We start from the raw sequence: 71,927 nt of genomic DNA, 5'->3' as shown, positions 1-71,927 counted from the left end.
TCAATTATCAGAGAAGCCACATTCTTGATATATTTGCACATCAAATTGAAGATTTGAGGTCAATAAATCACAGGCGAGGCCTACGGCTTGTTGCATGTTAATAATTAGCAACATCAACAACTAGTATAGACCTGCTCCGAAACATAAAATTGTAAGCCTCACAAACGAAAGATGGTATCTAGAGTAAGCAGGGGAAACGAGTTACCCTTTAGCAGTACCAATGGCAATCTTGATACGGACATCCCATGTCAGTGGGCTAACAAGCCGAACATCTCCATGCAACCATTGTTCTAGATTCCCGTTATCCACATATTCATACACAAGCATCCTGCGGAATTGCAACCAAGACACCAATATTTAGTAATCAACATCACCTGAGTATACAGGTCTAATAGGCTAATAATAAAATAAGCCGCACCTCTGAACGCCATCTGCACAGTAACCAACAAGTCCAACCAGATTCTTGTGCCTCACTTTTCCTATGGCTTCCACTTCCACTTCAAATTCCTTCTCCGCCTGCCCCCTACAGTAAGCATTTGTCGTGTATGAGACAACCTTACAAGTACAACCAACCCCAAAGCTTATTTATTCCTCAGTTAAATCATATGGTTAGTTGATGAGTCTCATGGGTATAAGACCGTCTCAAACGAGGTTTACCGTTTTACAGATAATTGCAGTCATAATTCACTAATAGCCTTTTTCACTTTAACACCACACTGATCTATAACATGAACTCAGCTGAGCTCACAAGAGAAAGCAAGTGTCAATAAATGCTACTAACTCAAGTTACAGCAACTTTGAGCACTCTGTCATAAATGAAGATCTCACTCAAAAATCAAAACATGAAAGATTTAAAATCTGGATCTTATTTTCTGAATCATGTCAAAAAGTCATGTTTGAAAAAATCCAATGTATAATTGCATACTCATTTACATTACATACACACTCTACTTACGCTAAATTAGTCGCCTAATCTCGATTAAACGGGAATTTCCCCGACATTCTCAAAAGTTAAACCCTTGGCTAAATAAAGTAGGAGATAGCTCTCACTAGGAGTCTAGGACCACATATAATCACATCTAGGAGAACAATTAAAAGAAAAAAGAAAAAAAAAAAGTAAATACAGTCAAAAGAGGACAAAGCAAAAGCTTCCAAAGGACATAAAACCATATGACTAAGATGAGAAAAAGGGATTAAAGAATTCATTGAGCATTCTACTTTCACAAAACAAAAGATAAACAAGATGTAAAAAAAAAAAAGATGAATAAGAACATAATACTGTATATTTTAGTCAACCTAATTTCTATAAATTACCTATATTAGAATATGATGATGATCGGAAAAAGCGATTAAAGAGTTCATTGAGCATTCTACTTCCCCAAAACAAACATTCCTTCTGTCCCAATCATTTGTTTACGGTTTTTATTCTTTGTGAGAGGTATCGTAATCAAAGTTAAAAGACGGAGGAAGTAAGATAATGCTAATACTACATTTAATCACCCTATTTTTTGTAACATCCCTATTGGAATGTGCAATCAAGTACTGACACATGCGCTCGAGTTTTCCACCTCAGATCTAAACAAAGCAATACAATACTCATCAAGATCATGACTTTTTAAGCACAAAACATGTAAATTACTATCCACAATTCACACACTTAATCAATAAAGAGAACAGAACAATCATAAGTCATCATCAAATTTCAACATCATGCATTCTGAGATAGCTTGATTTCTTCATAAACAACAATTGCTGCTTTTTAGCATCATAAACTAAATTTAGCTAAACCGAGAAAAACATGAAAATGTAGGTTTAAGAACTGTTTTATTAATACTCACGACTTAATTTCGAACATTTTCAGCAATCCCATCACTTCCTAATCTCCCTTCCAACAAAGATCACATTTTTTAGCAATCCCATGACCTCATAATCTCCCTTGCAACAAAGATATACTCGCGACTTAATTTGAAACATTTCTAGAAATCCCATCACTTCCTAATCTCCCTTCCAACAAAGATACACTCGCGACTTAATTTGAAACATTTCTAGCAATCCCATCACTTCCTAATCTCCCTTCCAACAAAGATCACATTTTTTTCTGATAATTAATTAACAAAATCAAAATTTGGGAATAATAATGCAACCTAACTTAATGAGTAAAAAAGGTAAACAATTCACAAGATTAGTTCATCAGCCAAATCACATATCAATGTCAATTTAACATGATCCCAATTCCCAACCCAATTAACTTAAATATCCTACCCATATAAGTACCCCATCATATGGGTCGGTCTCATTATAATCTTATCATAAAACCGTCTCATACAAGAATTTGTTAACATAATCAACACCACAAGACATTAACTAGTTCAATTAGTCTATTGTAGACAATCTCATGTCAATGTAATATGATCCCAACCCAATTACTCATTATAATCTTATTATAAAACCGTCTCATACAAGAATCTGTAAACACAATCTCATTCCATATGATCCGAACCCAATTAGTCATAATAATCGTATATAAGACCGTCTCATACAAGAATTTATAAAACATACTTGTTATTAAGCAGATTCTTAACAGCAACAAAAGAGCCATCCTCAAGAACACCTTTATAAACAACACCATAACCACCTTCACCAATAACATTCTTCTCAGAAAACCCGGCTGTCGCCGTCTCAAGCTCTTTCAAACTATACCATCTTCCCCAACCAATATTCGCCACCTCGGCCGCCGCAGTCGAAGATGACCCATCTGATAACTTACTTGAAGAACAAGCATCACTATTACTCTCCCCTGATTTCCCCTCCTTTACTCCATCAACTAATATCCCAATTTCCTCAATTTTATTCTTTTTTATCTCATTTTGTTCATTAAATAAGGGAATTACACCTGAATTATGCTTTAACAACACACTAATTTGATTTCGATTTCGATTTCCATTTTGATTTCGACTACCCACATTGTCTTTCCTCTTAATCAAGCAAAAACAAAGAAAAAAACAACAAAATGTGATAAAAGCAAGGAATAATAAGATCAAAGAATAGAGCTTTAAACCGAGAAAAGAAGTTGAATTAAGAGCTTGAAGAAATGGGTATTCTGCCATTGTTGTTGAGAGTTGAAAAAGCTGAAAATGTAGGTAAGATTTGTTTTTTGTGATGATTTTTTCAAGGGAAAGATTGAAATTTTAGCATGGTAAGTGAGAAATAAATGAGGTTTTTTTTGGGATTTTTTGGTTTGAGAATGATGTCATTAGTTTACCAGAGATGTTGGAGAACAGAAAGTATCATCAGGAAGAGAGTGTGACAATTGAGTGAATGAGGAGAGCGGTTTCAACGGACATATTACAGTGTAAACAATTACTTGCCTTTTTTGTGCTTTTTGGAGGCACAATATCTCATGACATTAGCCGTCTAGAGTTGTAAAATGATTAAATATGTCCTTATTTTTATAATAAGACAAATAATAAATGGGATGGTAGGATTGTCTTATTATGAAAGGGGTGATATATTTGACTCATCTACCTATTTAGACGGATATATCTATCTATAGTGAAATTAATTGTTTTGGAGGTGTACTAACTTGATTACTTGACTACATGGTCCACAATTAATAATGAGGTGTCACGATATTGTCGATATGGCTCGGTTTGGTAAGACTAGCTAAAAAAACGACTCTTTTGTCTTAATTTTAGAATAGTTCTTACGAAAAATGAAAAAAAAAGGTAAAAAATGATTAAGAAGAGGGAAGGGTATGAATGTATGACTGATAACTAAATAGGTAAATGAAAGCTGAAAAAAAGCGATGATAATAATATCTTTTACTTTGTTGTACTGAGTATGTATTTATGTGAACTTTTAATAATACAACATTTTTCATTCACTTTTATTTATTTACATATTTTTCGTGGTCCATAGGTATTTTAAGAAAAGAAATATGATAAGATTGAAATGACGAAAATATAACATAAAATCGAAACAATTAGTCTCACTATGTATGTGAATAATGTGATGTTTAGATCAATTGTAGTGGTAGAAGTGATTGTATCAAAAGCATAAAATCGAAACGAAAAGAAATAATGTGCACAAGGCATACAACATAAATAGGATTATACATTCAGTTGTACCATAAGCATTGTACAACCAAGGTATAAGAATCCGAGCTTATGTGTATTTTTTATGAGCTAATTCAAAGTTCATGTTTTTAATGTGTAAATGTATGAGTTCGATACTTTCTAATAAAGCTCATATTATTTAACATAAAGCTCGGATACTTTGTCACGAAGCTCATATTCTACACCGTATAACATATACAACTAGCTAATTGGTTGTATGATCCATGAATGGGGCATACAAGGAATGAGATAAATTACTAACCTTTGAAATAACATGCCATTAAAAATTAACTTCAAATTGTACAATTACTAAAAAAGTGTTGGTGAAAATATGTTTCCCTATATGTAACCGTTGATGAATCTCCTTTTATATTAAGAGAATAAGGCTCTTAAATCGAGGCGGAAATTTGGTTTTTGTGACGGATCTATAAGCCGACTGACAAGTTCCTTCTTAGCAGTGGGAAACCATCCATTGTATTCTTGTTCAATGGATTATGCATTCCATTGATCCTTCCATCAAAAGCAGCATCTCGTATTTCGAGGATGCCCGTCTTCTTTAGAACGATTTGGCGGAAAGTTTTTCAACTGTGGATAGCTCTAAAATCCACGCCTTTAAATCGCAACTTCAGGATTGTCAGCAATTGAAAGGTATGACGGTCACCTCTTTTTTTGGTCAATTGAAAGCTTTATGGGACGCTATTGTCAATCACGAGCCGCCCTTCGCTTACAAGTGTGGTTGTTATCTGTGTGGTATTGATAAAGATGCCCTTGCCCGTCAAGATTCAGAACGGCTTCATAAGTTTCTTATGAGGTTGGATCGTAAGCTTTACGGTAATCTTTGCTCCTAACTTTTGTCTCTCGATACTCTGCCCTCTCTTAATCGTGCTTTTCAGTTGGCTTTACAAGAGGAACGCCATTGTTTGGGTGGGACTGTCACTGCTTCTGAAAATTTTCCCGCCTAAATTCTTTTAGCTAGAAATTGGGCCTAACTTTATCTAGAAATGTATTGGACCTAATATATGGTCTTTATATGTCATAGTATCTTAACAAACACCGCAACTTTTATAGTTGAGCCAAATGTATTTTATTCATCATTATCTCATTAGTCCAATATAAGTATCTTAAATGTCGTAAATCTATAAATACTATTAAAAGGCTACCCTAAAATGTTCAATTAAGTCCACGTAGACAATGCCATGTAGGATAAAAAAAAGCCACGCAGACATTTGAAGCCCACCTCAGCCCCATAACCCAAATGCCACATACACATTCATACCCAATTACCCCGTCTCTTATCATCACAGTTCTTACCGACAACGACAATCCCCTTGTTTCCGCTCATTTTGTTAACCGGCATTAATTTATTATTACATGGCATTAATTTAATTCATTTATCTATAAATTAATTTAGTTCACTTATCTATAATATTAAAAGATATTATCTATATTCTTAAATGATTTTTGTATATTAAATATATTGTTTTCCCAAATTTATGTAAACCTTAGAAATTACATCAAAATTTCATAATTTATAGTTAATATTGACATTTTAATTGAAATTTTTGTGATAAAACATGTTAATAAAATTTATAATTTATAATTAAAATTGAAATTTTTATAATAAAATATGTTAATAAATTAATTAAAACTCTTCATATTACTTACCACCCACCATTTTTATTAACATTTTTTCATATTTAATTCATTTTTTTAATTAAACAAGGAAATAAATTGATTAAAACTCTTCATAATACTTAACACTCACCAAATTAATTAAATTTTTTTTTCTATTTAATCAATTTTTATAATATAATATGTTAATAAATTGATTAAAACTCTTTATATTACTTAACAGTTAACACCAATAATTTTCATTAACATTTTTTCCTATTTAATTCACCTCTTGAGTTTCTCGGCAATCAATTATCTAATTAAATAATACCACAAAATAAATTAAAAATAAAATTAAAATATTGGATTTTATGGTTGTATAATGGCTATAAAACCTATAATAGTTTCTATCTATAAAATCTTATTGAAAGGCTAACAAAAAAATGTGACATTGCAAGTTTAATTGTGATGTGATAACTTTTAATGTGACATGGTAAAAAAAAAGTGATATGGATTACCAATTTAAGAAAATTAAAAAATATAAGGTAAAAAAAGTTAAAAAAAAATATAAGGGATAAACACAAAAAAAAAAAGAAAAAAAAATTGTAAACCATTGATCTCCTCTCATAATTTTTTATTTATTTATTTACCTTATTTATTTAATAACCATTATTTCCTTTATTTAATGAAATGACCTTTTAACTTTCCCTTAATCATTACTATATATACTCCGTATTTATGTACCATATTTTTTTATTTTTCTTTCATTCATAAAATTTTGAGAGAATTTGTAATAGAAGTTTTCATATATATAACTATTATATTCACCCTAATTTTCAATTTTATTCAAAAAATGGCACCTAAAGTATACATAGAAAAGTAAACTAATGTTTCATTTTTTATTTTTCTTATGTTTTGTATTAATTTGTTATTATTTTTTGTGTTTGTATTAATATTGCAGGAGAATGAATTTCCAACTTTATTCAAAAAATTGGTAGGTAAGGTATAGCTAAAGAATTAAATTAATTAATTCGCTTTTTTTTTTATTATGTTTTGAATTAATTAGAATCTTATTAGTTACTTTTTTGTGTTTATATTAATATTGCAGGAGAATGAATTTTCAACTTTATTCAAAAAATTGGTAGGTAAACTATACAATGAGAACTAAATTAATTGTTTCACTTTTTATTTTTATTATGTTTTGAATTAATTAGAATTTTATTAGTTATTTTTTTGTGTGTGTTTGTATTAATATTATAAGAGGATGACATACTCACATATCAATAACAATGCACGAGATTCGAAATAATGGCTATGGATCTTCTTTACAGATTTTTTTTTTGGTTTGGATGACTCTTTCATTTTTGTCAGTTTTTCATTTTTCTACAATGGTGTATTAGAAATATCGAATGGTAGCAAAAATCTTTAATAAGTTGTTGACATGTTGTTGCATTAATGTCCTTCACTCTTTCATACACTTTAGTCTCCTTTGTAACACTTATGTTTTATTTTTATTTTGTCAATCAGGTTACAAATCAAATTGTTTAGCCAAATTACGATACACATGTCAATTTGATCTTATCATAGTGTTATAATATGCATAAATAGTAATTATTTAGAAAACGATTCTTATTTTCCAATTCATTGTTTCAATTCCAATGTGTAATTAGTTTTGCTCATCTTATACTAATAATAATAATTATTAGAGCTCACCTATAAAGTTTTGATCCTTACTTTACTCTCTTACTTTTTGTCCCATATCTAATCTTATATATACTACGGAGTATATTATTATAACACAAAATGTGATATTTTAAATATATGTAATCTTTCCTTGGAATTATTTGGAATAGTTGTTAAAGTTGCTCACATAAAAGTTCACGACCGTTTCTTTGCAAGATAAACATAGGGCCAAGTACTTTAAAATGCACCAAAACGACAATAAAAACAGTATCTTCATTCAAGCCATAAAGAGGCAAAATGCAATGTTTGTTGGTGAAAAAAACCATTCATATTCTATAATCTTTAAGCCGGTCAAAGCAATGGTTAAATAATAAAGAGACAATTGAAGAATCGCTAATTAAAGAGACAATTGAAGAACCATTAATTGAACAGACAATTGAAGAATCATTAGCAACTCAAACGAGAAAATTGAGAGTCATTGATTTTCTTTCTATAAAATCTCATCAAAATACCAATTCATATTGTCTTATTTGATACCAGGTTGTCGAAACTAATATTACCCGTCCTTTGAAAACAAGGGACGACAATGGAGCGCAATTTCATGTTCCAATACTTCTATGGCGTCAAGATTGTCCATAAGACTAGAAGTACCCGAAAATTCAATTTGACGGATTGTGTCCTCACTTCAAAACAACCAAGCTATTCACATTTTGGTTTGCGTACCATCCAGAATAAAAAATTTGGTGTATTAAACTTTTGTTTTAAAATACCGGCCCCCCAGTCGTGTTTATTTATTTACTTTTTTTTTAGTTATTTGTGAGTGGTTTTTTTAATTAAAATTAAACAAATGATTGAGAGGAGGACTACTCCATATAAGTTATTCACAAATTAAATACTTAAACACAATCAATTATTAACGATCCCGTGATTTTCACGGGCTCCAAAACTAGTTTTATATTTAAAACGTATGCATATTTTACTCAACTTATTAAAATCAGTGTGTCCTTTTCACTTTTTATTCTTTAAATTTTTTACACCGTTTAAATTGTTACTCCGTATATTGTAACAAAAATTACACAAATAGTTATATGTTTCAAATGCGTAAAAATAAGCATAAGTTTTTTTAATTAAACTAAAAATCTTATTTTTTTAATCATAAACTTATTTTGAGTAAAAATGTAAAATTCGTTCTATTTTAGTATTTTTACACATTAACAGTTGTAGATAATTAAAAATAAAATTCAAAGTTTATTTATATACTCGTATTAATATTATTAGCTCTAATTGTTAAGTTCTTTACACACGACAATCTAAAATATCGTGCATTCGCACGGGCTTTATACTAGTTAGAAATTAAAATAACAATATGTGGGAATAATTTTGTTTATAAGACAATACTTAAGGAAATTTCAATTTTATTGTTCTTTCCATTCCTTTGCTTTGGATTATCCAATCCTACCTCAACTATATGGTGGGAATTTTTTTAAAATTTTATTGTAATTAAAATAGGAGGGAGTACATTTTTTTTTTTTTTATCATAACGGGTAACTGTCATTATATTCCTCACGTTAAATACAGTGCCTAATTGAAAGGCATTTAAGGAATAAACCTTTGGCCTCATACTAATGTGAAATGAAATTAGACAAAAGACACACTCCAGGATGAACGGTACAAGCTGAACGTGACTGTGCTGGCTCCAGAATTCCAAAAGATTAACGCATATCAGACTATGTGGCGTGAGAAGTCTTTAAATACAAGACTTGTACTAGGGAGGGAGTTATTTCCGAACCAAGGTAAGCTAACCACCCTACTCGACAGCACACGTGCAAAAAAGCGTTATTCTTGTCCAAGCCCTATTTTAATGTTCACCTACGTTGCAGAGTTACATTCAATTGGAAAGTTTTTGATGGCCCGACCAGTTGGAGATCACAACATTTACGGAAGACACCGGCAAACTGTTTTGTATGTTAGCACCGGAAATATTTCACATGAAACATTCTGTAATTGTCTAATCCAACTACTCCTTATTCCGTAACACGTTTTCAGTAAAGCATTCGTACCATTGATAACAAATACCAACCACTATAGTTGTGTGTGCCACGCCTTAATCACTTACGACAGTAATGCCTCATATAGCCACGACTCTGTGAGGATCTGCGATAAACGTACCGCCTTCTACGACATCTAAAATGACAATACTGTTTTCCTCATATTACAGTTGTACTTAAACTTTGTATTTGCAGATACTTCAGGGGGACAACACAGCATTTGGGGACGTTCAATCTTCGTTAAAGAATGTATCGCTCACAATTGAAGTGTCACCCAAAACAACATTTGGGGACGTTCAGTCTTCGTTAAAGGATATACCGCTCACAATTGAAGTGTCGCCCAAAACAAAGCTTTCAAGAAAGAATATTTTGCAGTAGGACTACGAGGAGTTAAAACTGCCCCGAAACAAGCTGCAAACGTGCCTGCATCTGAGAGTCAGGAACGAAATATAACATTTGGTAACGCAGACCAAATTGCCCAGTAGCTAGGCAGCTGGATTTGGGAAGCGCACTGAAACAACTCAAAAACCTCGCGCTGGTTGAAGTTGCAATTAGTTCTGAGTACCCATCGCCACAAAAGCTTCGCGAAAACTGTTGCCTCCACTCCAGAAACCTCTGCTTAGACCAATCCAAAATGCAACGCTGCAAAACAAGCTGCTGGTTCGCCTTTGAAAATAAAAAAGGCTTCTACCAGCTCGTCTGCAGCCCATTAGCATTGGCATTACATATTGGAAGGTCAAAGGTTCTAAGTACACAATGGGCTCTTTGTAAGTTCCAGAATAATATTCCTACAGATTTTAAACTCCCCCTTTCAAACTAATGGATTCAAAGACCTATAATAAATCCATCGTAAATTAGCCCAAAGTCCCAAACCTATAATGTGATTGCACCCCTCAGGGTTGCTTTGCGCGATGATGAACTTACCATTCAGAGCCCAATTGGGCCGATGGCTTCTTATATGCCATGGTCAACCAGCAGTTAATCAGCGGACTCAGGAGATGTTCATGTCAGTCGCTCCTCATCTCACCCGCTACTTTCCCTACCTAGCTTTTATCATTTGGCCTTTGGTGTGTATGTTTAGCACTGCACGCTGTGTTCTGTACCTCAACTCCGCTGAAAAATAATATGGCCTGACACCTTAGGCGTGTTATATGCATTTTAATCCCTACATTACTTCTATGAGAATGTCGATTTGCCCTTCAAGTTTTGGAAGCCAATTTGGCTAAGGAATTAACCTCTCTAAATCTGAAATACAACTAGTCTTCACAACAACAACAACAACAACAACAACAACAACAACAACAACAACAACAACAACAACAACAACAACAACAACAACAACAACAACAACAACAACAACAACAACAACAACAACAACAACAACAACAGAGCCTTAGTCCCAAAATGATTTGAGTTCGGCTAACATGAATCATCCTTTGGAACCGCCATGGGTAAACACATATCTCAAAAAGCGAAAATATAGGGGGGAAAAGGAAAACAAGAGTGGAGTGAAACATAATACAAAAGCCAAAGGAAACTTACAGATTTTAAAATCGAAGTCCCCATTTCCTTTATAAAAACTTAAAAATTAAATTGAGAATAAAAATTAAAACGATTTTGAAAATCGAAGCGAAACTTAATATAAGAAAGTTGGTAAAAAAGTGTAATAAATCCAAAAATAACAAATAATTTTTCTAAAAAAACTTAAATAAAAATATCAAATACTAAAAATCCACATGTATCATTTCCCTGATTCCCTCCATCAAATACAACTAGTCTTCTTAATCAAATTATAACAATTTAATGAAAGAATGTCTTCAAGTATATAAGGGATTAGAGGTGGCAATCGGGTCGGGTCTGGGTCGGGTCAAATCGGATCGGGTCATTTCGGGTTCGGGTCATATCAGGTCAGCATACCCTTTGGGGTCGAGTCGGGTCCGGGTCATATCAAGTCAGCATACCCTTTCGGGTTGAGTCGGGTCAGGTTCGGTTCGTTATCGGGTCGGGTCGTTATCGGGTCGGGTCATTTCCGGTCAAATGATGTATCGGGTCGGGTCGGGTCATTATCGGGTCCGATTACTTAACCGTGTTACAATTTATTTACCATTAAACTTAGTTTTTAACCTATTATTTTGTTTAGTTTCTTCATTAATAAATCAAACGTATCAATCTAACACTAGTAGAAAAAACCCCTATCGTGACGCCTTTATCGTGGCGGTTCTAATAGAACCGACGCAAAAAGCCCAAAAAATTGGCGGGAGCAAATTTTTCATGCTGTAGGAGGTCTATTGTGGCGGTTTAAATTAAGAACCGACGTGATAGTAGAAGTTATTATGGCGGTTTCATATAGAAAACGCCACTATAAGTCAATTATGGCGGTTCTATTAACAACCGACGTAAATAGCGACGTTAAAGGTAATAATAAGTGACCATACTTTTTAATAAAGAACCGTCATTATATGTTTTTATGACAGTTTTAATGACAACCGAACACACACAAAAAAGTAAAATCCCTTTTTTTCTTGGTGTATCAAAACCCTTTAGAATTCCATAGTTATTAACTGATCGGGAATTCAAGATCATTTACAATTTCCTTCGTCTTCATCTTCCCCCTACCGCCAAACCCTTAATCATCATTACTCTACGTCGCTGTCCACTGTTCTCTGTCCAACGCCACCGTTGTCCGCCACCATTTCCTATTTCCTGTAAGGTTACGAACTCAATTCAGTTTTCGAATGAAGCAACCTTAATGTCGCCCTCTCGCTGTTCATTAATGTCACCGTTGAGAGTCCCGCTTCAGCTACTGTCGTGCCGCCATCGATGACCACCAGTAACTTAATGGGTACAACTCTCTACTCTCATACTTCCTTAATCATAGTTTTAAAGTTGTATGGAAGGAAATCCATTCATTAGGGTTTTGATGTTTAACATCTCTTAATATTAAACATCAATTGTCTGTTATTTGTCGTTTAATTTCGATTGCAATGTCTCGTATTGGTTTTCCCCAAATTACAAACCCTAAATCCGAGTCTAATTGATTTTATCATGCTATTAGTTGTCACTTGGGGAATTTAAAGTTATTCAATTTCAGAATCATGCTTAGTTGTCCAAGATGGCAATGGCGTATCATTTTTTTTTCCTGTAAATTGTCCTATTTTTCATTCATTTCCTGCTGAATTGGTATCATTTTAGTGTGTTTCTCCTCTAATTTTGCTTTGTTCTACTCTAATTTATACTAGTAAAGATCATTGCTACTAGACTTTACCGCATATGGATTGCATTTAGCAAGCTTAGATTGTTAGAGCTAGAAAACTTAAGTTATTGAGACCGAGATCTATACTATGATCAACTGTATTCTGGAACCTTTGCTGTGACCATAGGGTCCTTGATCACAAAGAAATGGATGAACTTCCTATTATTGATGAGACATTTTGGTCACCATAAGAAATTTTATGCGACGATATTAGTATGGATTTCGTGTTTCCAAATACTATCCAAGACGGGAAGATATTGGGAGAGTTCAATAATGCACTTCCAAACTATTACCTTGAACAATTTTCCATTCTGCATCTTTGCAGGTGACGGGGAAAGAGTAGATGATTCCAGGAGGTACATTGTATGATCCATCAGAGTACACACCCATAGAGACAAAAGTGCCCTGCCATCAATAATTAAGATTAATACGGTAAACTCTTACACATTAAGGATAGAAACAGCTGAAATCTGAATAATTATAACTATCCAAAAGGCCAAATATGGAATTACGGAGGTATAATTTAGCACCGACCTTAGGAGTTCCAAGCACCCAATCACGAATGTGGTCGCATGTTCAGCTGGCAGCAGACAATGCACTAGACAGCAGACTTTGTCCTATTGAATGACAAGGTGTTCTGTTTATGTTTGTATCTCTTTCATGTTGTTTTTGTTACATGGCATTAGCAATGCACTAGGCTTTACTTGAAAGAAGCTTTGTGCAGTTTTATCTATTTGTCTGATTGTCTTAGTTCAGTTAACGTGCTCATGGGCTCTACTGTCTTCTTTCGCCAAATTTTCAGTTTGAATTTTCTTGTGTATTATAATTTTTTAGGGATGGGGTTAAATTAGACGCTGATGTTGGTGGTTCTCAGCCTTCAGCATATGGCTCCCTGTGTTTGTTTGCATTCACCAATTCGACCTTCACTCTGAACACCGGTCTACCGTGGAACGAAGCTACCTTCAAACGCTGACCATTCCCCCATTCGAACGCTACACTCTAGTCATTGATTTATCTTTGTTTGCTAAGTTAGTAGAGTAATTTTTATTGATTCTGTTTTTATTAATTTGTTTCTTGTGAATAATTTTGATCAACACCACCGAAGTGTTTCTTTTGGTAATTCCAGATTTTTGCTTGAAGCTGAAGAGGTTATTAGAGGTTTGTTTTATGCTCCTTTTCTAGTTGTATTGCCCAAACTCCATACTTGAAATAATTCTTGTTACTTCTTCATGTTAGTGCCCATTTCTGGAAGTTAACTTTCTTGTTATCATAATTTTGTAGTAATTGGTATTGATGATAGGTGGGCATTCTCTTTTTTGTGTTCGAATTTAATGATAATCAACTACTGGCTTTCAAGTTGTTGATACTGGTCCGGCTTTGTGAGTTTTTTACCCTTACTAGGTTAGTGAAATGCTATTTTTACCAGTCTTCTCAATTTTTTTAAGATTTAAGATGTGTGCGCTGCTTCGCATATTTGATACTTGGAATTTCCTTGCATTTGCAGTGTTCGTACACCAATTTCAATGAATTCTTCTTGCTATATTTCCTGGTTTTTCACATTTACTTCTTTTCCTATGCTAATGGTATGACGTTTTGCCTTATATGCGGTCGTTTTATTGTCCTGGGACTTATTTCAGTGTTGCTTTAGTTCAAATAATATGTTTTATGACCCTTTTATATATTTTTCGTGTGTAGGTTTTTCATAAATGGCTTTATCTACTACTGCAGCGTTTGTGCAACATCTTATAATGTATTTCTGGAACAGATTTGAGGTAGATGATTTTATTTTGCTTTTTAGCTAGAAGCCTTATGCCATGAAGTTAAATTATCATTATTTCTCTTGTTTTATTGGAATTTGTACAATCCTGGTTGATGCTTATATGTTGTAAGGATGTTGACGAGTTACTTGGCAAATAAACCAGTTTCCTGTAATTTTTCTGCCGCCAACCATTGTTTTATTTTTGTACCTTTCTGCTTACTTGCTACTCATCATTCTCTACTAGGATGTCCAATTTTGTTTGTTGAATCTACTTTGTGCATCTATCCCCTTAATAAAGGGAATTTCATGTATGAGGAGGATGGGTAATGTAGTCCTACACTCTTACTTATTCCTGATGTCATATTTCCTCTATTTTGCTTCTCTTTCGAATGGAACCAAGCCTCACATTTGTTAGGCTCTTAATAAGATGGGTTATTAAATTGACAGCACTTCTTTTTATTGTGAAGTTAGTCATGTAATACCACTTTGATGTAATTTTCATCCATCAATCGGAACAGTCTTAACCTGCTCCTTTGAGGCACTGGTGCTGTATGTTAACGTGTGCCTCTTTCTCTTAAATGGTCAGGTCCCTGCTTTACAAAAATTCCAGCAAAATCGGCGTACACAGATGCAGCGGCACCCAGACTTCCACCCATTATCTTGTCTACCATACTTGCCTCAACATTACACATTACTCGGTTGAATACAATGAACAACGCGCCTACCAATTCAGATGATATCCTGAGCTTTCAACCCTCTGGCAAACCTAGGTACTGATGTTTTAAGGTCTTATTAGTTATTACTTGCGCTGGTTTTGTCTCACTCATGCAAAAGCTTTCGATCAAACCTGTGAGTGTTCTATAGTGTCTTGTGTTGATTTTAGTCATATGTATGGTGTTTTTTTAACTATTGGTTTGCTAAATGTATTATTGCAGATTCAACTATGTTGATTGACGAAATGAAAGATAAAGACGTGTGGGGGTATTAAATGTTTAGAGAACATGAAATGTTAGATTAGTTTATTCACCGAGACGGCATGTATGTGATTATTTATACACTTGGATGTATAATTTTGAACATCGACATTATTGTTCTGCCGGATGATATGCAAGTTCGTTGGTTGACATTCTTTTGTATGTATTGTTTGTTTATTTCGCTATTTGGCTTATTAAATCAATGTCTACATTTTTGCCGAAATTTTGGTAGCAAATAATTTTATTTTATTTTTTAAAAAAAAAAATATCTATGGTGGCGGTTCTTAGGTAAGAAACGCCACTATTAATTCATCTTTAGTGGCGGTTCATTACTAACAACCGACGTCATAATTACCTTTAGTGGCGGTTCTTTAACAACCGACGTTATAGAGAATATCTAGTGGCGGGTTGTGGTGGAATGTTAATTATTGAATACCTATGGTGGCGGTTTTCAATAGATAACTGCCACTATAGATGAGTTACAGTGGCGGTTCTTGTCTAACAACCGTCGTATTATATAAGTTTATAATGGCGGTTTTGTATAACAACCGCCACTACAGGAGAGCTATTGCGGCGGTTCAACAACTGCCTACAACCGTCGTAAAGTTTATACGACGCCATGATAAACGACGGACCCTAAATCTCTAAAAACCGCCACAAAAGGTCATTTATAACCGCCACCGTAGGGGGTTTTTCTACTAGTGTAAACACAAAATTACTTTCATTTAGATCAAAAATAACCTTAATAATTATCGGGTCAGTATCGGGTCGGGTCAATATTGGGTCAGGGTCTGGTCGCAATATTTTCGGGCCGGGTCGGATTGGGTGTGCCCGGGTTCGGGCCGGGTCAGACTTGTCAGCTCTATAAGGGATACTAAGAGTAGTTTATTCTATGACACCTTGTTTAGTCGGATTGTTATTACATCAAAAACTCAGTTATAAAAGAATTCTCCTAGAATAACACTCTTTTAATCCTCTCAAACAAAAACAAGAAAAATAACAAACTCTTCTAACCGATTCTCCCTCCCATCAACAACTCTAACTAACTTCCAAGAAACCATTTTTTCAAACATGGCTTCCTCAAAGGAAACGATTCTAAACAACCCTAACTTGCTGAGTTTAATCACCGATCGTCTTCCCTATAAACAAGTTACCCAAATGTCAGTATTAACTCCAACCTTTAGAAGTTGTGCGCGCATGCGTCGAAAGATTATCGTCGAAAACCCGATTACTCGAGAATGTTTGGAGTCGATCAAACAGAATGCTGCTGGTTACGAGGAGGGTTTTGTTCTTGACCTCTTAGAAATATCATTCGGAGATGGAATATTTGGCGGCGATATTCGCTCTCCACTCTCTCTTCTTGGACCATACATTTTGATAATTTAGAGTTTAATGGGGCTTTGTACCTAAAGATGGGAAATGCAGTCATGGGTCAAGCTTTCTTCTCGGCTTTGGGTGAAAGATTAAAGAATGCGATTTTTAAAACCGTCACATTTAGCGACTCAGAGGATGGGGTTGTGCATACGCCCTGCTATTTTACACCTGAAACTACTCCTGCTGGTATTGAAATGGTCAACATTGAAGTAACTTTTGGAATCAACCGCCATCCGATCACGGATTTCCTAGATAGGGTTTTCTCCGCTTGTACCCCGAAATTACTAAACATAGAAGTTCTATCATACACCAGTAACCAAGTCATTGCGGTAATTTCCTAATATTTACACCTTTGATTGATTTGATTTACATGTGTATATGTTCTAGTTACCATATATTGTTGTTGTTAACAATGTTGTACTTACCATAATCGTAATTATGTATCGGTTGTATCGTGTTTAGGGCTAGGATTAGCTTATTCTTCTCTTTGTATAATCATCAATGATACCTTTTATTTGTAAGCCGGGTGTTGGGACTGTTATGATACCTTGTTGGGACTGTTTAGGGCTAGGATTAACTTATTTCAATATATGAGAATCATTAAACCGGGGAAAGCTTTGGCAGAGGTAGGGAAGAGTGCGGGGAGTTCGTCTTGGCGTAATATTTGTAAGTCGAGTGTTGGGACTATTATGTCTTCGGGGGTGGGGTCGTGGAGGTGGTAGTAGGAGTCGTGTTGATGGTGGATAGTGTGTTCTAGTTGTTGTTTGTGGGCCATGAGTTTGTATATCCTTGAAGATGTTTTGCTCTATCTAAAATGTCTTCTTTGCTACTTCCTTATCGAGACATGGTAACACTACATCAGTTAGTTTTACTCACGCCATTCTCTATTATCTGGTTTGTAGCATTTGGAGGAGCCGCTCAAGAAAAGTTTTACAGCTATGACGAAGACATTCACAAAGAAAAATGAGCAATTCATTCCACTGATTGCTGGTGGTAGCTGATGTGGACGACTTGTCCTAGTTTATATTTCAGTCAGTTGTTATACTTGGATATCCTAGAATAATGTGTAACCAGTATCTATAAAATCTTATTAAAAGGCCAGTCTTAAAAGGCCACGTAGACAATGCCACGTAAAATAAGGAAAAGCCACGTATGCATTTGCAATGCCACATCTTAATCCACATGTCACTTTAATCCATAAAATTGTATTAAAAGGCTATTTGAAACACCTATTAAATGTCACGTAGACATCGACTAAACCACCTAGTATTATAAATGTCACGTAGACATCGATTAAAAGCCACCTAGCAATAAATTATTTTTTAATCCACTCTTTTTTCCTTCTTTAAAAAAAAACCAAAATCGGATTAGTAATCCATGTTCTTTTACTCCACCCACATATGAATCAACTACATATACAATTTTCAAAATATCATCTTCCCCAATTTTTTTGCCAAAATGCCTTTGAATTGTCGATGTCCGCGTTGAAATATATTTATATCTATACAATATAGTTAAATGACTAGCTAAATCATCTATAAAATACCATTAAAATACTACCTTGATTAGTATTTAATTGCCATGTGAAACTCTCAAAACCTTCCTAATATGCTATAATATTTCATGTCTAATTAAGTTTTAATAATAATAATAATAATAATAACAATAATAATAACAACAATAATAATAATAATAATAATAACAATAATAATAATAATAACACATTCAAGATCTTTTATTATGCATTTACTCTACTTTTGTTTTTCTTCTTCTCCCATTCATTGTAAGTTCGTAACCTAATTTCAACCTTTCATCTTACTCTTGAATTCTTAATCTTAATGAATATTATAGCATTTTTTTATATATATACTTCATCTCTTTAATTAAGTGAAATTACATATCTTTTATGTATATCTTGGTATTGATTTTATTATGGTTTTTTTTTAACATTTCTATTAGTAAATTAAGTCTAACCTCTTTATTTTGTTGTATTTTATAGGATTCAATGTCATGATCTTCTTTGATATGCACGCTTTATTGTTATGTTGTAAGTTACTACTTTCGCCTATTGTTTTATTTTTCCATTTTTTTTTATTTGTTTAACCCTTTAATTTTCATATATATATAGTTTCTATTCTTACCAGCTTTGAGTTCAACATGACAAACAAAACCTTATATTCACCTGATTCATAAATTTTCAAAAAATATTTAAAAAATATAAGTTGCAAACACAAAAAAATAAATAAAATTGATGCAAATATTTTATCTCCCTCCCATAACTTTGGTTATCAATTTACCCTATTTATTTAACTTTATTATGTAACACCCCGTAATTTCGGACCGTTAATATATTTCGAAAATAATTAATTAATCAAGTAAAATTTGACATTAATGTATATTGTAACACCCCGTAATTTCGGACCGTTAATATATTTTGAAAATAATTAAATTATACCAAGTTGTAGATCGCGACGAGAGGATTCCGGAAATGTAAATTTCGTGAAAAACCGATAAGAAACGAGGAAGTTGTGACGATTTTGGCTTGATTTTTGGTTGAAATGTGTTTGGTATTGGTTTTTAGAGGTTGAAGATGAGAATAGAACAAAAATCAGAAAAAAAAAAAAAAAAAAAAGAAAAGAAAACCAATACCAAACACATTTCAAACCCCTTTCCTTTCTCCCTTTCCCGCGGACCAAACCCCTTCCCCTTTTCTTTTCTTTTTTTTTTTTTTCTGATTTTTGTTCTATTCTCATCTTCAACCTCTAAAAACCAATACCAAACACATTTCAACCAAAAATCAAGCCAAAATCGTCACAACTTCCTCGTTTCTTATCGGTTTTTCACGAAATTTACATTTCCGGAATCCTCTCGTCGCGATCTACAACAAATCATGGGGTTCCAAAAGATATAGTTTCAGATCGAGATCCTCGATTTTGTTCTCGTTTCTGGACTGCATTACAGGAGGCCTTGGGTAGTAAACTGTTGATGAGCACTGCTTTTCACGCTGCCACTGATGGTCAAACTGAGAGAACAATTCAAACTTTAGAGGATCTTCTTCGTGCCTGTGCTTTAGATTACCAAACTTCTTGGGAGAAATGTTTGCCTCTGGTTGAATTCTCTTACAACAACAGCTATCAAGCCTCCATTAAAATGGCACCATATGAAGCTCTGTATGGTAGAAAATGCCGTACTCCTGTATGTTGGGATCAAACCCAAAATGTTCCAATGTTAGGACCTGATTTGGTGACCGAGTCCATTGAACAAGTTAAGATCATTCGGGAGCGGATGAAAGCCGCTCAGGACCGTCAAAAGTCATATGCTGATGTCCGTCGTCGACCACTTTCCTTTGAGGTTGATGATCAAGTATTCCTTAAAGTGTCACCTATGAAAGGGGTGAAACGGTTTGGCGTTAAAGGGAAGCTGAGCCCTAAATATATTGGACCTTTTCGGGTGGTTGAAAAGATTGTTTGATGGGAATAAACCGAGCACATTTAGTCAATCGGTCCACAATCACCCAAATAGCATTCTTCCCAGTGGCAGTCCTGGGTAAAGCCATCACAAAGTCCATGGAAATAGACTCCCATTTCCAAAGAGGAACATCCAAGGGTTGAAGCAAACCCCCGGGCTTTTGATGTTCTATCTTTACTTTCTGACAAGTGAGGCATTTACCGACATACTCCATAACTTCAATCTTCATCCTAGGCCACCAGAATTGCAATCTCAAATCTTTGTACATTTTCGTACCTCCCGGATGAATGGAGTAAGGAGAAAGGTGTGCTTCATCAAGAACTCTTTTTCTCAAATCAGCTGCACTCGGAATATAGATTCTACCATGATAACGAAGATACCCATCATCATCAATCTTACAATCCTTAGCTTGCCCAAGTTGAATTTTAGCTCGAATGGATTTGAAAGTAGGATCATTAGGAAGGCAAGTACGGATCTCACGGTAGAAGTCAGGTTCAGCTGGCATGGCATCAAGATGATGAGAGCTCCTTTTTACAAGGCTTATTCCTAGTTTTTGAAGTTCTAAAGCAAGTTCAGGAGGTAATTCCTGAAAAGAATTCAAAGAATGACAGGATTTTCTGCTAAGAGCATCAGCCACCACATTAGCTTTTCCTTCGTGATAGATTAGATTGACATCATAGTCATTCACCAATTCTAACCATCTTCTTTGTCTCATGTTCAGATCTTTTTGGGTAAAGAGATATTTCAGGCTTTTGTGGTCGGTGTAGATGTTGCAATGGACTCCAATAAGGTAGTGTCTCCAAATCTTCAAAGCATGCACCACCGCAGCTAATTCAAGATCATGAGTCGGGTAGTTAACTTCATGAACTCTAAGCTGTCGAGAGGCATAAGCAATAACTTTCCCCTTTTGCATCAAGACACAACCTATACCATGCTTAGAAGCATCACAGTATACATCAAAGTCCACTCCTTCTTCAGGTAAGGTCAACACCGGAGCGGTAGTCAACCTCTTTTTCAATTCCTGGAAGGCATTTTCACATTCTTACTATAGAACTTTAAACCAAAGATATTGAAAATACTTTTATGATTTTTAATGGTTTTAACATTAGTGAGTGTTAAAATCTCGTTGTTGGTGACGTCCCAATAATGGGTTTTCTCATTTATTGGTGTAGAAATATTTTTATATCTTGATATGAATATGGATGTTCTTGTCTGATCAACAAGAGTATCACCGTTTCATTGAAAAGATACCTATATTTTCTTATAACTATAATTTCTCCTTCTAAGTTTCGAGGGCGAAACTTTTTAAAAGGAGGGGTGATTGTAACACCCCGTAATTTCGGACCGTTAATATATTTCGAAAATAATTAATTAATCAAGTAAAACTTGACATTAATGTATTTAAAGTAAAAATAATTCAAAGAAATATAATTTTATTATATTTTGAAGAAAAGTATTTATTTTGATAGTTTTGAAATGTTTAAAAATAGTTTAAACCGTGTAAAACTTTTTATTTCGAAATAAGGGCGTATCGGGGGGAAAATGACAATTCTTTTGAACGTTGGGTAAACGAATTTGGAAATGGGTCGTAAGAATACTCAATTTTCTTGTAATCTCGTGTTTAAGAACTTTGGTCTTGACGGAATTTGCGTTTGACTTACGGTTTTAATTATTATCGAATCGAGTCAAAACCGACTCGAAAAATCCCGACTCAAACCCGACTCTCTCCTTTCTTTTCTCCCTTTCCCGCGGACCAAACCCCTTCCCCTTTTTTTTTTTTTTTTTTTTTTTTTTCTGATTTTTGTTCTATCCTCATCTTCAACCTCTAAAAACCAATACAAAACACATTTCAACCAAAAATCAAGCCAAAATCGTCACAACTTCCTCGTTTCTTATCGGTTTTTCACGAAATTTACATTTCCGGAATCCTCTCGTCGCGATCTACAACTTGGTATAATTTAATTTCAGTTTTCATTAAGTTGTTTTAAGACGAAATTTCGAAAATTCGGTTTTATGTACTTATTATTGTGTTTTAATTGTTTATTTAGGTCAAGAATTGGAGGACGAGTTCGGGGACTCGTATATTGTAGAGGATAGCGGCTAGTGGTTGTTAGGGTTTGGGTTTTTGAGGTGCTAATTGCTCATTTTCTAGCTTAAGGTAACATATTTCGAGTTACTCGACGAAAGATCGTCACATGCTTTGTTGTTTTTGTATGTTTGGTGATTTTTGTTTGAGTAGTAGTTTTTACATGTTAAAATTTGTTGCATGCATGCTTAATTTGTGCCTTTTGTTAGTTTAAATTAACAAAGTTGAATTGGGAACGATTAATTAGTGTTCAGACGGTCTTTTTCTAAACAAAAATGGAAAAATGGTGGTGTAGGGGTGACGGCCAGCAACCGACAGGCCCACGGCAGCCCACGGCCGGCCTTGGGGTTGGTCCGGGTTGGTCCGTGCTTGTTTCGCGGTTTTTCGTACAATATTGGTCATTTTAGGTTGATTAATGTTATAATTAATATAAGTAACAAATGGGTAGTATTTTGAATTGAATCATACTAGTAATAAAAATTATGTTAATGGTAAAATTGTGCTTATATTAATAGTTATTACATGTTAGGATAGTTTACAAAATGAAATTGTAATTAATAGGCTCAAAATGAATTTTATAGCGATAGTTGTAATGTTTTGTTGATTGTGCCGAAAACTGAGCCTTAGTCCCTTTGACTGATGCGATGTCAGTTAATTGAGTGATTGGTCACCGCAATTTGACCCGTGCACTGCCGCAGGGGTCAGGTTGCGGGTAAAAATTCGGTTGAATGATTTAGATAATCGGCCTTTTTCTTGTTTTAGGCCATTTATCAAGCTTTAGTTCACATGTATAGCTTATTGAATTTAATAGTGTCTTGTATTGTAGAAATGGCCCTAGTTTCCCCTAAAGCCTTTAATATTGTTAAAATTGCTAGAATTGGAAATTAGTATTGAATACTTATTGAGGATATTGTTGGGTTGTTTGCTGAATAGACATTTATATAGCCTTTCACATGATAGAATGTTAGCATTTAGGTTGGTAAGTTGGACTTTTTGCCCTCTTATGGTTAAGTGGGTGTCTTAATTGACTTGTGTGGTGAGTCTTGTGTGGTGTGGGCTAAAGTATTCAAGTGGGACTAGTGGGACTAGGTCCTAGGTGAGTATTTCGGCCTTCATCATAGATAGGTCTTTATAGTCTTTGACGAGTATATGTTCACTGCTTGATAGCCTTTGTGTTCCTGACTAGTGGATTTATATCCAAGTTGGGGCATGACCTCAGTTACTTATTTTAATAGTAAGGGGTCAGCTTAAGTACTAGCCAACCCTTTGGTGGACTCCTTAGGGTACTCACTTTGTTTTAGAAAAATTGTGGGTCTTGGGTGCGGTGGTGTGTATCCGCATGTCTAGGTCTGCGCAGATTTTAGGCTAGGGTTGTGTTGTCTCTTGGCCATGTTTTATTAATATTAACCGCTGAGCTAAGATACCGGTCCGATTACCTTCCCTACCTCGTGGTATAGACTCGATTTACAAAGTGACTATTGACCGTACTAAGAACTTATGCCTGTATTTGATATATTGCCCTTTCTTGTATGGTGATTTTATGAACTGTAATAGGTGAGATGTAAGCCGGTTACAGTTGATAAAGTTTGGATTACTATTTGAATTACATGATTCACATGATAGTTTAGTTTGGTCAGTTTAGGGGTCATAGGTTAGATTACATGATAATTACATGGTTTATCAAATTGTTTACATGTTACATTACATGTTACATTAATTTTGACGATTCGTGGCTGGGAGGACTCGAAGTTACTCCTCACTGAATTGTGGCTTTCGTGTTTGTATAAAATGCGATTGACAGGTTGTTGATGCTTTGTTGGGGTCACAGACGAGCTAGTGAGCATAAGGAACCTTGGACCTAGTTTTTGGCTATTCTTATAGTAAACCTTTTATCTTTTGGTTTTGTATATTATTTGAAGGGACATATGTCTCCCTTTTCTATTTTGGGTTTGTATCTTTACTTTTTCTTATCATTAGCTATGTATGTAAAGTAGTTCATCAGCTTTTGCAGGGTTTTTGACACTCTTCTTGAGTTGGATTGGTTGTGAATGGTTTAGGAAGAAATTTTTTTGAAATTGCAGGTTTTATCTAGTTGAACCATTTACAAACATATCCTACCAGTTTTTCCGTAGAATTTACGCATTTAAGTAATTAGATAACTCTAAATTTTAAGGGTGTCACATATTATCTCCTTAATGATGATCTTTTTGCTTTCTCATCACCGTTATATAACAATAATCATAATTTTCATGTTATTCAAAAAATTGGTATGTAAATTACTATATTATAAAAAGGCAAGACTAAATATTTCACTAAGTCATCCCACGAAGCCATGTATCATAAAAAAAATTCATTTTTTATTATCATGTGTCGCATGCTTATTAGTAAAAAATATTAAAAAATATAAAGTCTCAAACATACAAAATAAATTAAAAAAAATTGATTCAAACTTCTTATCTCCCTCTCATAACTTTAGTCATCAATTTACCCTATTTATTTAACTTTATTACTTTTATTTAATAATGATCTTTTTGTTTTCCCTTCACCATTATATAACATTCAAAATTTCAATTTTATTCCAAAAATTGGTAAGTAAAGTTTACATAAATAACTATAATATTTTTTTACTTTTTTTCTTTATTGTATATTGAATTAATTAGAATCTTATTTTTTTTAGTTTTTTTGTGTTTTCAAATTGCAGGAGAATGATACATACTCACATAATTTTAAAATATTACCTTAAGCAACTTTTTATTAGTTGAATATGCAACTCTTCTTACTAAGAAGTTTCATGCGAAGACCCTAAAACCTCATCTATAATCTATACAATCTAAATAAAGGGGTACTTAAAATGACAAATTTAATTAAATGTAACATGGAAATTTTAATATGACGTGGATTATCAATTTATAGTTACATGGCATTGATTTCATTCACTCATCTATAGGGCTGAGCAAAACCGTATACCCGTTACGGTTTTGAAAACCGTATCGGGTATACGGTTTTTAAATTCACAATTTTGTCAATACGGATCCGACCCGGTTTAACCGTATACCCGATTTTTGTATACCCGGTTTTTCCGTATATCCGGTTTTCGTATACCCGGATACGGATTTCACTTGTTTGTTGTTCAATTTATTGCATACGCGATAAAACCGGTACACCCTAACTTAAATTTAATAATAGGTTACATATTAAAATAATCAAAATGCATTAGGAAAAAAGAAAGTGGACAAGTTAAAGTGATTTTGGTTAAATTATTTAGTTTTTGTAAGATATTTTTGGTTTTTTTTTTTTTTTCAAAAACCGTATCAGAAACCGTATACCCGGTTTTGTTTTTGCCCGACCCGTATACGATACGGTTTTTTGAAAACCTTATCGTGTATACGGAAATCTGTATCGTATATACGGAAATTCGTTTAATTGAAACCGTATACCGTATCGTATCCGTATATTAAAACCGTTTTGTATATTTTTGCTCACCCCTCATCTATAAATAAATCTATACAATTTAATTAAATGGTACCTATAATGACCAATTTTAATGTGATAAAAGAATGTAAATGTAATAAACTTTTTTGTTTCCTCTCATATTTATACCTATTAATAATTAATACATTCTACTTATTTATCATATCACTTTTTTCTTAAATGATGAATTTTTGGCTTCCCTCCTCATTTATACTACCTATACACATTGTCATATTTTTGTCTACGATTATCATCTCTTTTGTTATCACAATATCTCTACTTGTCTACCTTAAATACCTTTGAGATTTTATTTTGTCGGTCTAAACACTATAATTCAAATCAATAAAGAGAACTTAGCTTAAAATAACGCCTGAATATTTGTTTGAAGATAAACATTCATAGTCCATAATCTTTAAGCTGATTAAAATAATAAATTATTAATGATCCCGTAATTTTCACGACCTCCAAAACTAGTTTCTGGTAAATAAGCAATGAACTAATATGTCTGCATGTTAACTAATGTCATCTGTTGCTTTAATAATTGATATGTCTATAATTGAGTAGATTATGTCGAAATTCAATCAGGACAAAGCTTTTATCCCAAAATGATATGGAGATGTTGAAGAGTTAGGAATGATAAACACCTAAGAAGGGGAGAGGTGAATTAGGTGTACCTTTTAAAATTTTGTCTTTAACTTAGTTAATTGATAACTTAAGTAAAGAACCTTAAGGCCCAAACCTTGAAAACCTTAATGGAATGTAAGTTCACAAGATGGTACAACCGTTTTATGTCACAGTAAAGATGACTGTGACACAGAACTTGATTAGATATAAACGAGAAATAGCAAAGTGAAACAACGTAAAAGTAAATGAACAAACAAACGATATTTAAAAATTGGTTCAGCCTCTACTCCGAGGCCTACGTCCAACCGTTATTTTATTGCTTGTTTAGAAATTTACTCAAACTTACTAAACCCCTTACAATGAAAATAACTCACCAACCTAATCCGGTTGCACTCAAACTTAAAGTTACTCCGCTTCAAAAGTTTATTTGTTCTATCTCAAAGTGTACATAATCTTTGAATCTCAAGAGTTCACTTGATGAACATGGAGATTACAATTAAGACTTAACACGAGAATCATGGAACAAACTCATTATGTCACTTGGAGGTTTACAACTTTTCAAAAACAAATGAAGACTTTAAAATCTGAAAAACGTTTTGCAAATACTTGAAGAACAAAGCTTTAAATGCACAAATGATTTGCATGGTTTTAAAATAAATGCTTTAGAAAGTTTTAAGAAATAAATGAGACTAGGACACTCTATTTATAGTGGATTTGATCATCCAAGTAGTACAACTTAGATAATTCCTTCCTAAATTCGGTCTAGAAATTAACATAACTATTTAAACCCTTAATTCTTAGAGTATAAAATGGCTCACCTGCTTGTATATGTTAGTAATAAGACATCGAAAAATAACTTTGATATCTAATCTCCCTTTTATTTGTCTTTATCCCCTTCAATTTGAATATCCGAAGGAAAGGGGGCAACAATTTCATTTTGATACAAAACTTTAATTTCCCTATTAATGTGTCATACCGAAGAGAAATTGTAGTTTCTTACTTCTTCTTTATATCCACTGAACTTTAATACAAGTTTACCTAAGAGATATTTCAGTCTAAACTATACAAAGCTATCAAAAATAATAGATTCACCATTATTTGAATTAAGAAAACACAAATTTGTTTATTTCTCAATAAACAATAAACCAAATTTGTCGGTACAAAAAATATCCAAACTCCACTTAAGGTGGTATCAAAAGTATTTTCCAAATTCAAATAAAGGAACAAGTCATTAATGATAATTAAGTTAGTTGACTGTCTGAAACTCAGATGATTACATGCCCGAAATAGACGAATCTTTCATCATCACTTGGCTTGTAATATCGTAGCTATACTACTTGCATAAATATCCTTTTTTTGGGTGAAAAAAAAAAACAGATACACCCACAAAAACATGATTGTATATAAAAACACTTAACCTTGCACAAACCATATGGGAAGCTTAACCTTACCGACACGCCAAGCGTTAAAACTGAACTAGATTTTTCTTGTATGTCAAAACTCTTAACAAACTAACGACTAAAAAAGTCTAACCTTATGTTTGCTGATATTTATTTGAGTTTGACTTTAGCGGCTTCTTAATTAACTGAATAAATACCCTTCAATATTTCCTTAATGTCACCTTAGATAATCATTAAACATGCTTTTGAATGTTCTACTCCCCAAATCACGTGAGTCCACACGATACTTTAATCCTTTAGTGATAATATACAAAACTATATCAAAATAGTTCCTTAGTCATATAATTCTGTAAAATTGATAGACCATACAAGTATATATCCTCAATTTTCACTTGTCCAAGCCTGAATATTCCCATGTGAAATTATGGACACATAATTATACCATCCCCCTTATACTAAAAGAATAAGAGATCTCAATAATTTTCCCGCCTAAATGAATTTGACTGTAATTGGGCTTTCATTACTAAGTAATTGAGCTTTCATTACTATAATTGGGGCTTTTAACATATCATATCTGTAATTGAACTTTCATTATATTATATCTACAACTGGATTATAATGAACTTTTTATTTTCCACTTATTAATACAAAACATTAATAATAATAAATTTTACCTTTAAATTTCAAATTGAGTTAAATATTAGTTGTATAATTGTTATTTTCTTTAATATTCAAATTTAAAAAACTGCGCATTTGCGCGGGATCTATACTAGTATTCATAAACCAAACAAACCAAATTTCCTTAATTTAACAATAATATCCCTATTATCAAAGGAGTGCACACGCGCTGAAAGTTTAAACTCATATTATCTCATTTGAATACTCAAATTAATACGGAGTACCATACAACAAAGAATCAATCTAGAAATCAGTAATTCACTAATTCCGTCCATAATAGCATAATACCATCCATCATGAATGTCAGATCACATTAACCAAATATCCAATACACATAAAGGATGAATATAAGTTCACCATGCAAAAAACAATCAAGTGGGTAAAGAAGATGTTCATATAGTCATGTGAGATTGTGAATCCAGAATCCAGAACTTAAGAAAGAAACAAACAAAACATGGCTACCACTTCATAGCACATCATCCGTATTATTTGGGCACGTAATATATACTTTATGGATGCTTATTACTTAACACTTGTATAAAGTTATTCTCAATTCATCCAAAGCAATTACTGAAAGTCGATTAATGCAATATAGCTGATCTTAATAAGCCAAATAAACAGTATATGCAATTATCACATTAATAATAGATAATCACACGTGAGCAATTTTACCACCGAATATACAATAGCAGAATTCGCTATAATAGTATAATCATATTAGACCCAAATAATTTAATATGAAGGTGACTATAGAAACCACTTGTTAGATTTAATCATCCGATTAATAGCCATAAACTTTATACTAAATTACTCGGTAAACTGTAGAGCGGAAGCGTACCTAATTTCATGCACGGAGTTGCAAACCACCTAAAATGACCAAACAAAGGTAATTACTCAAGAAAATCTAATGTTAGTAGTAAACTTCGTATGATAGGATATATCATTATTAGCATAGTACTCCCTTCGTTACGATCATTTGTTTACCTTCGAATAAAATATTCCTCATAAAGAATATAAAAGAAATAAATGATTTGGACGGAGCGAGTACAAAGTAAAATGAAGAGTCAAGGACGAGAATACCTAAGAGGGGGAGGGGATGAATTAGGTGTCCAATTAAAATTTTAAGCTTGAATTAAGCTTCTTTGAAATCTAGGACAATAGACTAAACTGATATGGCCACTACTTTGAATGATAAAGGTGTTTATACTTAGAACTATTTGAGTTAGAACTTAGAAGTATATACACACGAATTCAGCTCAGTATATGTTATAGTAAAGTCGACTGTTGCACAGATCAGAAATGTATGAATGAAAGAGTATTTTTCTTCAACTTACCAATTAAGATATAAATTGAATATTTTTTAAGTTGAATACTCTTAGCAATGAAAATCTTAAGTGAATCCTTTTTAAGTTGAATACTTGAGATACTTAATCGTTTTAAGTTCACAAGATTAATTCAAGTAGCTGGTCTAAGACACAGTATTGAACATTGTGACACAGACAGATTGCGAGATAAACAAGATATAAATAAGGAGAACAAACGTAAAAGTAAATGAACAAACAAGACGATGTTTTAAAAAAATTGGTTCAGCCTCTACTTCGAAGTCTATGTCCAACCGTTATTTTATTGCTTGTTTAGAAATTTACTAAACCCCTTACAATGAAAATAACTCGGCAACCTACTCTGGTTACACTTGTTTGAAGCTACTTCGCTTCAAGACTTTCACTTGCTCAAAGTTACTGCGCTTTAAGACTTAAGTCCTATCTCACAGGTTTACAGAGTCTTTGAATCTCAATCGTTCATTTAATGAACATGAAGATCACAATTAAGACCTAAACGCGAGAATCATGGAACAAACTCAGATGTCACAGTGAAGCAAACTGATACATGGAGATTTACAGCTCTTTTGAAAAACGATTGAAGACTTTTAAAGTAGAAAGCAGTTTTGCAAATAAGTTGAAGAACAAGAGCTGAAATTTTGCAAAGTGTTTTAACAATTAATGATCAGAAAAGTCTTGAGAAATATATTAAGGTAAGGCACACTATTTATAATGAATTTGATCACTAAGAAGTACAATTTAGGTTAATTAAATCCAATATAAAATAGGTAGCCTTTGAATTATGGTAAGTGTTAGGCTTTAGGCTTATGGCAGAAAACTTTTCCCAAAACACTCAACATGTGACACTTTACCAAATTGGCAAAAAACTTTTCTAACTTTAAAACTTTGACAAGTTCAACTTACCATTTTGATAAAAGGTAAATGTATAAATCTAGAGGTTTTATCAATGTAGACTAGTGACTTAAAATTTCAGATTTGTTTTCAAACTTTGAAAATTCAAATGTTAAAGTTTTGAGAATATGAAATTTGTAAAGATTGTAACAATTAAACTTTTTGTATAAACATTCCTCCATACGGTAGTATCAAAAACCACAGTGCAGTGCACTGTTCCATGGTTTTGCAGCCACTTGACGAAAATGAGAATGTTACACTTACTCTTACATCTTTCGACTAAGGCTAAGAACATATCATTGTCTTGGCTTTTTGTTGACTTCATCTTGATCATGTTAAGTCTTCTTGAGAGTCCATTTGATTGCTTCAATCACTAAGCGTTTGTAATCGTTTACAACATTTGACTGAGGCTAAGGAATTTCTTGTCATAACTTCATCTTGATCATTCTTGAAACATCTTTGGAAATTCATTGAGTGCTTCAAATGCTAAACATTATAACTAAGAAGCAAACAATTAAATAACAATGAAACTTGGCATCATCAATCAAGTGTGTTCTAACATGAAAAATAAAGAAACACAATCCAATTAGTCTCATTGTAGACGTGTCAAATATGTGACCACTTTCATAATAAGACAATCTCCATCATCCTACTTGTTATTTGTCTTATTATGAAAGTTGTGACATATTTGACCCGTCTACAACTTCCGATGGATAGTGCCTGTCTAAAGTGAGATTTTGTGCACAAAATCTATACCCCTTTTAAGAGGACTCTAAAGTGGTTTATTTTTTCCTTCTTTGCATTTTTAGACAGATAATATCCGTTTAAAGTGGTTTAATTTTAGAACAAAACATTAGTTTGGCTTTACACTCGTGTGTCCTTTTCCTGCATTTACAAGGAAGCATCAAAGTCACCCAATCGGTGAACTTTGGGTCTCGAAAATAAGCATTTCACTTCCGCTATACATCTGTCTCAAAACTCTAGCCACACTTTGATGAAGACACCTAATTATCAAACTATAAACAAACAGTTAGTCTTGCTGAAGACGGGTCGAAGCAAGTGACGGGTAATGCCACTCACAAAACGGATAGGAGGGACAAGGTGGGGGCACCCCCATGTGCTTCCCTCTCTCTTCTATTTGGGTCATTTGTGAGAGGAAATGGTATCCGTCACTCCAAAGTGACGGATACGTGCCGTCTTCAATGAGATTTTGTGATAAACAAAACTGATTTTTAAATTGAGGTAATTGCATCCTTCAATAGGTAAAATTAATTGAGAAAAAGGAACATACATCGGATCTATTACCTCCAACTTTTTGGTTTTTGTAGCATATATGTATTTTTCTTGAGTTTATTACCTAAAACTTTATTTGTTTTTGAGCATATGTGTATTTTTTTGAGCATATTAAACTTTATAAGTTAGATTTTAATATTTTTTCCGTAAAAACTCAAATTTAACTAAACTTATATGTAATGTTTTTGAGTTTTATTGCATTTTTTTAGAGCTTAATTTTGAAGTGAATAAACTCAAAAAATTCATAGTGAAACTCAAAAACTTTAAAACAAAACTCAAAACCTTTATTATAATGCTCAAAAACTATAAAATTGGATGTAGTACATCAGATATATAATCCACTTACTGAAATTAATTAACCCCTACACATCTTCATCTAACTGTAAACAAAAATTTCCAAATCACGGGCTCAAAAATGAAATAAGAAAGTGAGAAATTAATTGCATCCTTGTTCGAAGAACAAATTACTTTAAACAATAACATAAATAAATAGATTAGAATTGCATATTATATGGATCGTTGAATTTAAAAATGTTGTACAATTTGTAAAGTGTGCAAGTAACTTATTTATCAATTAATAATCCCCACTAAACTAAAAGAATAAGAAATTCTCAATGTTTTCCCGCTAAATTGATTGACATAATGGTGGGGCATGCTAAAACTATAATAATTGATATTGATTGACTAACAAAAGAAAGTTGGACTCATGTTATTCTATATAAGTTTATTCAACGCAATTGGTACAATCTTCTACACTACTTTCTTAACTGAGTACAAAATAAAGAGGGCCTGATTGATTGACTAATAAAAGAAATTAATACTGTATATATTTCCGTTTAGATGTGTCGTATTATTTTTATATATGTTTCCATTATAAAATTAATATATGCGATTTGCTTACATTTCGTCCGTTTAGATGTGTCGTATTATTTTTATATATGTTTCCGTTATAAAGTTAATATGCGATTTACTTACATTTCGCTTTTAACTCAATGCTCATATCCCCTGTAAGTAGTAACCCTATACTAGATTATGTTTTTTTTCATAATAATAGCCTTTCATTATTTTTAATAATAATAAAAAGGTTCGCACAAAAATAATTTAATCGGCCTCGTTTGGTTACCACATTAAAAACGGGGTAATTGGAAAATCCCATGAATTGGGAAAATGGAAGTTGTTTGTTTACCCAAAGTCTCATGAATTCTATTTTCCTAGGCATTCTCAACTCCCCCATAATAGAGGAGTTTAATTACCTAGTCCCCCCTAGGTAGTTGGAAACTTCTGTGTCAATTGAACTCCCGGATGGCAACCAAACGTGTTTTAGGCAATTCACATGAATTGCCCAATTCATGTGTTTTGTAAAAACATGGGAAATTAATTCCCGTATGCCAACCAAACGAGGCCTTACTCTTTTCTTGAAAATATCACTAACATTATAATCAGTACATTACAACTCATTTATATAAATATTTTAAATTCTTACTATATAAATCAAGCTCACAAATGCCACGCTTTATCTCTCAAATACCGTGCTTTAGCACGAGATCTCAACTAGTAATGTTAATACGCTGATTTTTTTTTAACGAGTACAATGATATTATCTCGGATCCTTGATAAAAACAATTAGAAGGTAAACTACCATTACATATATTAACAAAATTATGAATGTCAAATATAATTGTGACGAAAATGAATGATACATATATATGGTGAGGTGAAATTCAATCGACATGGAGAGACTCAAAACCTAGAAATGCAATTATGAGTCGTTAAGATGAGGTGGAGATTGAAAGGTAGGGTAACCGTGGGTCGGAAGAACTTACCGAAACGGTTAACTATTTTTAGTTTTTTTTCCTTGCATCTCTCTTCTTGTTGGCCACATTAGGAACATAGAGTTAGAAAAGTAGGTATTAGAAAAATGCTAATATAATGATGCCACGTCAGCTTACTAAGTTACTAGTATGTCTAGAGTAGGTAATGGGTTGTGCTGGCAGACCCGCGTGTCGGTCGATCGTGCCTTCCCCTAAAATTGGCCCGCCTAGGCATGGATATTGGACTCCTCGGGGCGTGCCGTGCCAGGCCCACTGATCCAAACCTACGCTGCGACCGCTCAAGGCACGACTATTTTCGTGCTCGGGCCGTGCCTGACCCTTGGGTTTTTCATGCCTTGTCCGTGGGCCGACTGGCGACCCATGTGCTTTAATATTTTTTTTATTTAAAAAAAAAACGTTTTATCATTGATATATTTTTAGTACTTTTTGTTAATAAATGATGATTAATAGTTTAAATATATATTTTATTAAATATTAATGTACTTTTTGTTTAATAAATAATGATCAACGGACCATTCTTCGTGTCGGGCCGTGCCAAGCCCGTCGTGCCTGATGCGTGCCTGCGCCGTGTCGTGCCTAGGCACGGATTTCTGAAGAAAATCACGTCGGAGCCCGTCTAAAGCCCATCAGTGCCGTGCCCGTGCTTCCTCGATTTTCTCGTCGGGCCGGGCCGTGTCGTGTCGTGGGCCGTGCCGCCGACCGGCCCGCGGCCCTTTATGCCAACTCTTAAGTATGTCTAGCCTTTTTTATATTATATTTATAGATGTGGAAAAGAGTTTGTATGGTAAAGCTTCTAGTTTATCGGTCCGTTTTTTTTAAGACCATTACTTTTGGTCTGAAATAAGACGGGTAACATGTCATCATTTTACAATAAACTGTTGTTATTTTTTGATAACATGTTACCATTATTGTTCACATCATTTTCAGGGTAAAAAATGACACCTCTAGTCATAACATTTTGTGAATTAATTGGTTACACTTTCTTAAAAAATGGCAACATTTTATACGTCTGACAAATAAGACCAAAAGTGTCCGTCTGAAACAAGAATTTGTGCTAGTTTATATATCCCGACTTGCCAACACAATTTAAGTGAATCCCGACACACTACGCAAAACACTAGGCCAAGCCCACAAATACAGTCCTCCAACTCTCCTCTCCCCCCTCCCCCCTAGAGCTGGCAAAAGTTGACCCGATCCGAGAAACGCGACCCAACCCGTCCGAAACCCGACCCTGATACAACCCGAAAATTGGGTGATCCGAAACCGAACTGGCCCGATCCAAACCGACTCAATAACCGATAACAGCCTTATTTTGTCCAACTCGACCTGACCCGATCCGACCCGTGATCCGATATTTTCTCAACCGATAGATGACCTGATATTAAACTAGCTTAATAATGGTTTAAATAACATTAACATTCATCTTAACTATTTTCACTTAAAATTACAATTAATACACCTACCCATTATTTAAACATAAAATAACCACTTAAAACTAAGTATATTAGATAAAATATATGTTGATAACCTGACCCGACACCGACCTGCTAATGAACCCGACCCGTCTTTCCACCCATTGATGACCCGAAATGAATCGAACCGACCCGAACCCGTCACTGACTCGGCATAACCCGAACCCGAAATGACCCGACCCGCCTGACCCAACCCATAACCGATCCGAGTGACCCGATTGCCACCTCTACCCCACCCAACTCGACATGTTTGATAAATTGTATGCGTCGCGTTAAATAAAATAAATTAATATAAAATAATACGGGTTATTACACTCCTCCCCCTAAAAAGAACTTTGTCCCGAAGTTCACGCACCCGTAAATTTAAACGAACCACTACCACACCGCAGCGCATAACCCAAACCGCAGCTTGAGTCTCAGATTAACAGGTTGATAGGCAACAACTTATTCAAAGGTAGCACCGTTGTCCAGCATTAACAGTAATTAACACAATACCAAACACGTAGTATTACATTCCATTCCCTGAAGAAACTTCGTCCTCGAAGTTGACTCAAACAAGCTACACAAGCAACCAGTCACACGTATAACACACTTCATTACATGTTCAACAGTTCTTAAAACATAAATTATCGTTCAAAGTCGCTGCTCGTAATACTTCACGGTCTAACAGATTCTACATTCACACTTGCCAACCAGTGTACTCACACAATTCACAAGTATTGAATATAACAAAACGGAAAACACCACCTTGGTACACCTCTCATCACCAGCAGCATTCCATGTTTAACTGAATTATCGTCAACGATTGGTACTGTATATTACTATTCTGGGTATAGGTTTGACGACCGACTTCATCGTTCTTTATTTAACGTACCATAGGATAAATTCCAATTAAATGAAACTGACAGAATTAAATAAACATAACTACGCATTTACCCACACTTCTGAACATGCTAACAGATTAACATACGGTCAAAACATAATAATAAGGTTCCGGAATTACAATGTAAGGCTGCTTTACTTGTCATCAAAAAACACATAAATATATACTTAAATCAATTAAATTCACAAACTCGCTAACTCAAGCATTTGTCATTCCATTTCTTACTAAACACTGTCATCTCTTTCTTTTTGTATACAAGCATAAGTTTTACGTCCATCTATATATTAGCACACATTACACTTCCTAGAAAATACACTAAAAAGTTTAAGCTAGATTTTTGGGATGAGGCAAGTTCTACAATAATAAATGTATACAATATTCTTTAACACCGTCTCATTATGGGCACCCTAAAGTCATACTGATTTTCAATCAAACAAACTTTAAATTCTTAAATAAAAACGTACACGTATTAATTAGACCCGGTAAACGAGTCAGTCGGATTTGGGTCAGGCTATTTCGGGGCGGGTCGTTTTTTTAATATTGAATATACACGTGTATAAAGCAAATATTGAATATTTCAACAGGCACTCTAGTTCCAAGATTCGAATCCACAAGGACCATCGTGATTCGCAGAGTAGTATTTACAAATATGTACATAATTTAGAAGGGATAGTAAGTGGTACCATTAAGATCATTAGATGGAGTTTGTTTCTAAGAGAGATGTGTAGGCAGAGGTGGTCGAGTCGCACGACGAAACCAGGTGTTGAAAGCAGTAATTAAGTGAGGACAATCTTCAGAATCCCTTGTCGAGAAACTAAGGCATTGCTGTAGCAATTCTTGGGCATCGTCCATGGGTAATGTGGAAATGATCCTCAGAAACGTTTCTTCGAGCTCCAGATAGAGAGACATAGGACTGTGAAGAGCATGCTTATGGCTAGGGAGCACCGGGGAGGCGTTGTCTTTGCATACAATCAGCACCGGAAGCCAATCTTTCACCAGTTTCATTCTAACCTGAAAGCCAAAATTAAGAGAACTGGTTCAACACACTTTTAAACTGCCAAATTATTCATAACCCCATGGAACCTTTGCATGCATAGGCGTGCGTGTTAATAAATGGGTCATACAGAAAGGTCCAGGGAACACTTGAATGAACCCGTGAAATAACAGTACAAAGTAATGATATAACCATTCTCAAGTTAGTTTCTTTCTTTAACAGGAGTTAGGAATCATAAGCAATGAGTCAATGACCACTTATTCATGAGATAAGCTTCACTACCACTCGCACCTACCAACTTTAGTAACACTCATACTTCTGATGAAAGAAATTGTATGTTCAAAACACAAGCATGCCAATGTTTTTGAAAAAGTGACGTGAGATGATGAGAACTTTCAAGTGCAATGAAATTGAGCAAGTCAGATGCGCGCACCGACCCGTCTATAAGCTCAAAGCAATATAATTTCATGAAGGATTGACTGATCGAAAGAAACTAATAGTCGTGATAACAATATCCATTACACTGTGCGCAAAATAATGTCAGTAAGAAGCAATAACACAAAGTAGAACTGAATATGACCACTACCAACTAGGAAATACGGAATAACAAATAAATAATAGAAAAGTAGTTTCAGAGTTTTTTCCTGTCCTCGTATAAAGAATTAGACAAAAACAATCGTGGCAGAAGACAATCAGAATCAGAAGAATCAGAATAAGTACTGAAGGCAATAGAATGATGCTACCTCACAAGCAACTGGCCCCAAAAAACAGACATGCTTGAGAAAGATAATCGCAACTAGAGTGAAAACAAGTGAACTAACAAGAACAACAATGTTTTCCAAACACCCTGTCGGCCTGTTCTAAGACAATGCTATAGGCATGGAATTGCTACCCTTTGAACCACGGTAATATTATTTTACTTATAGAGGCTCACTAACTTAATGCATTGTAAAACTTTACCCCAAAAGCTGTTTTTTGGGCCAGTTGCTAACCACTAACCAATAGATAAAACATCCATCATCATTCAATCTGAAGAACCCACTAGGCCGCAACCACCAGCATTCGGGTTTAACGCAATCTGGTGGCGAGCAAATCTCTACCAGTTCAACATTCAACAACAACAGAAGTGAGAATCTTCAGTTTTAAGGACGGAGGGATTTAAAATAGAAATAATATCTCTCCACGCTAAAACTGATACATTGTCTGACTCAACAACAAAATCATTCTTATGCTTCAAGGAACAAGAGAATATGCAATGACCACAAGGCAAATGCATTGTACCGATAAACAAAAGACAGCAAATTTGTATAACATTGAATCAAACATTTTAAAATAAAAAATCAATTCTCAATACTATATGGATACAAGAAAACAAAGATCATAATATCATATTCTTGCCGCATCATGAAATCTATCATCATCTCACGTTCATAAAATTTTTACCAATCATGGTCATTATCATCAATTGTTCCAATATACCAATCATCATATTAAGGGTTTGTTTGGATAACAAAAGTAGAGGGAAAGGGAGGGGAGAGGGAAGGAGGGAAGAGAAAGGGAGGTAAGGGAAGGGGAGGGCAAATGGAATGTGGGTGTTTGGATACAATTTACTTCCAAATCTTAGCTATTATGGAGAGATTTTGATTTGCCTTGGAGGAAAGAAAACGGATCCCTCCAAATCTCTCCCCCTCCATTTCCCTCCACACATATTTGCTATCCAAACAAGCCATTTTATATCCCCTACTCCCCCTCCCTTTCTTTTCCCTTCAAATCCCTCAATCCAAACACACCCTAAAAGATAGACAGTGGTACAATGAGGTAACAATGAAATATTTTTAATTACTATAGTTCGAATTCCCAATTTTCGTCTACATTACTCTATTAGCTTATCAATTCGTCCCCCTATAATTTTAAATTTTAAATCTATGTTTAGCCCACTCATTGTAAATGTTGTTCTGTCATTGACTATGATACAGATTACAAACTAGAAACAATGAAGTAGAAAGCATTAAGCAGACGGTATATACCTGCCTCGAGACCAATATAGACCCCGAAACCACAGCACTGGCAAGCTTGGAAGTACATTTCAGCACAACAGTAGGAAGTCCAGGAACAATATTCCTCCAGGCATCATCCTGAAACGCTCGCTGCAAATCAGCAGCAAATGAAGCCTGCTCACTCCACTCCTTGACCGCCACATCCGCAACCCGAAGCTCAATCATCCTCTCCACAATCCACATCAAATGCTTTCCGTTCGTCAATGCTGTGTGCAAATTTAACCTCTGAATAGCCTCTGTCTCATTATGATCACCTCGAAAATCTGGACTCGAGTACTCCTCCAATGATCCTTTCACCACCTTTAAACTCATCATAAACGCATTCTCCAACACACGCCTAGCTGATTCTCGCGATGAAAACTCTCTCAACAACCTTGCGACAAATGCCTTCACTGGTGCAACATTCGGATGATTCTGCTTTGCCGAAATCAACAGATTATGCAACATTTGCTCGCAGGAATCACTCCTTGACGAAATAACCCTAGCTAAAAGTTCATTGGATTCATCCTCACTCAAAATCGGCATCAAATTCACAATCAACTCCTCCTCCTCCTCGTTCCACGGCACAGCTTCCAAAAACCTCAAACATTGCTTTACACAATCCTCAAACAACAATTTCACCGCAACATGCAAAATCGATACCGCATAACTCACACTCACAATCTCAGCACACAAATCATCAGCATACAGCAACTGGAGAACGATCAGATGTGAACGCATCGAACCTGCACTTCGTGAAACTAACGCTAAAACTCTCGGAACACAAATAATCAAACTAAAGCAGCTGAAGAACAATCAAATTAAAACGAATTGAACCTACACTTCGCAAAACTAACGCAAAAAATCTCGGAACACAAATAATCATACTAAAGAAGCTGAAGAACAATCAAACTAACGCTAAAAATCTCGAAAAAAAAAATCATCATAATAAAGCAAATGAAGAACAATCAAATGCGATTGAATCGAACCTGTGCTATGCGAAACACCGAGATTCATCTTCTTCACAGTATTCCGATCATCCTTACACCATCGATCAGACAATAACGTGGAGAAATACTTGGCTTTACAAAGAACGGAGGAGTGGAGGTAAACCTGAACTTCATCGGATAAATCTTCAGTAGAGCTAGAAGCGTCGGAATCTTCTAGAAAGAGACGAAGGAGAACGTCGGCGGTAGAAGCGTCATTAAATCCACCGGGAATAGGAGAGAGAAAGGAGTTCCGGCGAGGGAGAGAAGAAGAGACGGCGGCGGTGGTGTCGCGGTGGTTGAAACCGGGATCGATGGTGGCGTTGACGGAGGATGATGCGGTGTTGATACGCTGTCGTTTTTTCAGGGTTGGGCTTCGTTGCATGATTGATTGGGGGGATATTTTTTAGGAATGAAAGGGAGTGATTTCAGTGATTGTGGATAATTGATATTTTGGGAATTGTAAAATCTAATACGGCGTGTTTTATACATACTGTCTTTCGTCACGGCTCATTCATTTGTTTACCTCCCTTCATTTGTTTATCTATTCCATTTTAGGGTGTCTCATTCATTTGTTTACTTTTTTTTATATGCGATAGTTTTTTTATGATGGTCCGCTTGTCATGCGCTAACAACCATCCCCTTCCCTTTTCTCGGTCTTTGTGCCGAAACTAATGGTAAACAAATGACCGAAATGGAGCAAGTATATATTTACAAAAGCCTTTTATTCTATTTTCGTATCTCATCTTGTATGAAAACGATCTGACCCTTAAATGTGACAACCCAAACAACTACTCTATTTTCGTATCTCATCTTGTATGAAAACGATCTGACCCTTAAATGTGACAACCCAAACAACTAATCCCTCCATATCAATCCAAAGGTAACATTGACTTTTTCACACTTGCCGAGACACGTTTTGCAACGTGAATATCTTTAGTTACACATTATTAAAAATTATAAAAAATTGATATTCTTGTAGCATTCATGACGATAAATCAAACAAGATCTCACATGACTATATTTTGTCTTATAGATTAAGAATAATATCGAAAATTCCCTATGACCATAAATAGTGTCATTTTGGTCAATGTTCCCTTTGGATTGGTATGGAGAGAGTATTTGCAAATGTGGATTAGCCTTGTTTTAGAACCCAAAAGGCAGAGACATCTAAATTTTGTGAAGGGTTTTGAGCAACACGAAATTAACACAAATTCTCATTTGTGACGGACAATATCCATCACAAGCTTGTCCGTCACAAATGAGAATTTGTGTTTGAAAAGTGTATATAAAGATATGGAACGGATGAACTACTCCGTAATCCGTATGAGGCAATGTCACTATAAATCAACTCAAAACTTACTAATATTTGATAATACAGCACATTTGATTTGCAATCTAATGTTTTTCACAAATTCTCATTTGAGACGAACATTATCCGTCTTTTAAGACCGGTCAAATAGCTACCAGCCAACCACCTTACATAGACAGGACAATCAAAATGCCTAAATATTAGCAAAAAAGACGGTACTGTGTATATACTCATATTAGGTTCCACACACGAATCGCCATTTTCCCTAGTATTGTAATGTGGCTCCTTAACACAAAAAAAAATTAAAAAAAAAATGTTTCTTTGTGGATTAGGCAGAAAACTACAACAGAGTCGTCACGGCCGCTATTTCTCCAGCCATGGAAGGATTTAGAACGTACTTGCAGAAAACGGGCGGAAGAAAACCTACAAAACTTTAGAGGAAACAAGAGTCTGTAAAAAGTAAAAACCAGTGAAGGATAACTAGCAACAAAAGAGCAATATATTTCCAATATGGGATAAAGTAGCCCAGAATAATGTGACTAGCACCAGTAGCGGAGAAAAATGGAGGTACGGTTCACTATGGAATAACGAATGGCTATATTATGAATGTTCGCTTCAAAGTGTGCACCAGTGAGGCGGTGAATGAGAGTCGGATAGGCCAATGTATAAGAACCTGGCAATGTAGGGGGACCAATCGAAGATTAGTGAGAAATTCCGTCGTCAACTGTGCACACTGGAACCACATCCTCCTGGTTAAAGTCACCGAGGAACTGCAAAGGCTAGAAATGCCAATGAAAGTTCAAGTATACGAAATCAGTAAACTGAAGGTAAATGAAATCAACGTCAATAGAAGCACAACAACTTATATGAGAAGGTGTTGCATGCAAGACAAACTAAATCACCAGATAATTAAATGAGGAATGCAAAAGTCTATGGGTAGGTCTCACGTGCGAAACCGTCACATATGTAACTCACTGCAATAGTAGAGACAGTAAGAGCACGCCAAACAACAGATTGTGATGCTATAAGATAAGTCTTATTCAGTACATAGCAGACATCTTACATTTCACTCAAATGCATGAATTTCACCAACAGTTATGCAAAAACTGAACGGTGATCGCATCTATGTAATTTGTATAGTGTTTATTCATGTAATTTAAGTTTTAACCCCATGAAGCAGGGGTTGTCTTCATCTATAAAGGAACTTTTAGTCAGCAATGCCATTAGTCAACTACCAAGTTGAGTCCAACTACATATACAAGCTCTAAGGCTAAGTGGTGGTTATGGGCAGAAACAGCCCAGCAACATAAAAGCAGCTAGCATTGTTCACAATCACCCCCGATAAGGCTATAAAAATAACGGACAATGTTCTTAATCCAAAAATGTACAATTATTAGCTATCACAAAAGCACCAAATATAGTAAAACTTCAAGAGCTTACAATCAGAAGCAAGTGAAACAAAGCGGAGACAAAACAAGCGATATAGCTAGGGTAACTTTTGTCACATCGGAAATGAGACTTGAGAATATTAAGGACATCTGATTCTAGCCCAAAGAAATAAAAAACTTAATAGGATCCGCTGTAATACAAAAGACACAATATGAGTCTAAGATTACAAAAAAGCTAGGACTCTCTCAGAACAACAAAGTACTCTTAAGAAAAAGTGGGAATCCCTGATCATCTAACACAAAAGGCCTAGCGTAATTTTATTTTCTCAATGAAAACCAAGATGAAGATAACTTAATCTTGTTATTTCCCCCCATATAATTATAAAGACGAGTTTAGAGAGCTTGTGAGTTGCGGCAACGGTATAGCCAGTCCTATACAAGAGAAGAACCAAAGATAGTTTTCAATCAGAGCAACAAAGGAGGACAGAACAATAATTTGATCATCTTAACATGAACTAGCAAAACCAATGTAGCACAAGTCATGGAAAGTATTCCCATGTGGCCATGCCAGCCTATAGAAACAAAATTTCATGCTATTCTGAAATTGTCAACCGTCATTGAAACCAATCATGTTAGTCGATCCCAAATCATTTTGGGAATAACACTCTATTGTTGTTGATGATGCTGAAATCGTGACAAATTATAATATGTAACCAACCCAGATAAATCACCAACGTACTCGTATAGTTAGTTCATTGATGTAACAATTTTTTCATTTTTGCAACCATTACTCTAGGTCAAACAAAACAAAATTGCTCAGAGCAGAAACAAAGTAACCAACTTAACATTTTTTACTACAGTAAGACTATATCCGAAGCTAAACTAAAACATTAGATTGCAAATCAACAAATAATCCACCAAAACTATAAAGAGAGATAGAGAAAATGACCTTGTGCAAGGGAACTCCAACAGGTCGAGTCCATGGCGAGAATGGAATTAAGACGAGCAGACGCAATTGCACTGTGAAGCGGCTTCTGCGACTCTACTACACTCACCATTGCTGAAGCTAACCTTCATAATATAGCAATAAAACTATTACATCAAAATATATCAAATTAATAACAATTCCTGAAAATAACTCAATATCATTTTCGCTACACAAGCAATAAGGTACACCTAAGAGACATCACGCATGTGCCTAAGAACAGTGGCAATGAGAGGGGGCTAGCAGAGCTACTAATGAACGATTCAACGTATAACACAAATTTTAACTAAAAGTTGGACTTTCTTCTAAATTGCTTGTTAACAAAGCAGCGCAACACGAATTTTAACTAGAAGTTCGACTTTTCTTCTAAATTACTCAATTACGGCTAAGAGACCTAAGAACAGTGGCAAAGTGGGGGGCTAACTAAAAAGTTCGACTTTTCTTCAAAATTACTGGATTACAATCTTACATTATCAATTCACTAGCAGAGCTGCAAAGCAGCCTAAGATACAAACTGTTAACTAAAAAGTTCGACTTTTCTTAAAAATTACTCGATTACATTATCAATTCACTAGCAGAGCTGCAAAACAGCATAAGACACAAACTTTTAACTAAAAAGTTCGACTTTTCTCCAAAATTACTCAATTTAGATTATCAATTCACTAGCAGAGCTAACAGAGCTACAAATCAGCGCAAGACAAACTTTCAACTAACGAGTTCGACTTTTCTTCTAAATTTCTCGATTACATTATCAGTTCGTCGCCTAAAAAGTTCGACTTTTCTCCAAAATCACTCAATTTAGATTATCAATTCACTAGCAGAGCTACAAAGCGAGGGGGCTAACAGAGCTACAAATCAGCGCAAGACAAACTTTCAACTAACGAGTTCGACTTTTCTTCTAAATTTCTCGATTACAAACTTTTAACTACGAAGTTGGACTTTCTTCCAAATTGCTCGTTTACATAAATCAATTCGCTAACAGAGCAACAAAGCAGCGTTAAGACAAGAATTTTAACTAGAAGTTCGGCTTTTCTTCTATATTACTCAATTATTACACCTAAGAGAAACATGTACCTAAGAACAGTGGCAAAGCGAGGGGCTAGCAGAGCTACAAATCAACGTAAGAGACAAGCTTTTAATCAACAAGTTCGACTTTTCTTCAAAATTACTCGATTACATTATCAATTCACTAGCAGAGCTGCAAAGCCGCATAAAGCACAAACTTTTAACTAAAAAGCTTGACTTTTCTTTACTCAATTACATTGTCAATTCACTAGCGGAGCTGCAAGGCAGCATAAGACACAAACCTTTAACTAAAAAGTTCGAATTTTTTTTTTTCAAAATTACTCGATTACATTATCATTTTCACTAGCAGAGCTGCAAAGCAGCATAAGACACAAACTTTTAACTATAAAGTTCGACTTTTCTCCAAAATTACTGGATTACATTATCAATTCACTAGCAGAGCTACAAAGCGAGAGGGCTAACAGAGCTACAAATCAGCGAAAGACAAACTTTCAACTAACGAGTTCGATTTTTCTTCTAAATTTCTCGATTACATTATCAGTTCGTCTCCTAAAATTTCCAATCTACGTTTAGGGACGTATATTCAAATCCTGGTTCCGCCACTGCTTAATCAAAATGAGCAAGTAGAAGTATCTAATTCAAGAACTAAACATAATTAATTATGCGGATAAACGTAAATTAAATGCAAACAGTAAAGAAGGAAGAAAATGAATAGATATTTATACCTAGAAGCGGAGAACATGGATCGGGTTTGAGAAGAAGAGAAAGGCGAAGCAATAAGCTTTGAAGTTACTGACAATGTCGAAAATGAAGACGAACAAGGTTTTGAATTAGTAAAGATAATAATATTGGCGCCTGAAGTTAAGACTGATCGTATTGAACTTCTTATTGTCGCCATTTTTGTGGTATTCTAAACTTTTTGGAGAGTGAGGTTAAACCTAGTGATGGCCGATGGGGAAAAAAATGAAACAGCAACTCTCCTAGGATCGTTCTATAGTATAAGGCTGATTCAAAAGGAGAGAAAACCAAAGAAAACAACTATATTTATTTATAATTTTATTTTATTTTAACTACCCGATATTTTATGAAAAAACTAACATATCTAAATATACAATTTATCAATATAAAATTTTAAGTTATCAAAATAAAATAATTTTTTACATGTTTATTAATTAATTTATTTGGGCTTGTAGTTATTGGGCTAGTCTTATGAATAAATTGGTCTTACACAACAATTTGTGAAAATAAAATCATGCGATGGGTCAGCAATTGGCCCAATTGGTCACACACAACTTTTTGTTGAAGGAGTTATTCGTTTTTATAGTTAAAACGGGTCAAATATTATTCATTTTATTTTAGTTTTCTTTCAGGTGTTGCTAAACCTCATCGATACATTATTTCGAATTGTCGACACATTCTAATCAACTTTTAGTTTTACCTCCATTCAACTCCACTTTACATGTTTCTCTTTTGCACATTATTCACAAGCGGACATTCAACTTTAATATTTTCTCGATACATAAGTTCAAATATATTCATGTGGGATCTTATTTGATTCGTCTTTAAGAGTACATTAAAAATATCTTTTATACTTTTTGCAAATACGTAGTTAAAGATATTTATCGCGTAAAAGTCGCGTTGCCAAACGTGATAAAGCAAACATGTAAAGCGGAGTTGAATGGAGGGGGTAATTCACTTAACTTCTCTTTAGTCTCCTACGACCTGTAATTAATCGTGAAAGTTTAATAGAAACGGTTTTTATCATAGAAACGACTAGTAAGTAATTCGTCTTTTTGATAAGAAGTTTTCACGTCCAGACCTAGATATTGCCCCAATCGATTTGTAAATGTCGATTAGTTACATTGTCACAACTAGTAAGTAATTCGTCTTTTTGATTTTTTTTTTTTTAAATCGATTTGTTTTACGTCAAATTGACGTTCAACATACTTACAAACTTCATCTTTTTCGAAATGAGGAAAACCGTTTTGGTCCTTCAACTATCTTTTAAAAGTATGGAGTATATTACAGGTAAGCAACTGTAAGAGGCTTATCTCACAATCAACTACATATGCCACTTCATAGAACATACGGAGGCACATAAACTCGATAGAAAGCTAACAACATATCAAAACGAGCATCACGGCAATGTAGCAACAGTTTAGAAAAAAACAAGCAACAATCACAAGATCCCCGAAGATCCATGAACAGTGAAGCTTTATTGAACGCAATAGAGCCGTGAACGGAAAAAAAGGAAAATATTATCTGCCTCAATTAAGTAATTGATCACCGGTACAAGCTTTCAGATCTCAGATTCTCGGCAATCTCGGTTTCCCACCTGTCACCATTCTCAAGCAGCTTCTCTTTGTCATACAGAAGTTCCTGTGACCATTTAAACAATAATGGTTAATAAAAATAGCTTAAACTTATAGAGGGAGTGAAAAATATACGAGGGGTTGATCATCATGGGCAAGAACGAGTACATTTTACCTCTTGGTGGTATACTGGTATGTTAACTGAATCTCAACACATCGCAAAAGAAGAACTAACCTCATGAGTTTCAGTAGCAAATTCAAAGTTTGGTCCTTCCACGATAGCATCAACGGGACACGCCTCTTGGCAGAATCCACAGTAGATACACTTTGTCATGTCGATATCATACCTTTAAACCATGAAACGGAAAATCTCTCTGGTGAAATGATGCTTGGGAAAAAAAAAACTGTGCGTTGTGCAATAAAGTTGAACATTCTATTTTGGCATGATAATAGCTTTAATATTTTCAATTTGACACTAGAATCATTTGTCTGGTTCAGCCACTATGGTCAAGTAAAATAGTAAAAACATCAAGCTGAAGAGTAAGCAAATATTGATGAATACCTAGTGGTCCTCCGACTGCCATCTTCCCTTGCCTCTGCCTCAATAGTTATTGCCTGTGCTGGGCACACCTGAGTTTTAGATGAGATATTTAGATTTGATTACGCCATAACCATCATTTAATAATGACTCCAATGGACCAATTGTACAATGTATCCTTTTAACATGAACAACATCATGAATAAACGCAAGAAAAAGAGGTCAGACATAAGAGGACCGGTTTTTCAAAAGTTTCACTGGCAAGAAGCATATCAATTTCTCAAACGACACTAAAAAACTGAGAAAATGGAACTAGAGATTTTCAGCCAACCAGTTAGAATCCAGCAGTTCTGGGAGAAAGTAGTCGATGGGTAATCAGGTATAAGGTGTGGATCAAGCAGTTCCGGGAACATGAATACCAAAGAGCTAAAAAAACACAATAGGTTGAACAACTAGTAGTCCGTATTGTGTACCAGTGGCATACTTATTAAATTTTTGTTGTCAAAGAAATCATCGTGGATTTTATACTAGTGTTGGTGAGTTTCTAAAAGAATTCTCCACCTAATAAGAGCTGAAGAAAAATCAAAACCAATCTCATCATTCAGCTTTTGCACGCTGATTTTTATCTGACTCAGGAACAATATTTCAACATATTACTTTAATAGATAAGATTGCTCCGATTTCACAAAGAGTTGATGCAGCTTCGGATTGCACTAGGATCTTGTGATCATTATATAGGAGTATGGAGAGAAAAAGTCAGTAGTCACCAAGATTTCAGATCTTCATTATCTATGCTCTTTTATGATGAATTCAAAATATGGAACATGCGTGTGCAGGCATTCCCACTAAAACATAATACATCAACAAAATGGCAGCAGATAAAAAGAAGGTAGAGCTACTTAGATTGAGTTAAGATAAACTTTTTGCAGTTTATGTTCCAAGAAGATGAAACATTACAAGTTCTAGGATAAGTTTGAGCTTAACCTTTGCAGCAGAAAAAGAGGGGAAAAGTGGAAATCAACAAGCAATCATACTAAGGTGATGTTTGGCCAAGCTTAAAAAGTGTGTTTATAATGGAAAAAGTAGTAGCTTGGCCAAACATGGTAAATTAGAGAGTTTTAAAAGTGCTTTTGAGAAGTCAAAAACTCATTATTCACCCCTAAAAGGAGAAGTAGATATTTACTACTTCTACTTCTACTTTTTATATAAAGAACCAAATAAGCAAACAAAAGTTGTATTAAAGTAGTTAGGCCAAAGTACCAGGGTTGCCGAATTCGCTCCAGACCCTAGCGAATCGCGAATCGATACGATCGTATCAATTCGTGATTCGTTAGCGTATCAGTTCGCCCTAATACGGTAAGAATTCGCTTAGATAGAGCGAACTGGAATACTGTGCGAAAACAAGAAAAACTGGGAAAAAAAAAGTTAAATAATGAAAGATACTTACATTTTTTATATGGTGGAAAATGGAAATGATTCAAAGGAAAATTGAGATGAAGGACGAGGATGGAGGATCAAGGAAGAAGATGAAGTTGTTTGGTCACCATTGATGAATGACGAGCATGGAGGATCAAGGAAGAAGATGAAGGCTCAAGGCTGTTTCAAGTTTCAACTGATGAAGAAGTTTATGGGTATTGGGAAGGAGATGAACGGATGAAGGAAGGAGATGAACTGATAAAGAAGTTTATGGGTATTGGGAAGGAGATGAACTGATGAAGAAATTTATGGGAATTGGTAATTTGGGTAGAAAAGTCTTTCCAGTAGGTCTTCTGAGAGACGGTCTTTTAATAAGGTTTATTGAGAGACCATTGTACAATTTGAAGAAAAAGTGGTACTAAAGGTAATAAATTAGGTACAAATCATGATTAATGATAAAATGGGTACATTTATTATGTAAATAGGTACGAAATTACTATATTACGATAAAAAACAAAAGGGGTACGAAATACAAATAAAAGGGTACGAAAGATTGGTCTCTCAATAACTTAGTGAGAGACCGTCTCTCCTAAGTTTTAGTGAAGTCTTTATTGGGAACTGTAAAGATTTTTTTGTTTTATTGATATTTTATTAGTGTGATTGGAAGTTGGAACACTGAACATTTAAGGATTTTGCTAAAAATATTTTTTATTTTATTTGTTTTGTACATTAAGCGAACGAATTAGCGAATTATATTATTTTAATACGCTTAACGTATCGGATACGCTCAATAGAGCGAATCGCGAATTCGTATTACGAATTCGTATCGAGCGTATTACGTATTCGGCAACCCTGGGCCAAACATATAAATTTTATGAGAAACCGCTTTTACAAAAGTATGGTCAAACAACAAACTTTTCCGAAAAGTAACTTGTGAATAAACTCATTTTAAAAAGGAAAAGTCATTTTCCATAAGCAAGGCCAAACAGCACCTACGGAGGTGTTTGGTTCATAAAAGAGAAAGGGAATGAGTGAAGGAAAGGGAAAGAGGGGGAAAGGAATGGAATTACCCCAAAATTACATTGTTGTTTGGTTACTTTATTAAAAACGAAGGAATAACCCAAATTGTTTGTGTCCCAAACTGCCACCCATTAGTCCCATCACCAACCACCCATCCAAACACCATGACCACCTCCCACTCCCACTCACAGCGGCTGCCCCCATCGACTTTAGCTTGTTGCCGGCACCCTACCGACCGCACACCCATAAACACCACCCTATTTTGAATCCTCAATCCCGATAAACCCCATTATTTAGAATTTCCGGTTCGTTATTTGGTAATTCAGATACTCATCACCTATTTTACAGGAAATTTGTACATACTTGTGAAGCAAAATCAGTATGTGCATGTGAAGTTTACTGATTTAAGGGGCACATACTTATAAGTAATTGTTAAGAAAAAAATGGTAACGACTAACTCAGGTGTGCTTGTGCAGTTGGGCTTATGGAGTCAATATCACATGATTGGATCTCCATGTGTTTCTTAATGGTCTCCTATCATTTGTATTGAATTAGCATAATTACGAGGGATTTGAATGCATTTTTTAAGTTTTTGATTTTTTTCTAATGGTGGACTAACGGTAACGTCGACGCAGGTGCTGGTGGCAGTGACCATTCCAGGAGGTCGGGGGGACGACGGGAGCTGGTGGTCGGCGATGAGTAGACAGTCGTGGTGGTGGTGCCTGGTGGTGGTTGGAGATGGAGTGGTGGTGGACTGGTGGTCGGAAACTGGTAGTGGGCAGTGTCAATGAGTTATGGTGGTAAGGTGGATTAGAGGGGTAATGGAATCTCATTCCTTAGGTGGGTGAGAGGTAAGGAATTAGAGGCAGTTGGAGGAAAGGAGGGAATTTCATTCCCTTTGTTTGTCTCAAACAAACACTAACAAAGGGAATCATTAACTTTGATTCCCTTTCCTTTTCCAGAAAACCCCTAACCAAATGCCCCCTAAAAACACAAGATATAAGATAACAAGCGACATGCTTTCGAAGCAATATTAACCTGCCTTTGTTTAACTTTTTACCCACCTTCTTTGATCAAAGTTCAAACAGCTAACTGATAACCTACACTTTTTAGAACCACCACCGTACTCGACTGTCACACCATCTATGAAGATGTATTTTTCACATACTTGTACAAGAACATATAACAAAAGATAATTGATAAAGCACTCTCTGTTCTAACGAAAAAACAAAACAGGTTGCTTTTCATTTTATTGTGAAGCAACAATCAGTAGATGCAGTATGCAAGTTTCATTTGAGTCATCCATAATGGTCTCTTAGCAACACGGGGGAAGGAACATGCAACCTCCCCCCTACCACACTATTTGCAAGAGCCCGTAAGACCTTGGGTTAATGATGATGTTGTTATACAAACCTCAAAGATTCAAACGAGAAAGCAGTTGGGGTTCTTACAGCTTCACAGAGTTTACAGGCAATGCACCGCTCTTCTCCAGTTGGATAACGGCGGAGAGCATGTTCTCCACGGAAACGAGGGCTCAAAGGACCTTTTTCAAACGGGTAATTGATCTGCAAAATCAAAGTGTTTCAAAACCTGTTCTCACTTTAATTTTTGAATAAGTATAAACTATTCATCTACTATTGAAAAGGGTAGACGAATTTAGCAGATAGCGGAAGAAGAAACTTACAGTCACTTTTGGCTCAAAGAAGTACTTCAGTGTCAAAGATAATCCTCGAACCATCTCAGTTAGAAATAAAGTATTTATGCTTCTCTCAAAAACTGAATCACGAATACAAATGTCAGAAGTTGAGAACCCATTATGGAAATAACACCTATCCTGAAGAAATATAATCAAAATCCTAAGAAATACAAGATAAAATGTTGTATAGAGGATGATGTGGTTACCGGAACTCCAATCCTTTGAGATCTCCTTTGCAAGTTGTTCTCTTTCTTCATCATCTGTAATGTACAGATATTGACAATATTACTGTGTCTATATGTTTCCTTAAGCACATGAAGTAAAGCACTTTAACATTATCTGCTTTTGTGACTTAGTGAAGCTTCTGAATCTAATTATTGTATATTCACCCAAACGTCTAATCAACATTCAACTACTGGCATTCAAGGTAAGCCGGATAAATATAACTAGCAACTAACTATAGCCCTCAAGGAAAATACTCAGTTACTGACATTGTAACAAACACAAGGACAAATTCGACATGAATGGAGGACTAAAACACCTCATATTTCATTATACTACCACATGCTGGCACTTCTATAGGGGAACCATAAGAAAACAATGTAAACAAGCACCGACGAAACTTAGTTTGAAACAACCACTAAAGCTAAGTCAAATGGCGCGGAGAAAGATGAAACAGTACATATGATTTTCACCTAACGCACACAGAAATAACACTTTCAACACATGAACCCGAATCATTTTCACGATACGATCAATATAACGAAGACCTTAAGCACAGGCAATAGCCTCCATGACCTCCAATCCTTAATCCATGTGCTCTCCTAAAAATGATTATTACTAAGACCGATAAATTATTATAAACATCGACCTAGATCACACAGATAAGTTTATGAAGACAAGGGGGATATGGGAAAGAGGATGAAAACTAACTCCGATGATAAAAACAAACAAACAACTACCTCCCTTCCAGAATCTCATCCCCGCCCCCATTATTAATCAAGCACTCTAAACAAAAATTGGCATATCCTGATCAATGATTGATGATCTTACATAAGCTGATTACACATAATCAACTCAAAACATCCCCACAGATACAAGTGTCAACGAATTCTTGCCTCTCATTACATTATTCTGCTTAGCTAACAGCCAGAGAGCAGCAAAGAAGAGCTGTCATACTATCATTTGAAAGGTTGTTGGCCTTTTACTTATTAAGCTACTAGAGGCACCTAATTACCAACTGAACATGTCTCGTAAGTCGTAACTAAAAGAACTAGCAGATAATAACTGGAAGGATCATTATCTACTCGGAGTATGTTTGTAGTCAAAATGAGTGGTAAACTCACTGGTAGTGAACCCATCTATCATTCCAATCACATATAGAGTTATAGACAAGATAGCAAAAAGTTTTGATCAGACGAACAATAAGCTGTAACACTTCCAACATCAGTATTTGAATTCGGATATATTACCAAAATATTCAATATACCCTTGATCTAGCTTCTAAGACACGAATCCTTCTCGTTAAAAAGACTACATATTCAACTAGCAATAATTCACTGCCAAACACAAACTTAGTGTTGGATTACATAGAAGTAATTTGTTTCATCATTCAAGAAACGACTACAGCTATGCATCCAAAAACACATACCTTTATCGGTGGAAAATGAATGTTTAGTAGCAAACGATCTCGTCCCGTACAAACCAGATCCTACCAAAGCCTGTCCACCCAAAGCCTATAAACACAAGAGCATCAGAAGCAAAAGTAACGAGCTCACTACACTAGCTCCACTTAACCCCGCTCCAACCAATCAAATCAAATAAAACTAAAAAACATCTGTAACATAACATTTCAAGCTACACGAAACCCAATTTTAGTCTTAACATCAAGTGAACCAATGGAGTTATTCAAATGTTTAACCAAAACTTCACTTTATACCGTTTTAACAAACAGTGAGTAGTTGTGTAACTTATGTTGAGTGTCATTTTAATTAGCATCGCTTCACCGCCGCGTCACATGTAATCGTAACTTGTATTGTAGTTTTTATAACCATTCAATTGACCAACATTGAACACCAACACACAATCTACAGGACAAGTGCTTCGATACATCAATCCTATGTTACTCCGACTCGACTACAAATGTCGGACACGGTTATTTTAAGCGATTTTTTCACTTTTATTACGCTTTCAAAACAATCAGATAGGTTCATTCATCTCTAAATTACTCTTTTTTTGACAAAATAACATTGATTTCTAGATTAATCGAAGTTTTACGAGCATAATTCAGCTAATTGATTCTTCTAAAACACATTCAAATCAATTCAATTAGATTACGCAGCTAAAGATTAATAATCAACAAAAAATCGCAAAATTACAGATGATGAACAGAGAAAAAAAAACAAAAAAAGGAAAAGGATAAATGTTTGAAGATTAAGAAATAGCAGATGCTTACAAATTGACGAGAACGAAGAGAGAGAAGAGACCTCCGAGCTATAATCGCCGCCATTTTCAAACAGAGCTTCGAAACGATGTCGCTTAATCAATTGAAATGAGATTCGATCGCTGTTTTTCTCTCACCTGAATGAAGGGAAAAGCTGGTGATGTGGAGTTAGTTGAACCGGTGAACGTTTCAAACCGTTCTTCTGCTAGTTTGGACATGGTACTAATCTTAGTAAACGGGTTATTTGGCTCGGGTTAATTATTTGCCCAGATCAAGCACATATCGAGTACGTTATAATTTGGTTCACGTCAAGTTTGTCGGTTAGGGTAAACCGTCTTTTAATATTAATTACGAAAAACTTATTATGTCCTTTTATTTCATTTTATCAAAAATCATCTATCTTTCGATTAATTAGCTAATTAATTTACCAGCTATGAATTTTTAGTTACCTTATAAGCTATTTTTTTAGATTTCAGTTAACTTTTTAGGTCTAGTATAACTAAAGAAATTTGAGATATAATATATGAATAATGGGAATGGTATTAATATACCATAGAATTAGTTACATATATGAAGGCATTTGTGATTTATATTTCTCTTGTAAGACCGTCGCACGTGCGACCAGTAGAAAAGTGGCCATTTTTTGATAAATAGCTACCACTTTTGGTTAAATGGTGACCACTTTTTATGGCAAAAAACTGATCTATTTTTTCAAAGTGGTCACTATTTACCCAAAAATGGTCATTATTTATCAAAAAGTGGTAGCGCGATACAACAAATTTTGCAAAAAAAAAAAAAAAAAACAAAGGAAAACACGGAAAAGAAGACGTGAATCTATTTTTGGTAAATAGTTTGAAATCCGCACTAATTTGTTAAATAGTTTAGGTTTGAACCAAGCAAAAAATTCCAATTAACTACAAGTACCAAACACAAGAGTTGTATTTCTCCAAATCAGAGATTAAAATAGCTAACTAGCATCAACCATCAGGTATTAATCTTAATCATTCCGAGAAATAAAACAAAATATAAACTCCATAAGAATTATGAAACACAAACTATTTAGGATTAAGAATTGTACCAACAAAAAGTGTAATAGCAGAACTATCTTCTCTAATCATAAACATAAACGGGTGATCCGCTATAAATTCAATCGGAGGAGGCCGTGGTCTGGTGGGTGGCGCACGTATAGCCTTTGTAAGCCCCTGAGTGATAGCTGTGGCCACGGTCCCGACTTCATTAGTCTCGACACAACACTTCTGAATTATATCTGTTACGTACAGTGGTTTTGTGCGGCCGTCTATTATTCCTGTAAAATCTTCACACTCCTTATCAAATGGTGATATCAATCCCAATTGTTTCATAGTTTCCGTCAAGGAAACATGGGATTTAAATTTAAATTTTGGGATGCGGAGTTTGTTCACTTTAGTATTCTTAAGCTTAAATTCCTCATTGAACATATTTTTATGAATCTTGATTTCATCAATGAGATTTGGCAGTCCATCCTTGTCATGTGGAAGGAATACATACATTGAGTAGCACTTTGTGGATTTCCCAGTTATGTACTTCATCCTTATAACCTTGCACTTCTCGAACGCTCCGTAATCAAAGCTATTGTTCCATTGATTCATAAAGGGAACTCGAACTTTGTGTCCGTCCAGAAGATTAAAGCCGTCGTCTTCTGTGTTTATTGATTTAAATGAATGTTGCCAAGTTCCTTTGAAATACAAAGCGTTAGCCAACAGTAATCCAGTCTCGCGATGAGTGATACTGTTTCTTCTAAGAATTCGTTTGATCAATCCTTTCGTTTCTTGTTTGGCCCATGAGTTTGCTTCTTTCACCACTTGATCACCCTTTAATCAACGCAAATCAAATTTCTCAGTAAACATTATATACTATGACTAAAACTTTATTTTTAAAGTGTATCATCAGAAAAAGAGTAAATTAGCCCTTTTGAAATCAACTTTTTTAAAATTACTCTCTTTTAAAATTGTTTTTTAAAATTAATTACTCCCTCAAATTGCATTTTTGCGAAAATTACTCTTTTAAGTTGCATTTTTTTTTTTCCTAAAATTGCATCAAAACTCATAATGTAAGTGACTTATTTCCACTATTTTTGAACTTCACCTACATTTGTCTACATAATCTAAAAATCCAAAAAATACTATAAAAAGGCTAGACTTACGAGTCCACTGACAAAATAAAATGGAGTACACAGCCTCTTCTTTTATGTACTGCTACATGAATGGATGAACCATTAAGCTTAAAACAATTCTGTAAAATGGTATTCCCTATGTTCCGGTCATTTGTTGTCCTTTTCCATTTTGGGGTGTCTCAGTCATTTGTTGTCCTTTCTATTTTAAGAATGGATTTGATGAGTAATTTGATCATTCCCACTCAATTTATTCCACTTGTCATTTATTAATTGGCCCTCTACCCTTTCCTTGGTCTTTGTGCCAAAACCAAAGGACAACAAATGACCGAGACGGAGGGAGTACTCCTTATCAGATTTATAATTTAGACTTTTAAGTTAATTTTTATTTGATTATTCTATATATTGATAGCATTTTCTTGATGTACTGATCTCTTTGCTCATTGCCTTCAAGGCTTCAACAATTTGTCGGTTTAAGGATTTGGGAGTTTAAAAGTGAGCTTTTAGTTTATTATTATGAAAACCGAAAAGAGGCTACCTTACACGACGAAGGCTGGAAACCAATTTTAATTGCTATGAGAACTTAAAAGACGCTAACTTACACAAAGAAGGCCTAACAAAGAAAAAAAAAAAAAAAGTCGTCCAATATTTGAGCACTGAATGATGGGAAGAGAAGATTGCCTTTAAGTCGAAGAAGACTATGATGAAGAAAGCTTTAATGAATATCAAACCACTTCATGTCAATTTCTCAAAAAAAAAAAAAAATGTTGTACGAGAGTACAAGTGTTAATATTGTACTGGAATATGTAATGTCATAGTAATATAGTCAGCAAGAGAATTAATATTTACTATGTTTTATATTAATAGCTATAAGCCTTTAATGAAGGTTAGTCACTACAAACGATTCTAATATATGATGAAAAAACCAAATTTATATGTTTTGGTGCTTACAATATAAATTTTACCTAGCTCGTGATTCTGAATTTTGAAACATTAAGAGTGCAACATTTTTGCATAGCAAGTTCAGTTTATAGTTTCTAAGCATTATAGTTTTTGAGCTAGGTAGATCATACATCCGATGTACTACCACCAGTTTATAGTTTCTAAGCATTATAGTTTTTGAGTTTTGTTTTAAAAATTATGAGTTTTATATAAAGCTTTTTAGTTCAATCACTTGAACATTAAACTTAAAAAATGACAATGAAACTCAAAAATATTACATATAAGCTTAGTGAAATTTGAGTTTTGACTGAAAATAAATAAATAAAAATCTCACTTATAAACTTTAATAAGCTCAGAAAAATATACATCTGCTCAAAAACAAATAAAATTTGAGGTCATAAGCTCAGGAAAAATACACAAATACTCAAAAACAATTCTGAGTTAATACATCCGATATATGTTCTTTTTTCTCGTATTTGGTTTGTATGTTTTTGAAATGATGCAGTGTGCAAATTCAACTTCAACTGCAGGGAAATCTACGAGATATATTGGGAGGCAGAGTTATGGACTTATGTCCCTTATGAAGTGTGCACTGATACTTGATGAGCTTTGAAAAGAGTATCTCAGGCTACAAGCTCACTTTAGAATTTAGACGGATTGCTTTCTTAAGCTCACATTAGAGTTTAGACGGGTTGCTTTCTTTTCCTCATAACTTGAACACAATCTACACGGGATTATCACTGTCTCTTATACTTTAATTGTGTCTCTTATACGTCAATTGTTACATACAATTTTGATTAGCTATGTAGAAAGGTCAGAGACCATTCATAGTCTACATGGGTATGTATTTATTGGAGAACATAGACCATTATGGGATCTATGATCCATGACTTTTGTACATTATGACTCTCGATCCTCATTCATATAAGAAGGTTGAAAAAAACAAAGGTCAGAAAAAGATAAATAACCAGAAAATAACTTTAACAAGGCTAGAAGACCACTTTCAACGTTTTATGTAAGTCGGCAATAGCATGGCAGTTTAATTAAAGAGGGGTGATATGAACCTTCTCCCTCCCACCTTCTCTCTTTACCCACTCACAATTGATTAATTTAATATATATTATGTGAGGTTAAAAAACAAGAGGATGAAGGAAAAGAAACGATTTTTTAATCAGTTGTGAGAAGAGAAGGTAGAAAAGAGAAAAACCATAGTAATTCTCTTATTTAAAAGTATGTTGACGCAAATCCCGTGATTTTTCACGGGACCAAAAACTAGTTATACCTTTCAAAGTATAGATTGGCTAAGCCACAAACGGAATAAATTCAAAAAAAGACTAAATAAGTCACTTAAATTGGTGTTTGGAGTAATTTTAGCAAAAAATGTAACTTAAGGAAGTAATTTTAGCAAAAAAATTTAAAAGAGAGTAATTTTAAAAAATTTGATTTCAAAAGGGAGTAAAATCTAATTTACTCTCAGAAAAATTATACAGTTATTTAACAGTACGTATATCATCCGAAAAATTGTACAGTTATTTAACAGTTGTACTCAATCCGAATATCAAAATTGTACAGTTAATTAACAAGGAAAATTAACGAAAGAGTATACCTGATTAACGAAATCGACAACCCTAGGATAAACATTATGAACTTCCCTCAAAACCTTTTCAAAGTCATCCTTTAACGAAAACTGTTGATCAAGCCACAATGCATTAACATAAGAGATTTCAGGCGCATCTTTGGTAGACCATTTTTTTAAAACGCCACGTAATTTGCAAGCAGCCGCGTTTAAGTCTCCCACATTACGGTGTCCTAACAGCTTAAGCAACTGATCTTGCGTCGAGTTTTCCGTTCCAACAGCGAGGATTCTAAGTACGGCATCGATCAATGCCGGAGAACAAACCAAGGTCTTGTTTTTGTCTAGATTTTCTTTAATAACATGTTTCACAACATCTACAGAAAAGTTCATGTTGATTACTTTTTCATCAACGGTTTGATTATCGTTGGTTTTATCGTCTGTCGATTCTTTGGTAATTTTGGGATTCTTCATTGCCAACAAGTTTAGGGTTTTTTTTTACCAAAAAAAAAAACAAGTTTAGGGTTTTTGCGTATGAGGTTTTGAATGTCTGTGGTTTAATAAATTCACTCGGTGAATATTCTTGGACTCTTCATTCGGTAAAAACAAGTTTAGGGTTTTTGCGTATGAGGTTTTGAATGTCTGTGGTTTAATAAATTCACTCGGTGAATATTCTTGGACTCTTCATTCGGTAAATACAAGTTTAGGGTTTTTGGGTTTATAGTTTTCTCATTAGGGTTTTAGAGAGAAGAATTGTTTGTCTGCTGAGAAAGGAAATTATTAGCCCATTGGACATTTGGACATAAGTTAGAAGAGGCTTATTTTTTTAGAAAAAAAAAAGGTATTAATATTATTATTAAATATTCCTATTCTTATTCTTATTTTATAAGCTTTAGACTCATAATTATTCGGGTGGATATTGTAATTGTAATTGTAATTGGTCTTATTCTTGCAGGTCAGGTTTTTATCTAGTCGGTTGCCATCACGCATAAGTTACGTCAGTTATAGTTGTGGGAGTCTGGGACGGTCGGGTTGGGTTGAATAAGAGAATAAGTCGAGTTCGGGTATAATGATTTTCTTATACTTTTTTAGGAGATTTATTCCATTGAACTCATCGCTACAAAGATTTATTATTTCTGCATAACAATCACGGACACACACACAGCCTTCTAATTCCCTTAAAAATAATCGTTAAGTAAAGTTGTTGTTGTCGTGTCCAAGCATACAAAAAAATCTTAAAAAGAAGGAATGACATCAGGTGATTTGGAGGAGGTAGAGATGATAGTGCACGTATGGAAAAGAAAGGAATTTCGCAGCGAGTTGTATGTTGTGAATTTAGGAAAGGGTAGCGTATCCAAGTTTCCCGGTCCCGGGGTGCTCCGTGAAGATTCAATGTGTGCGATGATGGCATCAGGTGATTTAATCTACCTTATTGCTAATAACAGAGCATTTAATCCGCGGAAGGCGCGTTCGCCTTTGGATATGCTCAAGTATGGGTATCCTCGTTTTAGACCAGACAGGCCTCCCACCAGTGCCGGTTGGTCTTTGGATTTGACAAAGATGACTGCCTGGAGTGCTTTGTATGCTTGGAAAGAGGTTCCCAATTATAAATCCTTTTCTCACCACCCTCGATGTGTTTCTCTCAAGGACAATATCTATCTATTTTGCGGCGGCCGTATTGGAGAGACCTCATCCCCCCCTGGGGAGGTGTACGACCCTCGCAACAGTTGCTGGAAGGAATTGCCTCTCCCACAACTACAACAAGAAGAAGAAGACCCATACTCAAACGACGAGTGGATGAGTTACTTATCATCCCCTGTTCCTGGGAAGGAATTGCCTCTCCCACAACTACAAGAAAAAGAAGACCTTGAGTGGATGAGTTACTTATCTGTTCCTGGGAAGGAATTGCCTCTCCCACAACTACAAGAAGAAGAAGACCTTGAGTGGATGAGTTACTTATCATCCCCTGTTCATGGGAAGGAATTGCCTCCCCCACAACTACAAGAAGAAGACCTTGGGTGGGTGAGTTACTTATCATCCCCTGTTCCTGTTCCTGGGAAGGAATTGCCTCTTCCAGACTCGCGTCGTCCGAGTTTTTTTGTTAGGTATTGTCCTATTGTAGACCATGATAATAACCGTATCCTGGTTCACTTCGACAAAATTGATTTCCTGTACGCCTACTATCCCGATGACCTCAAATGGGTCCGCCTCTTTCCTATTCGTTCATGTTTCTGGGATTCCGTTTCTGTTGTTGTTGATGGTATCATTCTTATCCACGACCCTCAAACTGACAACCATTTTATTGCTTTCGACTTGACTCACGGAAAATGGTTAAATGTTTCTCTCTCTGTTTCCGTTCCTGATTTTAATTATAATCTCCTTTACTGGGAATATGAAGCTCTCATTCCCTTACCCCAACCTGCTACCTTCTGCTTGGCTAAGAATCTTGAATTTCTCATCTTCACTGTTGTCCGCTCCTCCTCTTCTGGAGACCCGCTTATCACCGTTGTCTCTACCGTCTCTCTTCAGCTTGATCTGCCCTCTGCTGTTTACAATTACCTCCCTATGGGTATCACTCTTTTTATTTATTTATTTGTTTCTTAATTTTAATCTTTTATTTGTCGTCCTTTTCCATTTTGGATGTCATTGTTGTCCTTTCTATTTTAAGAATGAACTCGATGATCAATTTGATCATTCACACTCAATTTGTTTCACTTGTCATTTAGTAACCCTCTTTGTGCCAAAACAAAAGGACAACAATTGACATAGTTTATGATTTGCAATTCCGTACCAATCATTATTTTTACTTTGAAATAAAATGCCACGAATGGAGTACAAAGGGAGTACTCTTTTTACGTATGTGATCGATCATGATGAGAATCTGCGTACTTGTATTTAGGATAGTTGTAATTATGGATGTTGAATAGTACTGTATAGTCAAGTAGGGTTGTAGCTGGTCTATGTGATGCATGCATGATGTTGTTGTAATTATGGATGTTGAATAGACTCAAAATGACTCAATTTTACTATTTTATTTCAAAAGTAAGTGTTGGAATGTTGCGTTTTACATTAGTAGTATGAGGGAGAAGTTTATGACATAAATTTTGGTGGTCCTTTGAATCTGTCAATGGAATTATTAACATGGTATGTAATACTTGCTTGTATGATTTGATATTCTTTATGTTTACAGGTGAACATCAGGCTCGTCTTTGGAAAAGATATTGTTCGGAGAGGCACCAATGTATAGGGGATTTTATAAAGCTTTAGACTCATAATTATTCGGGTGGATATTGTAATTGTAATTGTAGTTAGTCTTATTCTTGCAGGTCAGGTTTTTATCTAGTCGGTTGCCATTACGCATAAGTTACGTCAGTTATAGTTGGGCGTGGGAGTCTGGGACGGTCGGGTTGGGTTGAATAAGAGAATAAGTCGTATACTTTTTTAGGAGACGGGTGCGTTCAGTGTTGGGCAAATCAAATCGGTTTTGTCGAGTCAGATCGAGCAGATGCAAAATCTTGGTTCATTCTTAATTCTCTCAACAGTAGTTGAAGAAACGATTCGTCCTTAGACGACATGATTTCCAAAGTTGTCTATGAAAGCATAAACAAGGTCAACTAAGGACGTATTATTAGGCTCGGCTTTACCAAATACTTAATGAAATAAACGATCAAGAACATACATAATACAGCTTGAAAGAAATAATTAGTTGATGACTATTGTATCAATTGTGTGAGACATTTAAAAATAAAATAGGTAGGTAAAGAATAAATCATTCCAGAAAATAAAACAAAATTAAAACTCCAAAGTACATATGAATTATGAAGCACGTACAACCTATTTAGGATGAAGCATTGTACCAACAAAAAGTATAGCACCCGAAATATCTTCTCTAATCATAAACATAAATGGGTGATCCGCTATAAATTCTATCGGAGGAGGCAGCGGTCTGCCAGATGGCGCCCGTTTCATTTTTTTAATTTTACAAGTAGTAGTAGCTGTGGCGACGGTGCCTTGTTCATTTGTCTCGACACAACACTTCTGAAATATATCCGTTACATAGAGTGCTGCTTTTGGATCGTCGACTATTGCTGTAAAATCTTGACAGTCGTTATCAAAGGGTGATATCAATCCCAACTGTTTCATAGTTTCCTTAAGAGAAACATCGGATGTAAGATTAAATTTCGGGATTCGGAGTTTGTTCACTTTAGTATTGTTGAGCTTGAATTGTTGAGTCAACATATTTTCGTCAATCTTGATTTCATCGATCAGATTTGGTAATCCATCTTTGTCATGTGGAAGGAATACATACATTGAAAAGCACTTTGTGGATTCCCCAGTTTTGTACGTCATCCTTATAACCTTGCACTTATCGAATGTTCCGAAATCAAAGCTATTGCCGTATTGGTTCATGAAGGGAACTCGAACTTTGTGTCCGTCCAGAAGATTAAAGCCGTCATCTTTTGTGTTTATTGATTTAAATGAATGTTGCCAAGTTCCTTTGAAATACAAAGCGTTAGCCAACAGTAATGCAGTCTCGCGACTGATACTGTTGCTTGTAAGAATTTGTTTGATCAATCCTTTCGTTTTTTGTTTGGCCCATGAGTTTGCTTCTTTCACCACTTGATCACCCTTTAATCAAAGCAAATCAAATTTCTCAGTAAACATTATATATTATGACTAAAACTTTATTTTTAAAGTGTTATCATCAGAAAAATTATACAGTTATTTAACAGTACGTATATCATCAGAAAAATTGTACAGTTATTTAACAGTTCTACTCGATCCGAATATCAAAATTGTATAGTTATTTAACAAGGAAAATTAACGAAACAACATACCTGATTAACGTAATCGACAAAAAATTGTACAGTTATTTAACAGTTCTACTCAATCCGAATATCAACATTGTACAGTTATTTAACAAGGAAAATTAACGAGATTAACGAAATCGACAAAAAATTGTACAGTTATTTAACAGTTCTACTCGATCCGAATATCAAAATTGTACAGTTATTTAACAAGGAAAATTAAGGAAACAGTATACCTGATTAAAGAAATCGACAACCCTAGGATAAACATTATGAACTTCCCTCAAAACCTTTTCAAACTCATCCTTCAACGAAAACTGTTGATCCAACCACAACGCATTAACATAAGAGATTTCCGGCGCATCTATACCGTCCGACGCTTTTAAAACTTCAGATAATTTGGTAGCGGCTGCATTTAATTCGCTAACATCACCGTGTCCAAGCAGCTTAAGCAACTGCTCATGCGTTGAGTTTTCCGTTCCAACTGCGAGGATTCTAAGAACCGCATCGATCGACGCCGGAGAACAAACCAAGCTCTTTTTTTTGTCTAGATTTTGTTTAATAACATGTTTTACAACATCTGCCGAAAAGTTCATGTTGATTAATTTTTCATCAACGTTTTGATTATCGTTGGTTTTATCGTCTGTCGATTCTTTGGTAATCTTGGGATTCTTCATTGCCAACAAGTTTAGGGTTTTTGCCAACAAGTTTAGGGTTTTGAATGTCTGTGGCTTAATAAATTCACTCGGTGAATATACGAGAGCCCTATTTATATGCCCGAGAGCCCATATTAGGCACATGATAAGGTGCCAATTAAGGAAAGAATTACAATAAGGGTTTTTCTATGCCAATTAAGGAAGGAATTACAATAGATACACACAATGATGGACACAAGTAGAGCTCGCAAAAGCTGACTCGACCCGACCCGCCTGATAATCGACCCGATAAAACCCGAAAATTGGGTGAACCGAAATCGAATCGACCCGACCCGATAACTGATAACATCCTTATTTTTCCCGACCCGACCCGACCCGACCTGTGACCTGATAGACTCAACCCGATAGATGACCGATAATAAATTAGCTTAATAATGGTGTAAATAAGGTCAAAATTGACATTAATCTAAATTATTTTTATTTAAAACATCAATTAGTACACGCACACGTTGTTTAAACATAAAATTACCAATCTAAAACAAAACTAGTTTTGAGACCCGTGGAAATCACGGATTATTTTTTTTAGTCTTCGTTGTTTGTTTATTTATTTTTTATTTTTATGTTTATAACCGTGATGGTGTTGGTCTATTTTTGACGGCAAATTTTAGTTTGATTTTGCTATGGTTGAACAAAAATCTTTGATAGTGTGTTTTTATATGGGTATGATAGGAGACACGGTTCTTAGTCTATTGTTTTCCGTCCATCCGAAATGGTTTAATGTATATATTTTTGTTTGACCCAATTTTCTTTATAATGGTTATGATTATCTATTTCACTACCCAAGTATTGTTAAGTGTGAGGCATTCACCTTAGTATAAAATAATGTGAGAAAATGAGGTACTCTAACTTTTAATTTACAAGTTCACCGCTATGGACCATCATTACGCTTGATAAAATATTGTCTCTATATACGAAACGAATCAAAATGAAACAAAGACAGGGACTACAACAATTTAATACTTATTTCCTTCCTCGTAAACCAAAATTTTTTTTTGGTGAATTTCCATTATGTTTTTCGAAAACTACTCCATGCGTTAGATTTAGCACGTAAACGAAGAGTTTCTATCTGAAATCAAACGGACCAATGTCCTCATTTTACGATAAAAGGTTAGCATTTTTAAATACTTAAATTTCTAACTAATTATTGATAAGCATGTATAAATGATAATGCGTCCAACTACCTACAATACAATCATGTAGACAAATATATAAAAAAATCGGAAAAAAACTGTAGGGTGCTAAATCCAACAGTGGATTTAACAGAAAAATTGCCCTGAGTATATCATATATACCTTCCTGCATAGTTGCATCTGTTGCAAGGCTGGCGTCTGCTCTAGACCGTGAAGCATCCAGCGCTTTGTGAGCGATGAAAGACGCAACGTCTTGGTAACGCAATCATATTATTTAGAAATAAATAACGCATTTAAGCACCACGTTAAAAGAATATACGTTCGAAAGTAGAATATCGAAACATGACATGTTTTGCGCCACTTACAGATAGAGAGTTCTAATTAATTGAGAATACAAATGTGAGAAATAATGACATAAGTCTAATACCAATACTACTTGGAAACGAATCATCTTCCATTCTACTGTATTGGCCCAATTCACCATTCACTTAGTGGAACCCCGCAATCAGGCAGCTTAATACATTTCTATTAGGGACTTGCCGGATTGGAAGCTATCAAACTCTATTTCTTTCAAAATCATTTCCGTAAGGTATACCTGTGCGACATAGCATCATAAGCGTCAGGTAATGTAAGGCATCTTAAAATTGAGGAATGTTCTTTTTTCAGCAGTAACAATAGAACTTGTTACATATAAATTTCTGTTGTGTCATTCAGGTAGCTAGTTACGAAAAGGACTAAATAGTCCAAAGAAAAGGTACTGCAAGTGTGCAACAACATAAAAGTAACTCGTAAACAGGGTGGAGGCGGGGCGAGGAAAGTGAAAAGGGTGAGAAAGAGAAGACTTGTGGGGAGCCACCAAAGGGTATATTCTGAGCACCAGTTGAAAACCATAATTCTTCTCCCAACTGATACAAACATTAGAAAAATCAGTTGGAGGCTAACAGCTCATGCAAAGCCAAGTTCAAACTCAGGGTATCAGTCAGCATCTCAAAGTCACAATAAGATGTGGTCTGAAAAGTATCCGCTGTCTGGTTGAATGTCCGATGCCCAATAAACAGGTGGCACCAAAAACCAAATGCTATCAAAATATACACATAAGATAAAGTAGAGAAGGATGTCAGTTGATGAAATATTGTCGGTATGTCAGTAATGGAAACAGCTGTGAACTTACCCAATCAAAGATGTGGCATATCGCATCTGAATCCTTTTGATATCATAAACTTCAATAAGGCGTACAAACATAGTTGTTCAACTGAGCAAAATACATGTACGTGATACTCTGAAAAATAAATATCAGCACTGATAACAAATTAAGCCCGAATAAGAACATGAAATAGATAAACAGATATATTTAATACATCTAAGATATAACTAATAACAATCAACCTGGGACCAGGGATCAAACCGCAGATGAAACCCATGATCTGGAAAGCTAATCACAATGTCAAGCTTTAAGGGTTCCTATAATTACAATGAACTCGGTGGGATCAGGATAACATGATACACATAAAATATAATTCGCCAAATGAATAACTCACTGTATATAAAAATTACCACAATCACTCATTTTCTAAAGCTACATGCTACATCTCTATGGCTATTAATATATAACATTTTACGTTCTTGATTTAATATGACTACTTTAGAAACTAAACCAACTCTCCATCAGTTCCTACGGGCCGTAATTCCAATCTGAAGTGTGGCCAAACAATAGCATATCTTCCCTAAATCAACCATCAGCTCCCACGACTAACCTGGCACTGCTGCCAGAAACTCAATACCACTTGATAATTGAGAGTATATATGATCTTTTTTAGGCTTAATTCACTTGATAGCAATCCATTGGTGTTGTATTATTTTGGTTTTCTGTTTACACCCTATAAGGATTAAGGAGTCAGACCAAAAGAAAAGTAAGTGCTACCTGTAGTATTTGAAGCGGTATGCTAATATATCTTAGTTTTCACACGTGGGATTACAGTCCTGTCCCAATTCTGCCTGAAAAATTAGAGACGAAAAAATTATTCAGTCTAATTCCGCATATTATATATCATTTGCCTTGCATTAGGAAACTAAACAAAAGACTAAACAGGTATTAGCAACAACCTACAACCTTCCTGGAAGTATGAAATTGGCACGAAAGAGATCGCTTTCATTAGTAGGTATTAGCTCCAAGGTACAATCATGATAATCAGATGCACTAAATTGCGTAAGTTCATTACCTAGCATTATGGTTGCCCTGTGGTTCGAGTAATGAGTACTGCAGTAGGCACCTTATTAGGCTGATCATGGGATAGTCAATAGGGGACGGTCTAGGCGGACCACAATGTATGTGAAGTAGCCGAATGTATGTGAAGTAGGCTGATGTATCTATCCATTAAACTTCTAATTTCTTGGCCATCATATCAATCAATTTCATATTATCTCTCTTCTTTCGTTCTTTTTTCCGTATTCCTTTGTTTAAATGGTGTCCCTTTCCTTTACCAACTCTTACTTCATTTCAGATTTTTAATGAATACTAATTTAGCATGATGAAATGGGCATGTAAATTGCAAACCAAACAAAGGAAGGCAGAGTACTAACCCGCTACAAATTCGAAAGAGGAATCCGGCCCATTTGAGGCAAAAACATCGACTGTAAAAATGAAAACTATGTAGAAACATCAAATTACCAGTACCTTAGTCGTTTTTCAGGAAACCGTATCCAACGACGATCCTAATTCTTGGAGTTAATTATTCTCGGACTGATTTTGTTTGGACTTCGTGGCACGATAACAAATAAGAAACAATTACAATAAATCAATGAAAATAAACAGTAGGCAATGTTATGGGCAAAATTCACATTTTTATATCGGTACACGTGGCAAGCAACGAGTGGACAATCGAGGCTTGGGAGGATTAATGTCGTGGACGAATATGAGTCATATGATGGTTTAAGGGTCAACTCACATACTTCCTATTTTTGGGCGACTAGACATAGAAGTTGAGGAGCCTGGTTCTGGATGAGCCTGACTCTGGAAGAGCTTCATTCCGGAGGATCCTGACTCTGGAGGAGCCTGACTATGGAGGAGCCTGATTCTGGAAGAGCGAGCTTGATTCTGGAAGAGCCTCACTCCGGAGGATCCTGACTCTAGAGGAGCCTGATTCTAGAGTAACTCGATTCTAGAGGAGCCTGATTCTGGAGGAGCCTGATTCCGGAGGAGCCTGACTCCGGAGGAGCCCGACTATGGAGGAGCCTGAGGAAACGACACTCTAGAGGAAGCAGCAGTATTAGAGGAATAAAGATTAGCAATAAATGGAGAAGATTTACAACACACTTGATTGACACATGGCATAAAGTATGGCATAAAGCCATAAAACATGGCATAAAGCATGGCATAAAGCATGGAATAAAGCCATAAAGCATGGCATAAAGCCACAAAACATGGCATAAAACATGGCACTACTTTTCAGTGGACCCTAGGAGCCTGTCCCGGAGGAGCCTGCTGCAATCAGAAAAACCTAGAAGGATAACTATAAAAGAGAGGGGCATATGTTTGAGGAGAGATCATTCTCTAGCCAATGATTAAAAAGAAACACCATTGTATTTCCTTACTTGCTACAAAATCTTGAAAATCATAGTGAAAATACTTGGCGGGATTCCGACTCCCCCCGCGGTTGTTCCCACAACGGGTTTTCCGCGTCACCAAAATTCTTGCGTGTCATATTTCTCCTCTCGTTATTTTCTACCTTTGCTCATCGATTTCTTTACTTGTTTAAAGTCACAATCGATCACTTTGACCCCCATAGATTAATATCTAACCGGTAAATTTTTACCCGAAACAATTTGGCGCCCACCGTGGGGCCCTAGTGATCAATTTCTCATAAAGTTGAAATTAAAATCCGTCATCATGTCTGGAGCCAGCGCAAGTTCGTCCAGCACCCAGGGGGTATCCTCTCAATCTTCTGGAGGAAGATCTCTTCCAGCAAGCGCAGGATCACTCACTGCATCGTCAGCAGCCAGCCAGATGGCCTCGGTCAGCGCATCCCCGAAAGCCATGCCCCCACCTTTCAAGCCTCCCCAAGTGCCCAAGGAGTCAGCAGCATCCGGTGTTACGAGATCCAGCAGGGAGAGCAGCCCCAGCAGGACCCAGATCCAGGCGACTTCATCCGGAGGAATCCATCAGGAGACTGCATCAGGAGGAGTCCTGAAGAAATCAGGAGCCTCATCACCAGACCGGATGCGAGTGGTGTTGGAAGGAATGGATACCCTGCACCGAGCCATCGAAAGCCTGAGGAGGGACAACCAGGACCTCAGGAACCAGATTGCAACAGTAGCTAGGATCTCATCAGCCGCGCTGCCTCCACCTTCCGAGGCCCCAGTTTCGCTCACCAGCGCGGGCCCCAGGCAGATCCCATCAGAGCTGATCACTAGACTGGATCTTGAAGGAGTACCACCCAGAGGAGCCATCGAGCCCAGTGGATTAGGATTCCTGTCTTTTGATCGACCATTCAGCTTGCAGCCAACCCCAGGTAGTGCTCTGTCTAATAGTCAGCCGGGGATTAACTCGCAACTTTTTGCAGGAACACCCATCCAACAGGTGGCAGGATGGAATCCAGGACCCAGCATCGGCGTGGTGAATCCAGCAAGCAGACATTTCTCAGGAGGAACCTGGGTGGGAGGAGCCTCTCCTCAACAGGTACCAGAGTGGCAACCAGGAACCATCATCCACGCAACACCTTTGGCAAGTCAGCCAGGCAGTCAATTCCCAGGAGGAGCCTGGTTGGGAGGTACATCTGTTGGCTCTTTTCCGCCTGTCTCTAACCCTCTTGCAGGAACAGGTAGCTTGCTGGAACAGCAATACCAGGAGTTGAGGGACCTGATGTACAGGATTCCAGGCGTAGCACGACCCCTGGAGAAGGCAACACGCAATAGCTACGCAGACTCCCCTTTTGTGGATGACATAGCCCTCGTTGGTGTCCCCAAAGGATGCGTACTACCAACCATGACACTCTACGACGGGACCACGGATCCTCTCGATCACATCAACCATTACAAGCAGAAGATGATGGTGATAAACGCAACAGGGTCCCTGAAGGAAGCTTGTATGTGCAAAGGGTTCGGGTCCACGTTGTCCGGAGCAGCCTTGCAGTGGTTCGTCAGCCTGCCCAATAAGAGCATAGCCTGCTTCGCCGACTTAGTCAACACCTTCCACCAGCAGTTCGCTAGTAGCCGGAAACCAGAAAAACAAACCAGCGACCTGTATAAGATAGTACAAGGATCCGAGGAGCCTACCCGAGATTTTCTGAACAGGTTCAACAGGGAGAAGGTGGCAATTCCCCGGTGCGACACAGCCACAACTATAGAAGCCTTCCGCCAAGGGCTCCACCAGGACTCAGACTTATATAAAGACTTAACCAAGTATCCATGCACTACCTTCGAGGAAGTACAAATGAAGGCAATCGCTGTTATGCGGCTGGAGGAAGACTCAGGTCCCAGGAAGGGCTACCTATGGTGCTGACCATACATCTAGAAAGGCTCTTGTGGCAAACCAGACTCGGAAGAACCACTGTTCCTATATCTACCAGTAACTGAGGTGGAAGTCAGTGCAGTAGTGGTACGACAGCAGGAAGAAGCTCAACATACATTATACTATGTCAGTAAGTCTTTGCTACCTGCAGAGACCAGGGTACCAGGAGGGGACCTAATCATCTAAGCTTGAAGAGTCCCTGAAAGTCAAGCACCTGAAACCAGACAGATCCCCGGTTGCGGACCAGAATCTGGGACCAGACACTCTCATTACCCTGGGGGCAACAACCAAGCCAGGACCAGTATTTCGGCAGATCCAATAGATAATCATGCTAGCTGGCAGATCCATCAGACGACTCTGCTTCCAGAATAACATTCAGGGTAGAGATCCATGGTCTGGGGGCAGTGCATGTCGTTGAACCATCAATGAGTCCGAACAGCCTGAGGATCCAGGAGATATGCAGCAACCAGAATGCTGAAACATCAAATTCTCACAGATAAAATGAAATAACTGGAAGAAGAAACTTGCAAACAGTAGCTGCAGGAACCAGGGGCATTCTACAACCCGCCCGGAATATAACCACTTACTGCTCAACAAAGAAAGGTGATTAGGTGTTAGGCTGTTTTCCATGCCCTCCACAGCAAAGCTGTGCAAGACATGCAGGGGGCAAGAGCCTCCCCAACAACTCGTCGGCAC

The 71,927-nt window shown here is 35.6% G+C and overlaps 6 protein-coding genes and 1 long non-coding RNA gene across 14 annotated transcripts in view; 1 reads left to right on the top strand and 6 right to left on the bottom strand.

Annotated features, from left to right (window-relative positions):
- The window catches only part of LOC141648564 (putative receptor-like serine/threonine-protein kinase At4g34500), a 5,283-nt gene extending 1,941 nt beyond the window's left edge, over positions 1–3,342 (bottom strand). Inside the window, exons 1-3 of the mRNA XM_074457293.1 lie at positions 2,560–3,342; positions 419–523; positions 206–328 (exon numbers count right to left, since the gene is read on the bottom strand). Of these exons, the coding sequence (XP_074313394.1) occupies positions 206–328; positions 419–523; positions 2,560–3,107 (776 nt within the window). The 5' untranslated portion in view covers positions 3,108–3,342. The remainder of the gene's footprint in view (positions 1–205; positions 329–418; positions 524–2,559) is intronic.
- Positions 3,343–11,929: 8,587 nt separating this feature from the next.
- Positions 11,930–15,598, top strand: LOC141648563 (uncharacterized). 6 transcript variants are annotated; one of them, XR_012546051.1, is made up of 8 exons: positions 11,930–12,299; positions 13,036–13,142; positions 13,837–13,868; positions 13,992–14,111; positions 14,215–14,293; positions 14,406–14,482; positions 15,056–15,239; positions 15,405–15,598. It is a non-coding gene; the product is annotated as an uncharacterized LOC141648563 (long non-coding RNA). The 6 variants fall into 6 exon arrangements; XR_012546053.1 differs by having other exon boundaries at positions 12,008–12,299; positions 14,011–14,111; XR_012546054.1 differs by having other exon boundaries at positions 12,021–12,299; positions 13,816–13,868; positions 14,011–14,111.
- A 21,214-nt stretch (positions 15,599–36,812) lies between these two features.
- Positions 36,813–40,741, bottom strand: LOC141648561 (BTB/POZ domain-containing protein At1g63850-like). Its single transcript, XM_074457291.1, has 3 exons — positions 40,275–40,741; positions 39,277–40,031; positions 36,813–37,266 (listed from the first exon to the last, which is right to left on the bottom strand). The coding sequence occupies exons 1-3, from the start codon at positions 40,654–40,656 to the stop codon at positions 36,967–36,969; spliced, it is 1,437 nt and encodes a 478-aa protein (XP_074313392.1). The 5' UTR covers positions 40,657–40,741; the 3' UTR covers positions 36,813–36,966.
- Positions 40,742–41,618: 877 nt separating this feature from the next.
- LOC141648560 (uncharacterized) lies at positions 41,619–45,969 on the bottom strand. Of its 3 annotated transcripts, none has more exons than XM_074457290.1 (3): positions 45,708–45,966; positions 43,921–44,042; positions 41,619–42,353 (listed from the first exon to the last, which is right to left on the bottom strand). In XM_074457290.1, the coding sequence occupies exons 1-3, from the start codon at positions 45,878–45,880 to the stop codon at positions 42,343–42,345; spliced, it is 306 nt and encodes a 101-aa protein (XP_074313391.1). In that variant the 5' UTR covers positions 45,881–45,966; the 3' UTR covers positions 41,619–42,342. The 3 variants fall into 3 exon arrangements, with proteins under 3 accessions (XP_074313391.1, XP_074313390.1, XP_074313389.1); XM_074457289.1 differs by having other exon boundaries at positions 41,619–42,362; positions 45,708–45,963; XM_074457288.1 differs by lacking the exon at positions 41,619–42,353 and adding an exon at positions 43,067–43,403 and having other exon boundaries at positions 45,708–45,969.
- A 974-nt stretch (positions 45,970–46,943) lies between these two features.
- Positions 46,944–54,610, bottom strand: LOC141648562 (NADH dehydrogenase [ubiquinone] iron-sulfur protein 8, mitochondrial). The gene is made up of 8 exons (XM_074457292.1): positions 54,420–54,610; positions 53,616–53,700; positions 52,171–52,224; positions 51,953–52,044; positions 51,720–51,833; positions 47,857–47,924; positions 47,530–47,641; positions 46,944–47,361 (listed from the first exon to the last, which is right to left on the bottom strand). The coding sequence occupies exons 1-8, from the start codon at positions 54,471–54,473 to the stop codon at positions 47,266–47,268; spliced, it is 675 nt and encodes a 224-aa protein (XP_074313393.1). The 5' UTR covers positions 54,474–54,610; the 3' UTR covers positions 46,944–47,265.
- Positions 54,611–55,343: 733 nt separating this feature from the next.
- Positions 55,344–59,641, bottom strand: LOC141646498 (serpin-ZX-like). The gene is made up of 2 exons (XM_074454372.1): positions 59,105–59,641; positions 55,344–56,257 (listed from the first exon to the last, which is right to left on the bottom strand). Exons 1-2 carry the CDS (start codon positions 59,543–59,545, stop codon positions 55,463–55,465), a joined length of 1,236 nt encoding a protein of 411 aa, XP_074310473.1. The 5' UTR covers positions 59,546–59,641; the 3' UTR covers positions 55,344–55,462.
- Positions 59,642–62,833: 3,192 nt separating this feature from the next.
- Positions 62,834–64,600, bottom strand: LOC141646497 (serpin-Z1C-like). The gene is made up of 2 exons (XM_074454371.1): positions 64,116–64,600; positions 62,834–63,700 (listed from the first exon to the last, which is right to left on the bottom strand). The coding sequence occupies exons 1-2, from the start codon at positions 64,554–64,556 to the stop codon at positions 62,906–62,908; spliced, it is 1,236 nt and encodes a 411-aa protein (XP_074310472.1). The 5' UTR covers positions 64,557–64,600; the 3' UTR covers positions 62,834–62,905.
- Positions 64,601–71,927: the final 7,327 nt, after the last annotated feature.

This window comes from Silene latifolia, chromosome 3 (assembly GCF_048544455.1).
Source record: "Silene latifolia isolate original U9 population chromosome 3, ASM4854445v1, whole genome shotgun sequence".
In the NCBI taxonomy this organism is placed as follows: domain Eukaryota; kingdom Viridiplantae; phylum Streptophyta; class Magnoliopsida; order Caryophyllales; family Caryophyllaceae; genus Silene; species Silene latifolia.
This window is presented reverse-complemented; position numbering and strand designations above follow the sequence as displayed.

Bases quoted from the DNA above. Each gene is read 5' to 3' on its own strand.
- LOC141648561 (XM_074457291.1), bottom strand. From the start codon at position 40,656: ATGCAACGAAGCCCAACCCTGAAAAAACGACAGCGTATCAACACCGCA. The intron at 40,032-40,274 runs GTTCGATTCAAT...CACGAAGTGCAG, and splicing joins CGGTGTTTCGCATAGCACAG to GTTCGATGCGTTCACATCTG. The intron at 37,267-39,276 runs GTATATACCGTC...TTTGGCTTTCAG, and splicing joins CTATATTGGTCTCGAGGCAG to GTTAGAATGAAACTGGTGAA.
- LOC141648560 (XM_074457288.1), bottom strand. From the start codon at position 45,880: ATGGCGACAATAAGAAGTTCAATACGATCAGTCTTAACTTCAGGCGCC. The intron at 44,043-45,707 runs GTATAAATATCT...TATATTATGAAG, and splicing joins TCCATGTTCTCCGCTTCTAG to GTTAGCTTCAGCAATGGTGA. The intron at 43,404-43,920 runs GTCATTTTCTCT...TCTCTTGTATAG, and splicing joins TTGGAGTTCCCTTGCACAAG to GACTGGCTATACCGTTGCCG.
- LOC141648562 (XM_074457292.1), bottom strand. From the start codon at position 54,473: ATGGCGGCGATTATAGCTCGGAGGTCTCTTCTCTCTCTTCGTTCTCGT. The intron at 53,701-54,419 runs GTAAGCATCTGC...TTGTGTTTATAG, and splicing joins CTCTTCGTTCTCGTCAATTT to GCTTTGGGTGGACAGGCTTT. The intron at 47,362-47,529 runs GTTAGTTCTTCT...AAATGGTCACAG, and splicing joins TTGCTACTGAAACTCATGAG to GAACTTCTGTATGACAAAGA.
- LOC141646498 (XM_074454372.1), bottom strand. From the start codon at position 59,545: ATGAAGAATCCCAAAATTACCAAAGAATCGACAGACGATAAAACCAAC. The intron at 56,258-59,104 runs GTATACTCTTTC...CGTTGATTAAAG, and splicing joins TTGTCGATTTCGTTAATCAG to GGTGATCAAGTGGTGAAAGA.
- LOC141646497 (XM_074454371.1), bottom strand. From the start codon at position 64,556: ATGAAGAATCCCAAGATTACCAAAGAATCGACAGACGATAAAACCAAC. The intron at 63,701-64,115 runs GTATACTGTTTC...CTTTGATTAAAG, and splicing joins TTGTCGATTTCTTTAATCAG to GGTGATCAAGTGGTGAAAGA.